Below are 72,089 nucleotides of genomic sequence, written 5' to 3' on the forward strand. Positions count from 1 at the left end.
AATTTCCAAGTGCTCTTTCCTGGGTTCAAAGGGAGTTTTGTTGCATTTGGGTGGTGCCAGTGTTTACCAAGCCAAGATCAGAGAAATGCTGTAACCTTGGGAGTTTAATACAAGCCTGGAGTGCCAAGTATTAATTTTTAAAATCCTTGTGGGCCCCACTTCTGCACCTGTAGTGACAGAGATGGGATTCAGCCTTGACAGCATTATAAGCTGATCTTAACACTTAGAGTGGCCTTACAAACCTAGATGATTCTCACCACTCTCTGCTGGTTGCCCTTCAGCCAATCTCTCCCTTTGATCAGCACTTCAGTTGCTTGGTGGTGATGTCTGTAGATAGAGGTGGAAAAGAGAGGAAGAGCATGGCAAACGTCTCTCCCTTTTATCATGTCCTTTCTTCCCTCTTGGCTTTGCCCCATCCCTTCAGGGTCAGGTGAGCATTACCTCATAGTAGTCACCAACTGACCAAGGGAAGCGGGGTGACTCACTGGAGATTCCAACAGATCCTTTGTTTCTGCCTAGGCCAGCGTCATTTGTTCCTGTGAGGCTGGGCTGGGTTTGTCCTATACATGCTCTGATGAGGTGTGAACTGCCCCTCCGCTTCTGGAGAGTTTTTGCCTGGGCTTACTTTAAGCCACGAGGATACATTTTCAGCCTCATAACTAAATACATGAAATTATAACCTATAACATTACTATAACATTATTATAACAACAGTTACTATAACATTACCATAACAACAATGCTCAGTACATCGTGAGCCTTTCAAAGACACCCAGCATGACAAACTTTGCATTAGATACCACAAAATCATATTATAAGGATGAACATGGTGGTGCTGTGTGTTCCCCTGAGGTACAGAACATCACAGTCGGTTGGTTTGCTTTTTTGCTCATTGTGGCAAGGATGGGGTACACATTAATATCACCAAGGGTAACTTCCATGGAAACTGGTCACATGGGATTTCCTGCCCTATGACTGGTTAGATTAAACCAGACAGGTCACAGGGGCTGTCCTGGAAGGTTTGGGTGTGCAAGGAGATGGAGGCAGAAATGGACACTCACCATACCTTCCTATGCTTAGAAGCCACTTACACCCAACTTCCAATATTGCTATGGTTCCAAGGTAGCAAGGACTCCATCTTTTTCAAAGGCAGTAGGGACAGAGGCAAGAGCTACAATCTGTGATGGTTCCCCTTTCAAAGATGCTAACAGTAGCTCTTGAAAGGAAAAGGATCAATCACCAATATAACTGGAGAGTCTCTAGACCTTGATGTAGGAACATGAAATAGCTAAAATAGTGTCTTATTTGTGGCAGGAATTTTCTCTTCATTTCTAAATTTTCTGTCATTACTCTAGAGTCAACAAGAGGACTGAAAATAAATTTCCACACATGGCTCAGAAGAAATTGGTTGAACTTGGAGAGGCAACAGGTCCACTTGGGGAAATACTGTTGTCTCAGCTATGGGTTTTCCATGTGAGCTTGATGTTCAGGGAAGCACTGGGAGAATTCCAAGTGATCCACTATTTGTATATACCAAAAAGGAGATATGTAAATGATGGCATCAACCATGTTCTCTGCAGAGTGAAATATGCCTTCCTTGACTATGCTGTTTGCATGATTTGGGCAGCTAGGTCCAGTGCTCTGATGGAAAAATGCAAAAATGCATCTGTTTTTGTCTCTTGGGAGGCAAGAGTCCGTGGAAGGTTGCAGGGGTCTTGTGCTAGCAGAGTATTTAATATGAGTAAAGGTTTTATATGGTCAAATACAATAAAACTGCAGCCAAAGGCCTTTAAATGAAACCAAGATGGTGTGAGTTTTATTTGCACTGCTTGCCGGTGGCATCACCAGGGTGCTATGAATAATTTACTGTGGAAATGTCCATTGTAAGGTACATAAGAAGAGACTATTGTTATTTTCTTCCTACTATAATTAGAATACAATGTATTATCACTGGATATTGTTGTAAATAAAAAGATGCTGGGGTGGATTCTCACATGCAATAAGATTGGACTTATGATAGGTGAGGAAAGACTGCAGTAAATATGTATAATTTGAATTGCCATAATCTAATGACAAGATTTGTGTTGTGATATTAACATGTTGTAATATGGTAATATTATAGGTGAGTGAGGCAGTTCAACCTATTATTAAGGTTGCCCAACAATCTGTTTTCAGTTGCCTATAACTTTGCCAAACTTTAACCATTCATGATGAAATTTCCCATGTCTGGTATCTTCTTCAGGCTGAATTGTTCTGAGAAATTTTATCTAAAACAGTTCAGCTGTTATGAGAATAAGGCTAATGGAAATTTTCTAATAATGTTATTTTGATGTATGCTTTTTTTTGTGTGTGTGATAGTATGTCAGATCGTTTGAAAGTATACAGGAGTTACTATGCAGCAAGAATAAATAACAATTTTGCTGTTATATCTTATGGGATCAGTACATTGTTCCATGAGCAGCTTAGGTATACATTTAGGTATTCATTCCATTATGTATTACTTTGTATTATGTAGAGTTCCCTTGATATGAATGGGAGACTTGCCTCATTGATTTCAATGGGACTTTGCTTAGTAACAATGATACATCGAAATGTTGCATATTAAAGTGGGTCAGAGAAATGAAGCAATCTGGTTTGCTCCCAGCTGTGCGGTTATCACATTATGACTACACGGCACAAAATTAATTTGCTAATAACAATTCTGTATAAAAGAGGATTGCATATTTTGTTTGTTAAAAATTAAAATAAATGTTGACACTGAAGAATAGTGACATTCTAGAAGTGAACTTTCTCTCTATAATTATATAGAAGATAATAAATGACCTGTTTTAGCAAGAAGAAAATTATATTTCTAAACTGGAAACCCTCCCACAACTATATAGGCACAATAAATTAAAATCAATTGACACTGATGCAACAGAAGAGAGCAGAAATAAAAAATACCATCAGCACTTCATACTAGGCCATTTCAATTTTAAATGACTAGTTAAAACAAGGCAAAAATATACTGCTGATTTTAGTAATATGTCATTCATTTACTTTAATAAGGTTTTATTTTTTAAGAGTCATACTGACTGCACTTACTGAACGGCAAATAAAGCATACAGAGCAACGGAGCAAGAATAAACAGATATTTATTTTCAATAGCTGTTTTTCAATAGGCAGATTAACCTATTGTCTAACAGGTTGAAACAATTAGGACCTAATTCTTCCCTGGTGTAATTCCATTGACTTCAACCCTGACCTTTTAGTCTTGACTTAAATGTAGTTGCTCCAAGATGAATTTGGCTATAATGCTCAGGAAGAGAAGGGAAAGACAGCCACACATCATGAATCTCAGAGACTAAACAAATGCCAAGATGAATCCCTCTCCTGTTTGTATCATGATACAAGCAGGACTTACTTTAAGAAAAGACAAGTGCCTGGATAGCCAGCTGCATTTTACCACAAAGTCAAGTCTGAGGAGGGAAACTGATCCTGAGAAATTACACACAGACACCCAAAACTAATACGATTAAATTATACGTTAGCTGTGCAACAACTGTCTGTGAGGAGCATGTGAAAAACAAATCACAAACATGCCCTTGAAATAACCTGAAATATCCATAAGCATATAGCTGAATGCTCAGGAGTTTCTGTATATTCCATTACAATCTGTAGGAAACATGTAGCAAGTTTACTGCAGAACCCATTTGCACTATGGAAAGTAGCAGAAAGCAAAATTATTTCCCAAATCATTTAAGTGGTGTGATGCACCAATATCTCATAACGTAGATCTCACAGTACGCTAATCATAGCTTAAAGAAGTCCAGCAGACCCTCTATTGGCAGTGCTGCCCAGGAACCAAGATGACACATAATGTATATGACAGGCTATCAAAAGGAATCCTCTCTTCTAAATAACTGGTGAGGCAGGCTTGCTAGGAAAGTGATTTAGCTTCATTCTTGAAAGTAAAATCCTCTGAAACAAACAAAAAAAAACTTACATGCATTTAGCTTTGTGTGCCAAGAACTCATATTAAGTACATAAGAACATAAAAACGGCCCTACTGGGTCAGACCAAAGTTCCATCTAGCCCAGTATCCTGTCTTCCAACAGTGGCCAGTGCCAGGTGCCCCAGAGGGAATGAACAGAACAGGTAATCATCAAGTTATCCATCCCCTGTCGTTCATTCCCAGCTTATGGCAAACAAAGGCTAGGACACCATTCCTGCCCATGCTGGCTAATAGCCACTGATGGACCTATTCTCCATGAATTTATCTAGTTTGGTTTTTTTTAACCCTGTTATGGTCTTGGCTTTCACAACATCCTCTGGCAAGGAGTTCCACAGGTTGACAGTGCTGTGAAGAAATACTTCCTTCTGTTTTTTTTAAACCTAATTTCATTTGATGACCCATAGTTTTTGTGTTGTGGGAAGTAGTAAACAACACTTCCTTATCTACTTTCTCTACACAAGTCATGATTTTATAGACCTCAGTCATATCTCCCCTTAGCCGTCTCTTTTCCAAGCTGAAAAGTCCCAGTTTTATTAATCTCTCCTCATACAGAAGTCGTTCCACACCCCTAAGCATTTTTGTTGCCCTTTTCTGAACCTTTTCTAGTGCCAGTATATCTTTTTTGAGATGGGGCAACCACATCTGCACACAGCATTCAAGATGTGGGCATACCATGGATTTATATACAGAAAACATGATATTTTCTGTCCTATTATCTATCCCTTTCTTAATTATTCCCAGCATCTGTTTGCTTTTTTGACTGCCATTGCACATTGAGTGGATTTTTCAGAGAACTATCCATAATGACTCCAAGATCTTTCTTGAGTAGTAATAGCTAATTTAGACCCCCATCATTTTATATGTATAGTTAGGATTATGCTTTCCAATGTGCATTACTTCGCATTTATCAACTTTAAATTTCATCTGTCATTTTGTTGCCCGGTCGCCCAGTTTTGAGAGACCCTTTTGTAGCTCTTCGCATCTTAACTATCTTTAGTAATTTTGGATCATCCACAAATTTTGCCACCTCACTGTTTACCCCTTTTTCCAGATCATTAATGAATATTGTGAATAGGACTGGTCCCAGAACAGACCCCTGGGGCACACCACATCTCTCCAGTCTGAAAACTAACCATTTATACCTAGCCTTTGTTTCCTATCTTTTAACCAGTTACCAATCCATGAGAGCACCTCTTATCCTGTGGCAGCTTTGTGTAAGAGCCTTTGGTGAGGGACCTTTTCAAAGGCTTTCACAAAATTTAAGTACACTATATCCACTGGATATCCCTTGGTTCACACGCTTGTTGGCCCCTTCAAGGAATTCTAGTAGATTGGTGACCCCTTCAAAGAATTCTAGTAGATTGGTGAGGCATGAGTTCCCTTTACTAAAACCATGTTGACTCTACCTCAACAAATTATGTTCATCTATAAGTCTGACAATATTGTTCTTTATTATAGTTTCAACCAGTTTGCCCAGTACTGAAGTCAGGCTTACAGTCCTGTAATTGACGGGATCACCTCTTGAGCCCTTTTTAAAAATTGCCGTCACATTAGCTATCCTCCAGTCATCTAGTACGGAAGCTGATTTAAATGATGGGTTACTGACTACAGTTAGTATTTCTGCAATTTCACATTTGAGTTCCTTCAGAACTCTTGGGTGAATACCATCTGGTGTTGGTGACTTTTAGTTGTTTAATTTACCAATTTGTTCCAAAACCTCCTCTAATGATACCTCAATCTGGGATAGTTCCTCCAATCTGTCACCTAAAAAGAATGGCTCAGGTTTGGGAATCTCCCTCACATCCTCAGCCATGAAGACCGATGCAAAGAATTCATTTAGTTTCTCCACAGTGGCCTTATTGTGCTTGAGTGTTCCTTTAGCACCTCAATCATCCAGTGGCTCTCCTGGTTTTTTAGCTGGCTTCCTGCTTCTGATGTACTTAAAAAAATTGCTATTACTTTTTGAGTCCTTGGCTAACTGTTTCTCAATTATTATTAATTGTTATTATTAGCCTTCTGAATTGTATTTTTACACTTCATTTGCCAGTGTTTGGGGTATACATTTAAATTGAGCCTCTATTAGGGTGTCTTTAAAAAGTTTCCATGAAGCTTGCAGAGATTTCACTGTTGGCATTGTATCCTTTAAGCTCTGTTTAACTAACCTCCTCATGTTTGTGTAGTTCCCTTTCTGAAATTAAATACTACAGCTCAGAGAGGTTTTAACATGGTGTCAACCCCTGCACAGTATTATCACCTTGTGAAGATCTATACATTTTCCAACTTGGCATATATCAGTGATTATATCCAATTCTGTATATAAGAATTTAAATATATTCCTTTTCTAGATTGTTTATAATACTATCAAGAAAAATTAATAGCAGACTTTCATACTTCAGGTCTATTTTTACTCCGTATTATGAGAGTCCCTTCTGCAGTGTATGCACTGTTTTTGAATGCATAGCCAGAGTACCACTAAATATAGAAGTACCTACATATTTCATAGTTGTGATATCATCAGAAGGTTGTATTTCATGTCCATCTGGTGATCCCATGAAATATGATTTCACATCAGTCTCAAGTTTTAATTAATAGATTTCTGGCTGGATTCAACAATGCGTCCTATGCTGCCACTTTTGATATTTTGTTTGTTTACAAAGCTTAGTGGTTTAATCTTGTAAAATTTATGATGACCTTCATTAAATGATACTGCAACAAGAAGCAATGCACACAAAGAAAGACCTTTTCTATGGGGCAAATCCTGCCCTCACCTGTGATTGGAGATTTGTCCTTAATATAGAGTTGGTTCATTTGTAGTACATGAAGAATGTATGGCAAGATTTTGGCTGGCTTTCTGGAAGTGAATAATGATAACTAGACGATCTGCTAATCCCCCTACTCTGTTCCCACCAATAGAAGTACCCTGTAAGCAGGTTGACAGAGAACACCTGCAAAAATATGCTCTACAATATGCAGGTTTCCCTGAGAGACATCATACAAATTAAATCTCATGTGGTAACCGTATAAGCTCCACTGTTGCTAGAGTCCTCTCATTTTAGTGGAGATAGGAATGGCCTCAATTATATTTAGGATGCTGGTTTGGTTTTTAACAGTAGTCTCTAGTTTTTGGATCATAAATTTATTCTTCTATATCATTTAGGAACCTATTGGATGATACATATTTCATGGTATTTATTACTTGCAGTAAGGCAATCATATTTTCAAACTAAAACCCAGAACAGATAGCTTTGATGCTTAATTCCTATTCTCCACCTCTTTTTTTTTGTATTTTGTTTTGTTTCTAGCTCTCCTATTTAGATTACACACATCTATATTGACAGAAAGATTCCTACTTTATCATCTCCATCATTCAGCATCACTTCCACTTCTTGCTCATTTCCAATATTCCTAGCAAACTTATATACAGTGTATTTAATACTCTATATATTGCTCATTTGCTATTTCAAAACAATTCTATCTTGTATCTTATTTTTAAATTGGACACATACAAAGCTATTTAGTTTAAATAAAAAGTACCCTTTGCCCTCTTTTCGCTAAATTTGAGTACCATCTAACATATCTTTTAATCTAGGATGTTGGAACCCCCTCTGCGTATATGGTTACTATTTCAGGAGCCTGTGAATGCAAAAGCTTCCTATTTTCCATTTGTTTATCTATCCATCAGTCTCCTATATCAGTCTTCACTTCTCTTTACTTCTGCTACAAGGATCTTTGACAAGTTTACCAGTATGGATGCAATGTTCAGCTTTCTTCCACAATCTCTTTAGTCATTCTTTAATATGTTTTTTCCTTCACTGTTATCATTTGTTTCTATATGGATGACAACCCATGGAAATATCTCAGAATTATTCTCGATTGCCATGTCATACTTTTCTCGTTTTTGGGGGGGGATATCTATCATCTTTTCTTTTAATTTCTTATAGGAGTGACTGCCAAGGTCATCAGATCTCCAATGGAAGTCAATGAAGAACAAAACCTGTCTTTATTCTTTGTCTCCTTATCCCTCCCCTCAAAATCTGAAGTAAGGAGGTACCTCAGTTATTATAAAAAACTTAAAGCCATTTGTTTAACTTCCTCACTGTTCCCTAATATGTCTAGTACTATGAGCATGATTAACCATCTGTTCCGCCAACAAAGTATCAAATATGACACAAGTTCACTGGAATGTCAGTAACATTTTACAGGTCCTAGTAATCCCTTTACAGTACAGTTACTGAATGGAAGACAAGCTTTGAAGTGAATGTATGATGAGCTATCCTATACATTTCCATAGCAGATGTCCATAGTTTTTCATCCTACCAAAGGAGGAGATCTTTTTTCCTCTTCTTTCTCTCCATCCACTTCTCTGTTTTTCAGTTTCTCCCTTCTCTGTTCTTATATTCTATTATGATCTTCCTCACCTCCTATAACCTTCCTTTTTTTTGCTGCTTATTCCTTCCTCCTCACCTCTCTTTCAATTTATTTATCCAGCTTTTTTATTGGACAATGCATTGGGGGGGGAAGGGTTGGAGGAGTATTGATCACATAAAGGACTGACTTCACTGATTCATGTTGTTACCATAACTTTATCACATTTACTTAAGTGTACAGACTTAATTCCAGGAGTTACAAACAGCCTAACCCAGCCTGGTGTGTTTTGGTTGCAAAGGCTTATAATACAGGAATAAGTCAATATATTTGTTCAAAACTCTCTAGTAAAAATGTGATTAAAGGAACTATCAGTAAAAATGCTTAAATATACTTGATTAATTTAAACTTTAAAAGTGTTCAGAAACTGAAAAATAATGGTAACATAAGAACGGCCATACTGGGTCAGACCACTGGTCCACCTGCCCCAGTATCCTGTCTTCTGATACTGGCCATTGTCAGATGCTTCAGAGGGAATGAACAAACAGCACAGGGCAATTCATTGAGTTATCCATTCCCTGTCATCCATTCCCAGCTTCTAGCAATCAGGGGATATCCAGAGCATGGGGTAGCATCCCTGGCCATCTTGGCAAATAGCTTTTGAACTTAACTTATCTAATTCTTTTTTTTTAACCGAGTTATGCTTTTGGACTTCACAATATCCCCTAACAACAAGTTGCACAGGGTGATTGCACTTGTGAAGTACTTCCTTATGTTTGTTTTAAACCTGCTGTCTATTAATTTCATTGGGTGACCTCTGGTGCATGGGTTATGCAAACTGGTAAATAACATTTCCCTATTCAATTTATTCAAACCATTCATGATTTTATAGACCTCTTTCATATCCTCCCAACCCCATCTCTCTTCCAAGCTGAACAGTCCCAGTCTTTTTAATCTCTCCTGTTTCATTCCCCTAATTATTATTGGTGCCTTTTTCTGTATCTTCAGGGAACTGATGGGCAAGGTCCCCTGGGAGAATAACATGACGGGGAAAAGAGTCGAGGAAAGCTGGCTGTATTTTAAAGAATCCTTATTGAGGTTGCAGGAACAAACTATCCCGATGTGTAGAAAGAAAAGTAAATATGGCAGATGACCAGCTTGGCTTAACAGTGAAATCCTTACTCGTCTTAAACACAAAAAAACAGCTTACAAGAAGTGGAAGATTGGACAAATAACCAGGGAAGAGTATAAAAGTATTGCTCAGGCATGCAGGAGTGAAATTAGGAAGGCCAAATCACACTTGGAGTTGCAGCTAGCCGGAGATGTTAGGAGTAACAAGAAGGGTTTATTCAGGTATGCTAGCAACAAGAAGAAAGTCAAGGAAAGTGTGGGCCCCTTGCTGAATGAGGGAGGGAACCTAGTGACAGAGGATGTGGAGAAAGCTAGTGTACTCAATGCTTTTTTTGCCTCTGTCTTCACAGACAAGGTCAGCTCCCAGACAGCTGCACTCTGCAGCACGGTATGGGGAGGAGGTGACCAGCTCTCTGTGGAGAAAGAAGTGGTTCGGGACTATTTAGAAAACCTGGATGAGCACAAGTCCATGGGGCCGGATGCACTGCATCTGAAGGTGCTAAAGGAGTTGGCCGATGAGATTGCAGAGCCATTGGCCATTATCTTTGAAAATTCATGGTGATCGGGGGAGGTCCCGGATGACTGGAAAAAAGCTAATGTAGTGCCCATCTTTAAAAAAGGGAAGAAGGAAGATCCAGGGAACTACAGGCCAGTCAGTCTCACCTCAGTCCCTGGAAAAATCATGAACAGGTCCTCAAGGAATCAATTCTGAACCACTTAAAGGAGGGGAAAGTGATCAGGAACAGTCAGCATGGATTCACCAAGGGCAAGTCATGCCTGACTAACCTAATTGCCTTCTATGATGAGATAACCGGCTCTGTGGGTGAGGGGAAAGCAGTGGATGTGCTATTTCTGGACTTTAGCAAAGCTTTTGATACAGTCTCCCACAGTATTCTTGCCAGCAAGTTAGAGAAGTCTGGGCTGGATGAATGGTCGGTAAGGTGGATAGAAAACTGGCTAGATAGTCAGGCTCAACGGGTAGTGATCAATGGTTCCATATCTAGTTGGCAGACGGTATCAAGTGGAGTGCCCCAGGGGTCGGTGCTGGGGCCGGTTTTGTTCAATATCTTCATTAACGATCTGGAGGATGGTGTGGACTGCACCCTTAGCAAGTTTGCAGATGACACTAAGCTGGGAGGAGTGGTTGATACGCTGGAGGGTAAGGATAAGATACAGAGGGGCCTAGACACATTAGAGGATTGGGCCAAAAGAAATATGATGAGGTTCAACAAGGACAAGTGCAGAGTCCTGCACTTAGGACGGAAGAATCCCATGCACTGCTACAGACTAGGGACCGAATGGCTGGGCAGGAGTTCTGCAGAAAAGGACCTAGGGGTTACGATGGACGAAAAGCTGAATATGAGTCAACAGTGTGCCCTTGTTGCCAAGAAGGCTAATGGCATTTTGGGTTCTATAAGTAGGGGCATTTCCAGCAGATCGAGGGATGTGATCATTCCCCTCTATTCAGCACTGGTGAGGCCTCATTTGGAGTACTGTGTCCAGTTTTGGGCCCCACACTACAAGAAGGATGTGGATAAATTGGAGAGAGTCCAGCGGAGGGCAACAAAAATGATTAGGGGGCTGGAGCACATGACTTATGAGGAGAGGCTGAGGGAACTGGGATTGTTTAGCCTGCAGAAGAGAAGAATGAGGGGGGATTTGATAGCTGCTTTCAACTACCTGAAAGGGGGTTCCAAAGAGGATGGATCTAGACTGTTCTCAGTAGTAGAAGATGACAGAACTAGGAGTAATGGTCTCAAGTTGCAGAGGGGGAGGTTTAGGTTGGACATTAGGAAAAACTTTTTCACTAGTAGGGTGGTGAAGAACTGGAATGGGTTACCTAGGGAGATGGTGGAATCTCTTTCCTTAGAGGTTTTTAAGATCAGGTTTGACAAAGCCCTGGCTGGGATGATTTAGTTGGGTTTGGTCCTGCTTTGAGCAGGAGGTTGGACTAGATGACCTCCTGAGGTCCCTTCCAACCCTGAGAGTCTATGATTCTAAGTTGAATACATTTTTTGAGATGAAGTAATGAGAACTGTACTCAGTATTCAAGGTATGGGCGTAGCATGGATTTATATACTGGCATTATGATATTTTCTGCCTTAGAATCTATCCCTTTCCTAATGGTTCCTAACATTGTTAGCTTTTTTGACTGCTGCTGCACATTGAACAGATGTTTTCAGAGAACTATCCACAATGACTTCAACATGATAACAGCTTATTTATACCTCATCATTTTGTAAGTATAGTTAGGATTATGTTTTCCAATGAGCATTCCTTTTAATTTATCAGCACTGAATTTCATCTGCCATTTTCTTGCCCAGTCACCCAGTTTTCCAACTCTTTGCAGTCGGCTTTGGATTTAACTATCATCTGCAAACTTTGACACCTCACTGTTTACCCCTTTTCCCCCAGACTGTTTATGAATACTGTATGTTGAACAGCACTGGTCCTGGTGCAGACTCTTTGGGACCCCACTATACAATCATAGAATCTCAGGGTTGGAAGGGACTTCAGGAGGTCATCTAGTCCAACCCCCTGCTCAAAGCAGGACCATTCCCCCCCAACAGATTTTTGCCCTGATCCCTAAATGGCCTTCTCAAGGATTGAACTCACAACCCTGGGTTTAGCAGGCCAATGTTCAAACCACTGAGCTATCCCTCCCCGCACTATTTACCTCTCTCCACTGTGAAAATGGACTGGTTATTCCTATCCTTTGTTTCCCATTTTTTAACCAGTTACTGATGCATGAGAGGACCTTCCCTCTCATCCCAAGACTCCTTACTTTGCTTAGGAGCCTTTGGTGAGGGATCTTGTCAAAGGCTTTCTGAAAGTCCAAATACATTATATCCACTAGATCAACCTTGTCTACATATTTATGGACACCTTTAAAGAATTCTAATAGATTGAAGTGACATGACTTCACTTTACAAAATGATTAAATGATTAAACTGCATCAAGAAAGCAGTTCAAGTTTAATAATGCCAGCAGTTGGACTCATGGCTCATGACTGATCAGTGCACTTGTTAAAATTGATAATGCACATACCAATCCAAGACCATGGTATATTGCCGTGTCTGGTATGGCACAGAATTGTGAAAAGTACCAAACATTATCAACAGTTATATTGATAGTTAGTAGAAAAGTAAGAAGACTGGTAAATTATACTGGCTTGGCTTTACAGTTTTACTGTTTCTTGCCGGTGCTGATATGGTGTCAGAGGAGATAGCTCAGTGCATCTCAGGTGAACTGCATAATAATCCTCTCTACATGTCCATTAAGCTGTCCTGACTTCTGATAATATTATATTGAGCAAGGTGACTAGGAGAATGTCCTTATTAAAAAAGACAAAGGGCAGATCAGTGAGACACTGTAAAGTTATTCATCAGTATGGTCTACCCAGAAGTGCTACAGGAGTGGAAGGGAATTGCAAGCTGTACAACATTCAGCAGCCATGCAGCTATTATTCAATGTCCAGACCAAATTTTTTCAGTCTTAGATTCTACTTTATCTCCCCTGCAGACATAGTCAGTCTGGCCTAACAGTCACAGCTGGACTGGAGTCTGCACATCAGAGACTGTAGTTGCTGAGCAGGAGTCAGAGGAATTGCAATAACTAGATTCAGTAAGTAAGAGTTGAGATTAGAGTCGGGCCACAGGTCATAGGAAGTACCAGGCTGGAGTCAGAGTCAGACTGGGATCAGACACCGGAAGACAAGGCAAAGTCTGGCATCACGGCAGGCCAAAGTCTATGTGGTTCTCCAGACAACTGGGGCAAGCCCAGATTAAATGGGCACTTGGCCTATCAAAGGTCCACAGTGTACTGTCACTCTGGCTCCCTTGGGTGGTACTTCCTGTGGCACCAACTCTCCACAGTGCTCCCTGGCTGCAGGTCTGCAATACCTCCCAGTGGTATTGTGGGAATATCAGCAATCTCAGGCTCTATATATCCAGGTTCTAGTTCCTTACACAGACCTTCTGAAAGTGCAGAAGAAAAAAACAGATTTAGTTCTGCAGTGGTTTCTCCCAGTCTCTCTAAATAAACCTGTAAAATGCCACTATGAATATGTCTACATTGCAATATAAGCTCAGGCTCAAACTCATGCTTAAGCCCTTACTGCCATTTGTGTCTACACACAAATATCTCAGGCTCAGTTCTAGGACCCTGGGAAAGCAGAGGGTCTGAGCCTGAATCCAGAATGGATATGGAGTTCAAGCCCTATTGTTTTGGAATGTGCACACAGCTGCCCTGTCCCTCTGTGGAAAGGGATAGCTAAGTGGTTTGAGCATTGGCCTTCTAAACCCAGGGTTGAGAGTCCAATCCCTGAGGGGGCCACTTAGGGATCTGGGGCAAAAAATCAGTACTTGGTCCTGCTAGTGAAGGCAGGGGGCTGGACTTGACCTTTCAGTGTCTCTTCCAGTTCTATGAGATAGGTATCTCCCTATATTTACTCTGCCCCCACACTCAGGTCCTTGGAACCTGTCAGAACTATTCCCCAATGCTATGGGCAAACTTCTTTTGTTCTCTCCCCCTAGAATTGCAAATTAGCTCCAAGGAAATGGAAGCATCTGTCCTGCACCCTCTCCACACATACTTGTTCTAATATAGAAACTTTGTATTTAACCCTTCCATTTTATTCTGAGTGACACTCTGCAAATGCACCCTAGGAGAACCTTTGGTGTTTGCAATGGCTATTGACCAGAAGAAGTCCTTTAGGATCATAGAATATCAGGGTTAGAAGGGATCTCAGGAAGTCATCTAGTCCAACCTGCTGCTCAAAGCAGGACCAATTCCCAGACAGTTTTTTACCCCAGTTCCCTAAAAGCCCCCTCAAGGATTGAACTCACAACCCTGGGTTTAGCAGGCCAATGCTCAAACCACTGAGCTATCCCTACCTCCAAAACTATGCTGCATTGTGGTCACTGGAGTACATCAGATTTTAGTTATTTTTTTTGGTGGAAGGCCAGCAAAACAATTGATTTTAGTCAGAGTACCAGGAATGACAATGCATACAGCAAATAATGCAGAAGTTGTCAGTATTGGAAATTTACCGGATCAGTGACTAGTGCAGGGAATGGATTAAGCAACTCAAGACCAAATACCAGAAAACTCGGGTCCACAACCACACCTCTGGCAAGTTGCTGAAATCATGCCCATTTTATGATGAGTTTGACTTCTTATTGAATGTGGAGCTTGCCAAGCCAAATTGTGGAAGCCTCATCAGCAAAATGTAGAACCCTAAGATCACCATCAAATCTGGTGAGAGGGCAGTCATCCGTGATGTGTGATATTGTCAGTCTTTGGCCACAGCTGCAGTAACCTAAGTACTTCCAGATTTTGTGTGCCAGGGGACTAAACATATTCAAAATGATGCCTGCGTCACTGAAGGTACTCACTGAGAGCTTTGTACCTTGGAGGGCTACAGTACAAGCCTCCTACAGGAATCTGGCTTGGCTGGATTCAATGCAGGGAGCCATGGAGAGAGACAGGGGATGCCTGTGCCAGAAACCCAGTCTTGGAGGCAATGGGCCTGCCCCTGTAGAGCTGTGTGGGTCCTTCCCACACTAAATGGCTCACTCCCAGGAGACTGGTGCATAGACCAGAGCCTGTGAACTGAGGATGGTTTTGATCCATCAGCCTGTGAGTGATATACCTACCACACGTCCACTGCAACACTGAGTTTGACTGGGTGCTGGAGATTGCACTGAGCCCAGAGCCACCAGCAGTGCATTGATCAGCCAGGCTAGTAACCTGCTTGTCCCAGAAGCCAGCATGGAAATCAGTGGGTGCCAGCAGCAGACAGCAAATGAAGCAAATGAAGTGACTCTGCTGATGGAAATAGTCCCAGAGGAGGCTTTGCCATAAGATCAGCTGCAGCACATGCTGGGGCCATACTCAGAAGCTTTTTAATGCTCCCTCCCATCTCCACAGGAATTCCCCACTGAAGAAATGGAAGATGGAGAAGCTGCCCTGGAGTCAGGTAAATTTCTGGTTCTATTTGTGTTTATAACAGAGATGGGAGGGATTTCTGCTTCATGAACCAATGCAAAAAGATATAAACTCCAGATAGCAGCATGTATCCACTAATGGCAGCTTGCATGTCAACATTTTGGCATTCCCATCAGCGTGTGGAATTCAAAATGGAGACGGAAAAACTCAGACAGTAAAACTAACATGTAAAAGTTAATTTTCATTGAGAAGGCACACATTTTGCTATTTCATTCCAGTGTGTTAAAATAAGAACCTTATATTACCTTCCCTGTATGTAAGCCACTTGGTAACAACCCAATGGTGTAACAAGCTGCCTGAAAGGACTGAACTGTCCAGGAAGACAGGGGGGAAGGGGAAGAGGTTCAAATATAGTCCATTTTCAAATGCAGTCCATTTCTCATAAATGTAGTCCATTCATCCCATGGGTGGCAAAGTCATTAGTCCCAAACACTACTGGAGTTTGAACTGAGTCCATACATTTGCCAGGCGGAGAAAGGAAATGGCAGTAGAATTCTGTGCACTTGCATGCAGCCAGAACAGGAAACCATGGTGAGGTACTAGCCACGTGGAGGCAAATGCAGCATCTTGTTGACTCCCTCATTAATTCTGATCCAATCCTGGCTGCTGATACCTGCAAACTTTTCCTGTAGTAGGAACTCCAGCTAGCTGTTCACATTTCAAGGAAGGGTGCATTTTTCAAGGCCACCTCACCTGACAATTCCATTCACAGATTCACTGTTCAGTCTCCATTTGTTTGAATACTGGGGTAGCATATATGCCTGGTTTCCAACTGACAGCTTGGAATAAACTAGCAGCCACCTCCATTTGCCAATCAGGCACCACAAGAGCTGTTATTTCCCCCAAAATGTGCAATATTCAATAGTATAGAGAAGGTTTAAGTAGTAAAACATGACCACCGACGTTCCCCCCAAACTCCAATTTTTTAGAATAAAAAGTTGTGATATTTAATTTACCATTCTCTCAGCACTTCGTTCACTGAGATTAAGCCAGCTGTGTTCAGGGAGCTTCTGTGGTGTGAAGCAGCCCTCTGGCAATTTATTGAAATTCCGTTTCAGACAGTAACATTTTCTGTCTCTGAAATTCCAAAATTGTCTTTTTCTGTGATCTTACACTGAGCTACTAAAGACAATGTCCTGTCCTGTTCCAGGCAACTTCGACCTCCATAGGCTGCAGTGCCTCCACAATTCACCCAAGCTGCAGAAGCCTGGTTCACCAAACCTTCACAGACCCTTCCAAGAGAAAGTGTTTATGTGATGAACTTATGGTTGAAGTTCTGGACAGGACCAACACTCAGGTCAAGTATCAAAGGCAAAGGGACTTGCAGCAAGAGGAAAGACATGCCAAGAGGCAAGAGGAAAGGTTCAAGCTGGCTTTTCATCTTGAGTACAGGGTTGAGGCATGGGAACGGGCATTTGCTTTGGAGTTCCTGGAATAGAGACAACAGTTAAGGGAGAAAGACAGAGTGCAATAGAGAGAACTGTTTGTGCGGCAGCTGTGTCTACTGGTCACAAGAGTGCAGGCTCCCACTGTGCCCACACCATGGGCTGTGACTCCTCCGTGAAACTCTGCTCTGCATGCCAGGAACAGCTTAAACAACTCCATGGCTGGGTGGCCCATGCACTTGGGCCCTATGAGCAACTGGACAGGAAAAATGTGCCCCATGCAGTCCTCAGTGCTGAACTCTTCCTCCATGGATACCTCCACCCCCTGCCCCAACAGCAATTGCATGGCAAACATGGAAGGTAGGGAAAGGAAAACAGGAGGCCAGGGGATAAACAATAGTAAGCAAATGTACATAGTTTAACTGTTTGCACTTGTTTATGCACTTTATTTGTGGTTACTTTTAAAAGTTTTAAAGGGTTTTGGGGTGCTAATGGCAGCTGGTCCACAAGGCAATGCTTTAATATTGTACTTTTCCAATACATGTGTAAAAAATAAAGGTTTTTATTTTATAAAAAAATGATATTGCCATCACTGCATATAATATATACATCAAAAATAAAGGTAAACACATGATCAGGGACAACTGGGAAGTTGCATGCAAAACCCATGTCTTGGTACAGATACAATCCATACTGTTCCTACCTCCCCCATTTCATTAGCAGTCATGTCATTCAAAAGTACAATGCATGTCAATCAACAACTGCACTCACCCGAGCACATTCATAAAGGTACTATTCACCCTCTTCCAGTGGCCCATGCAAGTCCATAATGTTGGAATACAAAGCATCCATGAATACAAAGCCTTGTGCATAAAGCTCCAGCTGTGTTAGGTGCCATTTTGGACTGAGTGTACCAGTTCAGGGGCCTCTCACAGTTATATGTCCATTCAGGGGGGATGGCTTACCTTTGTCTTCACAAAAATTGTGAAGAGCACAGTGAGCAACAGTAAAACGGACACCATTGTTGATACTGGAATCCAGATGAGTCTGTATTACGGTTGTCGATTAATTGCAGTTAACTCTTGGGATTAACTCAAAAAATTAATCTCACGATTAATTGCAGTTTTAATCACACCATTAAACATTAGAATACCAATTGAAATTTATTAAATATTTTGAATGAGTGTTTTAGATTTTCATATATATTGTATTCTGTGTTGTAAAAATGATAAATAAAAGAAATAGTATTTTTCAATTCACCTTGGACAAGTACGTAGTGCAATCTGACATGTAAGTGCAATTTACAAGTGTAGATTTTTTTGGTTACATAACTGCACTCAAAAACAAAACAGCGTGAAACTTTAGAGCCTACAAGTCCACTCAGTCCTACTTCTTGTTCAGCCAATCGCTCAGACAAACAAGTTTCTTCACATTAACAGAAGATAACGCTGCCCTCTTCTTATTTACAATGTCACCAGCAAGTGAGAACAGGCATTTGCATGGCACTTTTGTAGCTGGCATTGCAAAGTATTTACGTGCCACATATGCTAAACATTTATATGCCCCTTCATGCTTCAGCCACAATTCCAGAGGACATGCTTCCATGCTGATGATGCTCATTAAAAAAATAATGTGTTAATTAAATTTGTGACTGAACTCCTTGGGGGAAAATTGTATGTCCTCTGCTCTGTATTACCCATATTCTGAATATATTTCATGTTATAGTAGTCTCAGATGATGAGTCAGCACATGTTGTTCACATTAAGAACACTTTCACTGCAGAGTTCACAAAATGCAAAGAAGGTACCAATGTGAGATTTCAAAAGATAGCTACAGTACTCGACCAAAGGTTTAAGAATCTGAAGTGCCTTCCAAAATCTGAGAGGGATGAGGTGTGGAGCATGCTTTCAGAAGTCTTAAAAGAGCAACACTCTGATATGGAAACTATAGAACCCGAAGCACCAAAAAAGAAAATCAACCTTCTGCTGGTGGCATCTGACTCAGTTAATGAAAATGAACATACATCAGTCCGCACTGGTTTGGATTTTTTGTCAAACAGAACCTGTCATCAGCATGGATGCATATCCCCTGGAACGGTGGTTGAAGCATGAAGGGACATATGAATCTTTAGTGCATCTAGCAGGTAAATACCTTGCAATGTCGACTACAATAGTGCCATGCGAATGCCTGTTCTCACTTTCAGGTGACATTGTAAACAAGAAGTGGGTGGCATAATCTCCTGCAAATGTAAGCAAACTTGTTTGTCTGAGTGATTGGCTGAACAAAAAGTAGGACTGAGTGGACTTGCAAAAAGTAGGACTGAGTGGACTTGCAGGCTCTAAAATTTTACATTGTTTTAATTTTGAATGTTGTATATATATATATATATATATATATAATTCTACATTTGTAAGTTCAGCTTTCATGATAAAGAGATTTCACTACAGTACTTGTATTAGGTGAATTAAAAAAATACTATTTCTTATGTTTTTTTTACTGTGCAAACACTTGTTATCAAACTAAATATAAAGTGAGCAATGTACACTTTGTATTCTGTGTTGCAATTGAAATCAATATATTTGAAAATGTAGAAAACATCCAAAATATTTAAATAAATGGTATTATATTATTGTTTAACAGATTCAATTAATCACAATTAATTTTTTTAATCGCTCAAGAGCCCTAGTCTTTATGCATCTCCAGTGGGATTTCAATTAGCCCAATGCACATTCAACCACAGTTCTACACCAGCTGAGAGTATAATTAAACCTTCATTTCTCAGGACCTCTGAGATCAGAATATGGTTTCATAAGTCAAGGCAAAAGGGGATACACTGGGTCCCCCAGTCAGGACAGTAACTCTGTTTATGCTTATGTCATGTGGTGGGAATAGTGTCCCAGCCTGTCAGATAACCCTAGCATCGTGAACCTTTCCAGTGCAGCTGACAATAATGTTTATAAATTGGCCTCTGTTGCCCACAAGCCCTAGATTCTGAAACCTAGGATCAGCTGAATCAAGTCCTACTAACCCTGGGCTTACACTGCAGTGTAGACTTGCCTAAGAGCTATACAGCTGTGTAATAGAGTACTAGAATTTAAGGCCAGAAGGGATCACCAAATTGTTTAGTCTGAGCTGTTGTATGTCACAGTCCACCAAAACTACCCTGCACCCCACAATAAACCTTCTGGTGGCTGGCCCCAAGAGCTTACTGAACCTACACTTCACCACAAATGGTGATGAGATCCAGGATCTCAGCACAGCTCCAAAAGGCTACTCAAGGCATGTTGTAACTGCTTGACCTGAGGGAAGTGAAGAGCACACAGGCAACCAGACAGCTCAGTAACAGATGCCTGCAAAGCAGTGTGGGACAGTGCAATCGTATTTTTTTCACACTAACAATACATCTCACTAACTCAATTTGCATTGAACACAATACACTTTGAAAGAGGACTCCAGAGTTCACAGTAAGTGTGGAGTTGCTGCATTTTCATGAATCACATCATGTGTATGCAGGCATTTCCACACTGAACTAACTCAAGTTACTGTGGATTAAACACATAAGGTGTAGATAAGGCCCCAGTAACCCGGAGTGTACTTAAAGTGGGAAGAAAATTACAGACTGCATATACACACTGTCACATTATCAAGCATTTTAAACTTCTTTAATCTCAATCAATGAATTTCCAATTTACCAAAGCACACATTCCTCCCTAAGTATTAGGTATGTGCCAAATCTGAACTTTAGCAAGAAAATTATTCAAGAACAAAGAAACTGTACACTCAGCATCTCAAAAATATCAATAAATGGATCAACTTTTGAGAAAGTTAACAACTTCTCCACTTTCTTTACATACAAGCTTGAGAAAAGTCAGCCCAAAGGGTAATTTTCAGGGAAGTTGTAAGTGGCAGAAAATAGAGGCTCAGAGTGAAAGTGTATCCTCAGCCATCACTACATTGTTGCTACTGCAAAGCAATAATTATGCATTGATTGAATCTGAAATTACAGTAATATTAAGCCATTTTACTTCAACATGAACAATATGAAATTGTGTTTTCATGTAAATTAATTTCAGTTGTGCATTTGTAAACCACAAGCACACTAATTCCTAAAGTGCTATGTCTCCTAATAGAAAGCATGAGTAACAGTGGTTAAGTGCTATGTCATTCATAGCAAACATGACCGACAGTTGGCAGAGCAAATTTAATGTAAACAACTATTGTTCTATGCACATTTATGAGACGTTGAGATTGACTAAACAAGGTAATTTCTCAATAATGTTAAAGCACCCTAATAGTAGTAAAAGTATGTACTAAGTACAATATAACATGCAATAATGAATTTCTCAGAAATGTGTAGTACAGTAGGGAGGAAATAAAAAAATATATATCACATGGGTGCTGCTGTTTAATTCAATGGCATAAAATTCTCATTCACTCAGTAGAATGTTTACCATATATAATTCTATTTATTGTATCTATCTAAATGCTCTGAAAGCCTGGTGCTGGTGCTTGCAACTGTAATATGTTTTCATAGAATCATAGCAATGTAGGGCTGGGAGGGATTTTGAGAAGCCATCCAGCTTAGCCCCCTGCACTCAGTCAAGACCAAGCAAACCTCGACCATCCGTGACAGGTATTTGTTCAACCTGTTCCTAAAAACCTCCGGTGATGAGGAATGGACAACCTCATTTGGAAGTTAATTCCAGTGCTTAACTATCCTTATAGTTAGAAAGTATTTGCCTAATATCTAACCTACATCTTGCTTGCTGGAGATTAAGCTTATTACTTCTTGTCCAACCTTCAGTAGACATGGAGAACACAAAGAGGCTTATATGTCCCCTCCCCTTTTTAGTATACTCACTTAGGGTCATCCATAATGTGAGGCCAGATTTACAAAGTGTACCGGGGAAACAGAAACACCACTATGGCTGTAGTCTGGAGCCTAAGAATGTGGGAATTTTCAGGCAGGAGAAAAAAAATGGAGGACCTTTAGACCATTCTGTTGCATCATGTGAAAACTGATTGATTATCCCAAACCCTTGTCAGCAGTCAATCTACCATTAAGTAAATCCAATAATCACTCCAAATCATTTAAGAATGTTATAGGTATTAATCAATTATTTTCACTAGTCCATGAAGACAGAAGAGAGAATCTGCTATGGGAATGAATTAAATATTATTTTTTTAAATATTTAACAATTCATTTAATGATAAGTATTGTGTAAAATTTTATAACTATAATAAAAGTGTGAAAAAGGAGCAAGCTCAAAAAGTGAGCTTGTGGAATGGGCATTACTGGATGCATTCCAGACTTAACTACACATGGTGCTGGGGAGTAAAGTAGAACCCTTCTAACCAAAATAATTCTACAGTTATTATATATAAATGGTCATTGGCTTTGTTAATGGCTACTCTAGGGGTGCTGTAGGCAGAGGGTTCATATTTAAAACATTTATTATAGTATAAAACATTTTGCCAGGTACTGAAATTCCCTGGTTTTGGACCTGGTAATCTCTTTCAAACTGGTAGAAAGGTTTTAAGTGCCCTCAATATAACTACAATGTGTAATTGTTAAGATTTTCTTGTCTGTGCATTGTATTATTATTTTCTAGGAGTGCAATGTCGACTGGAGGCAGCTATTATTTTATGTTCCGTTCAGATGCGGCATGTTAGAGACTAGACACATGGTGTTCTGTTCTGGAGGCTTTACTTTTGTTCTCTTGTTTTTTTGTTTTCTCTTAATTAAAATATGAGTCATGCAACATGAAAACATACTGTTGCTCATATTAGGTGAAAAATATAACAGATGTATGTTCTGATAAAACACATACAACTTTAAAGAAATGCATGTCAGCAAATCTATACTCTCACCCAAGCAGGAAGTTTGCAATTCTCAGAAATGGGAGTACAGAAGGTTTTTGTACACCAGCCAAAACTGACAAAATTGAGTGTCCAAAATTAGAAATCTAAATCCTTATTAGGTACAGTACCTATAAAAGTAATCTGATTTTTCAGAGGTGCAGAGCTTCTGAAGTTATTAACTTCAATAGCAATGGTGGGTGCTACAAGGATGATCAGGGGAATGAAGAGTAGACTGAAAAAGAATTTGGTTTGTTTAGCAAAGTGAAGGCTGAAAGAGGATAGGATTGGTCTATGTTCCTGTATATAAAACATTTGTAACTCCATACTATATTACTGACCGTACCATCATCAGTCAAAACCAGGAGTCATTATGCAATCCTCTATATTACTCCTGATGATTTAGTTGCTTTTCAAACTGTCAAACAATTGAGCATTTTATTCTTTGACCATATGTTTGGATCAGCTCCTCCTTAAACTCCTCTGTAGCATCTTCTTTACATCTTTATAATGTGTCTAAATAACACCTGTGAAATTACATGTATTTTCTTTGTAGGGTACCGTAGTTACTTCACAGTCCCTACATATAATTTAGTGAATGTTATACCTTGCATTTTGAAGACCAAGCAACAAAAAAGATTTACTAAAAGTAAAAATCACTTTTTAAGAAAACAAAATAGAAACCTTGATATAAATGAATGGTTTAATTACTATGGGAACAAGTGGAACATAAGTTTTGAAAAAAAGATTTTTTTCCCAATAGTAGTCAGACCATGCCCCTTAATGAATCTATTTGATATATCTACAGAGCCCTTTTGGAATCTGTATAATACACCACCATCCAATGCACTCTAAACTGAAGAACACCAGTTTCCTTAGGGATTTGCATTTCCCAGGGTAAACAATCTCACCATTTGACATATTTGCTTATAGAGCAAAGAATGCCAAAGAACACAGGGCATGTTCATTAGATTGCAACATTTGAAATATATAGTTTGCATATAAAGATACAGATGTAAGGATCAAGATGCTAGCATAGTTGTGACTATGTGTAATAACCTTCTCTCCCTCTTTCCCCAGGTCTTTGAGAAGGTTTGAATCTACGATGTTAACATTAATGCACATTCCTCTACCACTAAAGGTGAAAAAGGAGTAACTCCATTAGCTGGCAGCAGTAGTAGTTTATGTCTGTATATATACAATGTGGTCTAGCTACCATACGAAGATACACACCATACAAACAAGCTGAATATACACATGGAGCTGAAGCAATGTTAGTATATCAGGGACTAGTGAAGCTGTTCTCAAACTATGGGGCAGGCTTCCCAAGGGACTCACTGGAATGTGTCAAGGGAGGTGTGAGCGATATGCTCTTTTTTTAAAGAGCTCTGGCTGTCAGTCCCAGGTGACTGGGGCATGTGTAGAGGGCAGGAGGTGGGGATAAAGGGGACAGCTGGAGCTCCACCAGCTAGGCTCGGGCTCTCCTTTCTCTCCCCACCAATCCCTCACCTGGAGGTGGCGGGGCACTGGCTGTCAGCCCTGGGGTGTCAGCAGCAGTGCTGAAGTAGGTGTGGCAATGGGTACTAAGTCTGCTGTGAAAAGTGATATTGACAAATATCACTTTTCATATTAAAAACAATGAGGACTCCTTGTGGCACCTTAGAGACTAACAAATTTATTTGGGTGTAGACGTGTGGACTCACCTCTGCAGTGCCTCCTGCTGGTGACTTCTGGGAATTAGCTTGATTCCAGCTCCAGAGCACCCTCTGCAGGCTGGTGATCCACCTGTCCTCTGGCCCTGTGTCCCTCTCTGGACCCAGTGCCCTTTTACATGGGGTGCTGCCCCCTGAGAGTAACCCCTTTCTCTCAGTCTTAAGGTCTCTCCTCCACAGGGAACCCTCACCCACTATTCCCACCTCAGTATACGGCTACTGCCAGTCACTGTCTATCCCCCATGCCCTGGGGCAGACTGCAGTATCAGCCTACTCATCACTGGCAAGGTTGGGTTTGGACCTGCTGCCTTGGCCTACCCCTGGGCTGCCCCCTGCAACTCCCAGTACGTGTTGGCCCAATGCTAATCCGCAGCCTGGAGCTTTCCAGGCTGGAGCTCCTCAGCCTTTCCCCAGCCCTACTCCACTCAGGTACTTTGTGTCTAGCTCCCTGCAGCCAAGCCCTTCTCCCTCTATAGGCGGAGGAAGACTTCTGTCTGCCCCTGGCTCCTCTGCCTTTATAGGGCCAGCTGAGTCTGTTTGGGGCATGGCCCCAGCTGCAGCCACTTCCCCCAATCAGCCCAGCCTAAAAGCTGCTTTCTCCAGCCACAGCCCCCTCAAAAGGCTGTTTTTAACACTTTAGGGCAGGAGCAGGGGACCATCCTGCTATATTGGGCATAAGCTTTCATGGGCTATAACCCACTTCATCAGATGCATGGAGTGAAAAATACAGTAGGCAGGAATAAATATACAGCACATGAAAAGATGAGAGTTGCCTTACCTAATGGGGGGTCAGTGCTAACAAGGCCAATTCAATCAGGGTGGATGTGGCCCATTCCCAACAGTTGACAAGAAGGGGTGAATATCAACAGAGGGGAAATTACTTTTTGTAGTGCTAATGTGGCCAATTCACACTTTTCATACTTTTCATATTGCACCCCTTACTTCTGTGCTGTTGCACCCTTACTTCTAAATCTGCTGAGAAACCTGATACTGATTAATATCTCTTTTCACATTGCCACCCTTACTTCTGTGCTGCTGCTGGCACATGCTGCCTTCAAAGCTAGGTGCTTGGCCAGCAGCCACTGCTCTCCGTTCTGCCTTCAGAACTGGGTGGTGGTACATGTACTTGTGATGAGGGGGAGCGTAAATGACTACAGACACAAAGAAATCAGTCAAATAACTTTGAGAACTACTGGACTAAGTAAATGCCTGTTTCAAACCTCAGAGCATACCTGTTGTGAAGTTGATATTTTCCAGAAGTATGAGCAAGCTCAGAGTTCTCCTGCAATTAGGAAAGTTCTGAACCATCTCTCCACCAAACCTGAATCTTGCGTGATTATTAAAGATTAAAAAAGACATCTTCAAATTCCCCTGAAATACATTTATGTAGCAATATTTTTTCAGAGATACAATGGAAAATTATACATATTCCATATTTTCTAAAAAATAACGACAGTCCTTCTTAATAGGGTTAGTTGATTTGTAGGCACTTAGTTTTAACTGGAGAGGCAATACAGTTTTTTCATCCTGGCCCAGATATACAAATTTAGATTTTCAATGCTCAGCGTCACAGTGCCTAATCTGTAGTCACCTAGAAAATCACAGACACAACACTATGATGCACAAAGCCTGAGTCAGGGCCTAGGCTTCCTACATGATGAAAGAAAATGGAAATGGTCCTTAGAGTTAGGTACCTGTCTCTGCTACTGATTCATGAACCCTTGTCCTGGAATCAGGAGGCTTACATGCCTACGATGTTTCTTGTGAGAATGAGTGAGGCAAGCCCCTGGTTCCACACAAAATGGCTGAAGAGGAGGAGGTAGTACCACCTTGTAACTTTTAGTCCAATGGCTAAAGCACTCATCTGGGATGGTGGAAATCCAGGTTCAATCTCCACCTGCCTGACAAAGGGGAAAAAAGGATTTGAACAGGCATCCCTCACAACTATGGAAAAGGTTCTAATCTCTGACCTATAGGATATTCTGATGTGGAATTCCTTTAGTCTCCTGTTGAAGCTGTTCCAATTTGGATCAATAATGAAAGAGTGACTGGAGTAGGGGAATTGAACCCTGGGTCTCCCGCCTCAGTGTCCTAGCCACTGAATTACAGAGTTATTCTCACTCTCTCTGTCTGGCCCTATTACTGTTCCACTGTAGATTAATACTGAAATAGTCACTGGGCTAGAGAGAGAGAGAATTATAAGGTAGGCACCAGCAAAACCACTTTTTCCTCCTCCTCCAGCCAGTTTTTGAATGGAACCCGATATGGTAGGCAGCCACTGAGCACACCTACCGGACTGCGCCCTGCACATGACTTAGGTGGATGGTTTGCCCAGTTCATGAATCACCCTGGAGCTTAGTTGGGAGATAGGTGTCCAGATGCCTAGAACAAGGTGGCAATGCAAATGCCCAGAGGCAGAAACTTAGGCACTGAGGGAACTTTTACCCTGAAAATGTAGGCACCAAGTGAGATTAGGAACCTACAGAATTTGGTGGGAGTTTTGTAGAGTGCAGTGGAGAATAAAACTCAAGTTTAGGAGCCTTTGTGGACTCCACCTCTTGCACCTACTGCAGTTTTGATTCTGGCATCTTATCCCCACCTTTGAAGGCTACTTTTAGTTCATGAGACTGATTTCCTCACCTGGCAGATCAGAGCAGAGAGTTTAGCAATGGGCTTTCCCTAAACGTGCTGTATATGTAAATGATTCTATCTCCCTCTGTTTTCCATTTCATTGCGGGCCAGCTCTGCGAGAACTATACTTGTTCTATGCATGTCACAAGGCAAGTGGGTCAGACACTCTGCACTCCTTGCTGCAAAATAGGTAGCTCTCACCCTTATTAATTTGCTACTAAATGCTTATCTTCATAACTATTCTTGGGTTTTATTTGCAACAAATTACTATATTGATCTAGCTATTATCTTTAAGGTAGAAACTAAAGCTTATTTATTTGTTTATCTTATGAATTTTTCCTTTCGTCCACTAAAAACTTACTGATCAGCCTACTCCCCTCATTGCTAAATGTCCATGCAATCCAAACTCTGGTCGTGGTAGATAGTCTAACCCTGCTGAGCCAACGGAGTTACACCAAAGATGAATTTGGCCCAAGTTCCCTTAAAAGTAAGATTATATACCATACTTAAGTGCATGACCTACATTTTACTATCGTCACCAGTTATTAGGTTTGTATTAAAATATTCACAATAGTTACACTATTGCAAACTGTTTTTTTCTTATGATGCGAGAAGGAGTGTGTGTGGTGTCTAATTTGGGAATAGGTAGTGCAGTATGAAAAGTAAATCTAATAGAGGTGACCCTCCTCCCAATATGTGGGAGTGGATGTTATCTGCTTTACTCTTCATGTTGCTGATATTTTTATACTAACATATTCATGTCTGGTAATTTGCTGTTAATTTGTTTTGATTTGGATTTTTCTTCTGTATGAGTTACAGCCTGATGGAACTGGTTGTGACTTCATTTTAACGGGGAAAAATGAAATGCCCAGAACGAATGATGGAAACTGTTGAATATGGCAAAAGCAGTATCTTATTTAGTTATAAATGGAGAAAGCAGTAAGAGAGCAGATATTGCATGTAGACAGAAGCTCTGACTTAAGAAAATGGAACAATGTGAATTAAACAGCATGTGTTTCAGATATTTATTAACTGAATAAACAGTTAACAGAATTTATTAACTGAATCTGAGAGTAATATTTATCAGCAAAAATGTCATTTGTACCCAAAAAGTTTAATTAAGGATAGCAGTAAAAGCACAAAGTGTTAATTAGTAATACAGTAAAATCTGTACTAGAGAGGACTTGTATTAGGGATTTATATGTAATCGATATGCTGCAAACAGACAGAATTACTATATAAGTGACAGACCAGCAGAGGTGGAAGTGGAACCCTGGTCTTTCATCTTCAAAATCATATACCTCTACCACTTGAACTAAAATTATCTCTCCTAGCTACTGCTAATAGGTTTCCTATCCCCTCTGGGAAAAGAACTAGAGAGTAATGCTGCACATATATAGAGAGTACATTACACTACCTCCTGCAGTAGGATGTCACCACAACAGATCAAATAGTTCCTCTCCACCTTCACTAAATGAATACATTCTTTATTTATAGGCTTCTTCAGGTGATTCATCACTGGAGTATTTCAACATCTCACAATCTTTGATGGATTGAGCCTTGCCACCCCTCTTAGATAGGGAAGAATTATCCTCATGTTGAGGATGGGGAATTGAAGCAACAAAGGTTAAGTCTCAGATCCTCAAAGGTATTTAGGTGCCTATCTCCCATTGAAATAAATGACTGGTCCTTAAGTACCTCTGAGGATATGGGCCTGAGTATAATGTCAACCATCAAGGCTGTGTCAGAACTGGGAAATAAACCCATATCTCCTAATTCCCACTTCAGTGTCTTTAACCCCAAGAATATCCATCTGTTAAGCATCCAATTTTTACTCTTGGGCTGTTTGTACTATTCAATAATACACATGCGCTTGAAAATATGTACTTGCTCTTCCTTCCCAAGTGCTCTTGCACACAGAGTACCACCAACATTTGTCCTTTCTTGCCTGTGTTTAATGACTATCTAGTGTTGCTAGGGGAGACAGTGAGACATTTTGGCCTACAGCACCATCTATATGTGGATGGCAATCAGATCTATCTGTGCCTTTTCTTGAATATTTATATTGCAATATCTATTATTTCCCAAGGATCAGAGGGGTAGTCATGTTGTTTGGTATCCACAAAAACAATAAGGAGTCTGGTTGCACCTTAAAGACTAACAGATTTATTTGGGCATAAGCTTTCATGAGTAAAAAACCTACTTCTTCAGATGCATGGAGAAGAAGTGGCGTTTTTACCCATGAAAGCTTATGCCCAAATAAATCCATTAGTCTTTAAGGTGCGACCAGATTCCTTGTTGTTTTTGTTATTTCCCAGTTTCTGATAAGGGAAAGGAAGCAGTCTAGCTTCTGATCAACACATAAGATGTAGGAAAAAATTAAGATGACTGGATCATGGCTGTGAGTCTGCCTTTTACCACTTTAAGTCTCTATTCATTTCTCACTGAGATCAGTGAGACCTAGAGTTGGCCTCCATAGTTTGTATTTTTCAGATCAGTGTAAATTACAGCCTCCATGAAACAAGTACTGTGTCTTTTCCCTTTGCTCAATAGTACTGAGCACATTCATGACTCTCAGGCAGGGATCGGCAACCTCTGGCACGCGGCTCACCACGGAAAGCATCCTGGTGGGCCGGGCCAGTTTGTTTACCTGCTGCGTCCACAGGTTCAGCCAATCACGGCTCCCACTGGCCGTGGTTCACTGTTTCAGGCGAATGGGGGCTGTGGGAAGCAGCAGCCAGCACATCCCTCAGGCAGCGCCGCTTCCAGCAGCCCCCATTGGCCTGTAGCAGTGAACCGTGGCCAGTGGCAGCCGCGATCGGCTGAACCTGCAGATACGGCAGGTAAACAAAGCGGCCCGGCCCACCAGGGTCCTTACCCTGGTGGGCCGCATGCCAAAGGTTGCCGTTCCGTGCTCTCAGGTTTGCCCAAGTCAGTATAGCAAGTCTATTTAAACCCTATTGTTTACAGACATGTAGCCAATCACTGAGTCATTTGATCAATAGATCATAATTTTTGTCTTTAAAATTATTATACATCTTCTATAATTTATATTTTCATTGTTTTTAATGTGCATAAGGCACATCCCCGGCAATGGACACCATTACAGATTGTTTGCAGTGTTGTAGACGTGTTGGTCCCAAGATAATGGAGAGACAAGATGGGTGAGATAATATCTTTTATTGGACTAACTTCTGTTGGTGAAAGAGACAAGCTTTCAAGCTACATACAGCTCTCCAGAGCAGGCCTGAAGAGCAGCTCTGTGTAGATAAAAGGTATTACCTCACCCACCTTGTCTCACCATTACAAATTGAACAGTCAACAAAAAGTGTATTCCAATTATTCCCTACTTTGCACCGTGTTTTCAGCATCAGATAAACAGACTCAGGTAACACTGGATTTATTCAGGAGAACTGGATTCCCTATTTCAAGAGCACAAAAAAGCAGCATAATCTTCTGTAGCTATAAGGCTAAAATATAAACAGATTTCCCCTTCATATCCCAGAAAGGATGCCACATGGAAGCTAAAGGAACTTATTTACTGTGTCAATTATCTCATGTAGAAATAGGAAAACAAGTCAACCTTTTCCCAGCATTTATTCTTGAGCTCTGACCTCTATTAATCAATCCTTTTAAAAAAGACACAAACAGCAAAATATACTTTATAGAGCCTTCTGTTCCCAAGTAGTATTTAGGGTTGCTTTTTCTACCTGGATAGTAGCTTTGCCGAGGTGCTCGTGCTCAGTAATTCAGCACAGTTAGGGCCAATTTCCTTGCCTTCAAGATCTGAGTAGCTGCAGCCTGCCGTCACCCTTTGGTGACCATAAACTCATTATAGTATTATGCCACATTGTAATCTGAATTACAGTCCAGTATCTATATGATTGAGCGTGGAGAGCAAAGCTGTAGGAAACTTATTATATGTTCTTATGCAAAAGAGTTGAGTAAAAAATAAAACAGCATTCATAACATTTATACACACAAAAATCTTTCCATATAAAATTATGTATTTTTCTTAGCTTTTCCTAAATTCTCTGTGATGATAGGAGCTGTTCTCTAACAATGTCTTAAAACCCTATGTTGATCCAGTTATTGGGACATTTACTGTAGGAATATGTTGGGATAGTTAATAGGATGGGGGAGTATCCAGGAAAAAAAGCAGGAAGAGATACAGTTGCTCAGGATAAGCCACCTCTCTGCAAACAATTGGGGATTGTTAATAAATGAACTGTTAGCATCAAAGGTTTCACTTCCTCCACAGCCAACCTACAAAACCAAGTGTTCTCCAGAAGGGACAAAGCTTGAAACTCACAAGAACAAAAGTACTCTGGCAGGGTTAGAAGGTACTCCCTCACAAGAGGGAGAGGTAGTTGTTTGGAGGAACTAGAATGTGACATGCATTCATTGGTATATCTGAAGAAGTTAGACATGTCTAGGTTAACATCAGGGTATGGTAAGCCTTTAGGTAATATAGATGCGTGGACACTCTTTATTGTTTTAAAATCCTCTCTAAATATTTTGTTCCTACTGTTAAAATGAATACTTTGGTTTTAAGAAGGTGTTTTGTCATGGAATACCACTGGTCACAGACTCCCAAAGGGAAGAACTTCATGTTGTCCAAACTCAATTAGACCAGCAGGGTAAGTCTGGTTGATACACTGGCTCTGGTAGCCCCTCTAAAAGTGGGACAATTGTAGAACTCTACCATAGGATAGGCAGAGGCATGAGGCCTTACATGCCAGGGGGTGCACTCAGAGATCAGGAAAGGGTCAGAAGTGCAGCTAGCCCTGTAACCATGACACTATTACTTCAACACTTTTAGTAATTTTTAAGAACACGATTACTTGCTATAAACTCCAAAGAATGGAGCTAGGCCATCATTCTGGTGGAAAAGCAGTTGGTTGGTTCTATGTTAAGTAACAGTGTGTCAGTAAGGAGTTCTGATCCCAGTGATACTAGAAACACCTTGTTTGTCTTTGGCAAATCCCTCTTTGCCTGTTTCCAATTTCACCTTGCAAGAATTTTACACTGGTATAGTCCATTGACATTGCTTCTGATTTACACTGATCTAACAGAGTCCCGTGTCTCATTTCCCACTCTTTCTAAAATGATACTCCTACCTACTTATATACCTACTCTTAGGGGTGTTGTGATAAAATACAGTCCAGTCCTCATCTCATTTAGATCACTGTGAGTTTCTCCATTGTCATTGATGGCATTAAGACAGAATCCATATAGTGTTTTAAACATGAACAGCACTATAGAAGTGCAAAGCATTATTGTAGTGAATGTGAAATACTGCTGTAGGAAAGAGGAATAGAAGCAGCAGCATCCTCCAGAACAAAAAAAGCAACATTTTTTGAGGGATGGAAATGGAGTTTGATTAAAATAACTAATATAGCAACTACAATGTCTTTGCAATAGTAATGAGGATTCCTAGAATCAAATTTAATTTGTTTAATGATACTACAACACCCAGCCTAGGCTCTCAGTTCCTCAGCCATCACCTCTCTTGGTCAGAGACCCATGTCTCTGTCCCTCCTGATCAGGATATTTCCATACTGCACAGCTTCTTGCCTATACCATGTCCTCTACAAAGAAGTCAGGCTGCTAAGCCAGTCTCCTTTACTTTTCTCCTCAGAGACTGTACACCGGGTAATTGCCACAGTTAGGCTATTACACAGCTCTTTGTAAGCAAGCACATTTATTCTTAAAAGTAAAAGCATTACAGAGAAAACATAAAGTAATAAAAAAAGCTACATGCATGTTAATAAGCTTACCCCTGACTCCAACAAGGGCTCTAGATAGCACACAGTCCTTCAAATCCCACCCAGGGATTTTCCTGTGATTACCAACAGTAAGTCAGTTACTTTTTTATATAATTTGTCTTTGAAGCTCTGTCCTCTTGTAACAGGTGGTAGCAGACAAAGGATGAAGCTTCAAAGGCTGAGTCTTTAGGTGGCAGTTTGCAATTCCCTCCTCCCAGGTACATCCTAGGAATTCCACTTCCCAAAAGATTATTTGTGCCTGCTACATTGTTCAACGGTCTTTTGAAGGTCACCGTACTTCTCAGGGATTGCATTAATTCTGTCTTCTGCATTAAGATGTTCCATGCTATCACCCAGTAATACACAAACATTTGCATTTTTAAAACAATAACTTAAAATACTTAAATGTCATTTAAGGAAGTACAACTTCATTTAATATTTTTTTCCAGGCTATGGAAGGAAATAGCTATAACTGTCATGGGGTAATCTATGAAAATGATAACTGTTAACTTTTAAAATTATTTACAATTTTGCTTCTTGATTGTGTATTTACCCTTTGTTTATATCATCACAAGTGTGTCTGCCATTGTCCAGGAGAAGAGCCGTGCCATACAAGTGAAAAGTTCTCTGCTCTTTGGGGTTTACAATCTAGAGAAACAAACTGGAATAATGTGGAATGATACAACACAAGAAAAGAATATAAATACAAAGTGTCATGAAACCGGTGATTCTCTTCCCAGATCATAGCTGACTGTTGTTTAAAGTAGGGTAAAATGTAATTATAATGTGTAATATCCCCCTACCCTAGTGTTTAAAGTAGATATCCTAGACTTGATATATTAATTTTGATTAAATATATGAGCCCATAGAGCCAAAAGTATTAACATAACCCAGGCACTCTCCAGCGTTAACCAGTTTTAAAGAAGGTTTTGTATACAGAGACCTCAGACTGCTTAGTACCATGGCAAACATACCATTACAAATCCTTTTAACTTTTTATTGAAGATACAGAAGCGAAGGGCGAAAAAACAGTGAAAGCATTTCAAATGTGCAGTATTAAATAAGGCTTTCATTTTAACATCTCTTGCTCCCTTTCCCTTTAGCTGGAGAGAGTTTTTAGAAGGAAAAAAAAAACCACCTTTCACAGTCCCTTAGATGGTTATAACTATCCTTTTTAGAGAAATATGAGGTTACTTACAATGGACTGAAGTTTTTGTTGTTGCTGCTGTTGTTAAAGTCCAGCCTTGTTTCCTAGAAGACAAAACAAGACAAACACAAACAGGGAATAAAAAAGAACAACGATGGAACATGCAGCTTTTGTCTCTGAGGTTGACATTAACTGGCAACCTCACTGCTGGAGAAACAGTCATAGAACATGGTTTTGCAAGCTACTCAGGGTACGTCAACACAGTGTTTTGGAGCAATCCTCCCAGCCAACATTGACAGATTTGGCCTAGAAAAACTTATGCTAGTGCTCTAAAAATAGCTGTAGTGACAGCTCTCTGCCAACCCAGGACACAACTTTAAAGTTCTGTCTCTACAGCTATTTTTAGAGCACTAGCATGAAACTCACCAGCCCAAATCTGTTGACTTAGGCTGGGAGGCTCAGTCTAAAATGTTGTGTAGATATATTCTCAGACACCTGACAACCCAGTAGAAGCATAGAGCTGTTTAAGGCATTGCATTTAGGTGCCTCTTTATGGTCACAGGTTCACAGCAATGATGCAAAATATACAATCTTGATAAGCTAAGCCAGATTCTTATAAGGCATAAGGAAAAAGGAGAGAGCTAGGAAAGAGAAGAATTAAGATAGGGAAGAAAAAGGACACTATTTAGGGGGCATTGGGTGGAGTGGGATGACAAAGTCTTACATCCAGGTGGGATTTTGGATTCAGCTTGAACCCGTAGAGGTAGCAATGTCATCTGGCTCCCTCTCTCTCTGGCCCAGTCTGGTCAGGACCTCTTTTGGGAGTATGATAAGAAAGGCCAATTGTTGTCATACTGGATTCCAGAGTCCCAGGAGATGGTGGAGGTGGGAAACATGGTGGAGCTTGCCTCTTTAGTCAGCCACAATCACTACTGCCAATAACCAGCTTTTTGAGAACCATGATAGGGTCGAACCATTATTTTGTCCATCAGTTAGGACTAATTTTTGACACTCCCACTTTGATTCATTGATTGTTGATGTCACGCTGTTTTTGTTTACCAGTCATGATCTTAATACATTCCTAGAATTATACCAGCAGGCCTTTTTTGTTTGGACTAAGTCAATCTGTATTGCTTTTGCACCTTTCCCATCAAAATTTGTTGTTTTAGGTTATTCTGACTTTTCACTCACTTCTTTGTGAGTGAGTTGCATTCACAATTAGGGCAAAATTGCAAGTCCAGTTATCACAATAGTTATCTTAATTCACTCCCAAATACTCTAAAATTTGCTAAGAATAAACACGAAAGGAGGTCAAATTTATGAATTTGCCAGAGTGTCAGATTTTAAAGCTGAAATCTAAAAAGGTTTGCAATATATAATAGGATCCAATATGATAACCCATTTTTATTGAGTCCAGGGAACATTAGCTTACTAGTTTAACACTTGGTTCTTTTCATGTCAAGTTTTAATTTGAACAGTATCTCTTGAAGCATAACACTTGCTTATTCTTAACCAACCAACTATGTATTAATTCAACCAGAACTACATTAATATATAATCAATAGTTCACCACTCAAATGTGGACACAACCAATTTGTGTACTATGCACTTACAATAGAGTCTTGAAAACAATTATCACAGACTATAATTGAGGCTCAAAAGTTATATCAAGGAACAATGCAAATTACTAATATATCTTATTACTTTTACTTATGATCAGCAATTTTTGATTCTTTAGTACCTAGCACATTTTTCATGTTTCTGAGGCTGCACTTGTCTTTAAAGCATTTTAAAGACAATTTTGGGGTGACTTTGACTAGATTGACCCGAAAGGGATAAGTTGAGAATATTAAGAGCAATTGCCTAAAACAATTCTTTTCAATCTCTCTTAGGTCAATTTTCTTTATAAAGGCATTATAATCTTAAATATGGTTCCTGAAGGTCTCACTGAGTGTAGACTCAGAGAGATAACATACAGGTATTTATATTAAAGAATATGAGGAAATACAATCTTTTAAATAAAATTCTACCCCTTACTTTTTCCTCTTAAACCTGGAGTTGGGGAGAGTCCTTTCTGCATAGTTGGTCCTGGCATTGGTCGCACTTTTTCAGGTACTTATTGGGTTCAGTCAACTCTCTTGAGCACATGGTGACTTCGCTTTATATATGCTAGTTTCAGGGCTTGTAGGATGGTGCCACCTTCTTATTCTCATTGGGCATGTGCCAACTGGATGCTCAGATTTCATCTGAATTTCTCTGATGCTTCTATTGGTATCCAGTATATGGCAATGATATAAAACACATTTCTTTAGCCCTTTTTGGATACTTTTATAGGATACTTTTTAAGTTTGATTCATTTCTGTATTTCATTATTAGCACATACTATCCATTGGGATTCCCCATTTCAAGCAATTTCTTTAAGTATCCCAAAATTATATCCTGGTTTATATCTTAACATTTCTTCTTCATTGTGCCAGACAATTCCTACTACTTCTAGAATGCAACAATTATTTACACTGAAAACCAACAAAATCTTTATCTTCTAAATATAGGGGACATATTCTATACATTCTTTCATTGTTCATAAGCATATAGAAGGAAGACGATCTGACTCACAAAGTAAACAAATTTGCAGATCCAAATTTGGGGTGAAAGATTACATGGAATATGTAATTTACAAGGAAAACAAAATATGGTTTATACTTTGGGGTAAAAACACTTTGCATAAGAAAACAGGGTGTCGTAATAGCTTGGTAACTTAGGCCTGGTCTACACTACGCGTTTATACCGAATTTAGCAGCGTTAAACCGATTTTACGCTGCACCCGTCCACACAACGAAGCCCTTTATATCGATATAAAGGGCTCTTAATACTGATATCTGTACTCCTCCCCAACGAGGGGAGTAGCGCTCAAATCGGTATTGCCATGTTGGATTAGGGTTAGTGTGGCTGCAAATCGACGGTATTGGCCTCCGGGAGCTATCCCACATTGCACCATTGTGACCGCTCTGGAAAGCCATCTGAATTCAGATGCACTGGCCGGGTAGACAGGAAAAGCCCCGTGAACTTTTGAATTTCATTTCCTGTTTGGCCAGCGTGGAGAGCTCATCAGCACAAGTGACCATGCAGAGCTCATCAGCACGGGTAACAATGCAGTCTCCTGAGAATCGAAAAAGAGCTCCAGCATGGACCGCACGGGAGGTACTGGATCTGATCACTGTATGGGGAGAGGATTCTGTGCTAACAGAACTTCGTTCCAAAAGACGAAATGAAAAAACATTTGAAAAAATTTCCAAGGCCATGATGCAGAGAGGCCACACCAGGGACTCAGTACAGTGCCGTGTGAAAATTAAAGAGCTCAGACAAGCCTACCAAAAAACCAAAGAAGCAAACGGAAGGTCCGGGGCAGGGCCGAAAACATGCCGCTTCTATGATGAGCTGCATGCAATTCTAGGGGGGTCCGCCACCACTACCCCACCCTTTCCGTGGATTCCGAGGTGGGGGTGGTAATCGCAGCCATGGCTGAGGATTCTGCGGATAGGGAAGATGAGGAGGAAGAGGAGGACGAGCTTGTAGAGAGCACACAGCACTCTGTTCTCCCCAACAGCCAGGAGCTTTTTCTCACCCTGACGGAATTACCCTCCCAGACCTCCAAGCAACTATCCCAGACAATGAAGCCATGGAAGGGACCTCTGGTGAGTGTACCTAGTAAATATAAGACATGGTTTAAAAGCAAGCATTTTTTAATGATTAATTTGGCCTGAGGACTTGGGATGCATTCGCGGCCAGTACAGTTACTGGAAAAGTCTGTTAACATGTCTGGGGATGGAGCAGAAATCCACCAGGGACATCTCCATGAAGCTCTCCTGGAGGTACTCCAAAAGCCTTTGCAGAAGGTTTCTGGGCAGTGCTGCTTTATTCCGTCCTCCATGGTAGGACACTTGACCACGCCATGCATGTCGCAAGTAATCTGGTATCATTGCATGACAAAGCCTAGCTGCGTATGGTCCCGGTGATTGCTGGCATTCAAGCAACATCCGTTCTTTATCTCGCTGTGTTATCCTCAGGAGAGCGATATCGTTCATGGAAACCTGGTTGAAATTCAGGAATTTAAGTAAGGGAACAGAGATGGCCATTCCTACTGGGCTGTTTGCCTGTTGCTTAAAAGAAATCCTTCCCTGCAGGTAGCCAAGCGGGGGGAAGGGGAGGGCATGATTGGCGCTGCGCTGTTCCGTGTTTGGCTAGCAGGGATCTTTCCTGCTACCAGCCACATGGTTCGGGGGTGGTGGTGGAAAGGGGGATGTTTAGCAGTGATCTTCCATGATACCAGCCACGGGGTGGTTTCTGCTGCTGCACGTTAACAGGAAAGAAGCAGCTCTCAATGGGCTTTGCTTGCTATTTGGGAAAGGAGGGCGCTGGATAGATGAAGGCTGCAGAAGACGAAAGACAATGGCTTACCATGGTTGCATGCAAGCAGAATTCTGATGCCCGGACCTGCGTCTGTGATCTGTAACACCAAAGCCGCAGGCACTCAATATTAAGAAGCAAAATGTGACCTTGTAGTGAAAACACATGTGCTATGTAAGGTGAATAGTGTTGTTCACCGTGAAAGAGTATGACCATTGTTCTCTAAAATGTATCTTTTTAAATACTTCTCTCCCTTTTTTCCCTCCCTCATGCAGCTGCAAATTTTTCAAGCATCCCTACTCCATCCCGAAGGCTATCTCAGATAAGGCGGCGGAAAAAAAAGACGCGAGAAGAAATGTTTTCGGAAATCATGGAAGTGACCCGCAATGAAAGAGCGCATCTGAATGAGTGGAAGGACGTGGTAGCAAAGTACAGGAAAGATGCCAGTGACCGTGAGGACAGGAAGGACGCTCGAGATGAGAGGAGAGATGCTCGAGATGAGAGGTGGTGGCAGGAAGATCAGCAGTGGCGGGATGCAACTCTGGGGCTGCTGCGTGATCAAACTGACATGCGTATGGTGGAGCTTCAGGAATAGCAGCAGGATCACAGAGTGCTGCTGCAGCCCCTGTATAACCACCCTCCCCCCTCACCATGTTCCTTAGCCTCCTCACCCGCCAGACAAGTAAGAAATCGTGGGGGGTAGGCTCCGTGCACCCGCCCACTCCACCCCAGTGGACAGCCCAACCAAAAGGCTCTCATTATTATGAAATTATGAAATTTTTATAGTGGCCTTTTACTTCCCTACTATTCTCCTCCGAAACCTCACCCAGGCTACCTTGTCAGTTCTCTCCCTCTTTTTATAATTAAGTAATAAAGAATACATGATTTTTAAACGAGAGTGACTTTATTTCCTTAGAAAGCAAGATGTGATCGAAGGGGGTGGTGGTGGCTTACAGTGAATGAGTCAATCAAGGTGGGGAGGGTTTCATCAAGGAGAAAGAAACACAGTCACACTGTACCCTGGCAAGTGATGAAACTGGTTTTCAAAGCTTCTCTAATGCGCACTGCTTCCTGATGTGCTCTTCTAACCTCCCTGGTGTCTGGCTGTGCGTAATCAGCGGCCAGGTGATTTGCCTCAGCCTCCCACCCTGCCATAAAGGTCTTTCCCTTACTCTCACAGAGATTGTGGAGCACACAGCAAGCAGCAATAACAATGGGGACATTGGTTTGGCTGAGGTCTGAGTGAGTCAGTAATGTGTGCCAGCGCGCCTTTAAATGGCCAAATGCACATTCTACCACCATTCTGCACTTGCTCAGCCTGTAGTTGAACAGCTCCTGACTACTGTCCAGGCTGCCTGTGTATGGCTTCATGAGCCATGGCATCAAGGGGTTGGCTGGGTCCCCCAGGATAACGACAGGCATTTCAACATCCCCAACTGTTATTTTCTGGTCTGGGACGTAATTCCCTTGCTGCAGCCATTTAAACAGAGTAGTGTTCCTGAAGATGCGAGCGTCATGAACCCTTCCTGGCCATCCCACATGGATGTTGGTGAAACGTCCCTTGTGATCCACCAGTGCTTGCAGCACCACTGAAAAGTACCCCTTGCGGTTTATGTAGTGGGTGCCCTGGTGCTCTGGAGCCAAGATAGGGATATGGGTTCCATCTATCGCCCCCCCACAGTTAGGGAATCCCATTGCAGCAAAGCCATCCGCTATGACCTGCACATTTCCCAGAGTCACTACCTTTCGTAGCAGCAGCTTAGTGATTGCTTTGGCTACTTGCATCACAGCAGCCCCCACAGTAGATTTGCCCACTCCAAATTGATTCCTGACTGACCGGTAGCTGTCTGGCATTGCAAGCTTCCAGAGGGCTATTGCCACTCGCTTCTCAACTGTGAGGGCTGCTCTCATCTTTGTATTCTGGCGCTTCAGGGCAGGGGAAAGCAAGTCACAAAGTTCCATGAAAGTGCCCTTCTGCATGCGAAAGTTTCGCGGCCACTGCGAATCGTCCTGCAAAACTATGCGGTCCCACCAGTCTGTGCTTGTTTCCCGGGCCCAAAATTGGCGTTCAATGGCTAGAACCTGCCCCATTACCAGCAGGATCTCCAAAGCGCAGGGGCCCGCAGTTTGACAGAATTCTGCATCCATATCCTCATCACTCTCGTCGCCGCGCTGCCGTAGCCGCCTCCTCGCCTGGCTTTGCAGGCCCCGGTTCAGCATTGAGTGCACGAGACTGTACGAGGTTTTTAAAACGTCCATGATTGCTGTCTTGAGCTGAGCAGGGTCCATGCTTGCTGTGCTATGGCGTCTGCACAGTTCACCCAGGAAAAAAGGCGCGAAACTGTTGGCTGCTGCTGCTGCTGCTTTCATGGAGGGAGGGGTGAGGCTGTACCCAGAAGCACCCGCGACAATGTTTTTTGCCCCATCAGGCACTGGGATCTCAACCCAGAATTCCAATGGGCTGGGGAGACTGCGGGAACTATGGGATAGCTATGAGATAGCTACTCACAGTGCAACGCTCTGGAAATCGACGCTAGCCTCGGTACATGGACGCACACCGCCGAATTAATGTGCTTAGTGTGGCCGCATGCACTCGACTTTATACAATCTGTTTTAAAAAAACGGTTTATGTAAAATCGGAATAATCCTGTAGTGTAGACGTACCCTTAGAGTACTTTTTAAGATAGATTTGGAGGAAGAAAGAGGTTTTATACATATGCAAATTATGAGAGATTCTTGCCTAGATGATTAACAATACTCTAGTCAATATTTTAGTATTTTAGTTTCTCTTCTTAGGGAAAGGAACCCGTGAACTTGGGTGATCAGTGGGTCCTTAGACAAAGTGTTTCATATGAAGTCAACCATTTTCTTATTGTCTTCATAGGTAGCTCCTATTTGGAATAAACAGAGATAGCTTTTCTCATTTTTGAGGGCCAGAGGCATCATTAATCATTCAAAGCATATCTGACTCATATATCCCTTATAAAGCCCTGGGATCTTACTTACATGAGCCCTGATCCTGCAAGTTGTTCTGTGCATGTGTATCCCTGCACCTGAATACAACAGTATTGACTTCTCTGGGGCTCTGTGCAGGAGAACGTCGTATATTATCAGGTCTTAAGTTTCTACCTTTAGCCTTCCTGTTCTCAGAGGTGAAAGAACAAAAATAATACAGTAGCTTTTAGGCTTTCAGATATTTAAAAAAAAAATCAGTAAAGGCATCAAAAACTACTTGAAAGCACAGCATAGAGGACTGGAGTAGAACCTAGATAGATTAGTGACATTTACTTTAGCTCTTAACTTTTTTCTAGTCTTTGTCTCAAAATCTCTGATTCCACATAAAAGTGGTTATTGTATCTTTATACAGTAATAACATGAACAAATACATGGGTTCAGTTAGGTGTCATAACCATGAACTATACACAGACATTCAAGGCCTAACTACATGCTACAACTCTGGATTGTTCCTGAAACAGAACACAGTAGGTGCCACTAGACAGTGCACAACTATTTAAAGGGATACTACCCAATTCCTATATATCAGTGGTTCTCATCAGGGGTCTGCAAACTGGTTTCAGAGGATTCACCAAAATAAACCAGGCTTCAGCCCCAGGTAGTGGGACTTGGGCTTCAGCTCCATGACTCACCTGAGCAGGCCATCAAGCCTGTGGGTCAGCATCAGGAAAAAGTTTCACACTGAGGAAGTAAAACAAAAATAATCTTCATTTTTTTGTACCTGTATTATCCTTCTCTTTTCATATTAAATATGTGTGGGTGTTTAACTGTATAACTATTAACTTAATAGGAGATATATGTTCCATTCCATGCATCCGAAGAAGTGGGCTGTAGCCCACGAAAGCTTATGCTCAAATAAATTTGTTAGTCTCTAAGGTGCCACAAGTACTCCTGTTCTTTTTGCGGATACAGACAAACACGGCTGCTACTCTGAAATCTGGAAAACCAAAGATCATAGCTCACTAAAGGCCAGTTTTGTTCTGTGAGGTTGCACTGAGTGAAGCTTCAAGGAAGTGCAGGAGTTGATCTTATAAACTCTGCAAGATGGAAGTTGTGACGAATGGATTAATTGAGTTTAGGAATTGCACACGACTAAAGCTCCTGGCAGCCTGCTCTTTGCCTGAATTGGCTCACCTTGGGGAAGGACAATACCCTTCTACATCTGACAGCCCTATGTTCTCCTCTATTGTGTTAGGCCTACTTACCTACATACTACATGTTACAGCTTTAACTGGTTTCTAAAACTTGGAACATAGTGAGCACCACTAGCTGACTCTCTATTTAATGTGTTGTAGCTGTGTTGGTCCCAGGATACTAGAGAGACAAGGTGGGTAATATCTTGTAATCAGGGACGGCTGTACCTTTTTTGCTGCCCCAAGCAGCAAAGCAAAGCACAAAAAAAAAAAATAAATAAGCGGCCACAGCAGTGCCACCGAAGAAGAAGAAATGAAAAAGCTGCCGCCGAACTGCGGCCGAAGAAGAAACAAAGAAAGAGTTGCCACCGAAGTGCCGCTGAAGAAGGAAAAATGAAAAAGCTGCCGCCAAAGAAGGGCAGAGGGGGAGGAACGGAATGCCGCCCCAAGAATTGACAGAGTGCCGCCCCTTCAGATTTGCCGCCCCAGGCACTTGCTTCCTTAGCTGGTGCCTAGAGCCAGCCCTGCTTGTAATGAACCAACTTCTCTGGTGAAAGAGACAAGCTTTCTTGCTTGCACAGAGTTTGTCTTCAGTTCTGAAGCTTGTCTCACAACAGAAGTTGGTCCAATAAAAGATACATTATCTCACTCACTTTGTCTCACTCTTTAAAGGCACGTACAATACCTATATGTTACAGTGGAGTGCTAGATAGTATAACCAACCTTCCTCTGTAATAAAGAAGTGTAAAGTGGAACAGAATAGTTGTGTATGGTCTCAATTTCCACTTCCTCATAAGAATCACTGACTTAATTATAAAGAAATAAAGGCACACTGTTTACAGACAGAAGTGCATGATGAAAATTCCAAAGAGCCCCCAAATGACTTTCAGCTGGAGAATGGGCTGGGAAAAGGCCCTGTATACTGAGCAGGACGTTGGACTAATTTTTTGTTAAATTTTACAGGGCAGCTGACTAGGTGGTTCCATGTTAGTTCCTCCTACCATTCTTTGCTGTTGCTGCCACTGTTTTGGGCTCTATACCACTTTCTAGTATAGGTCTATGAAAGAGAAAGCTGGGTGAGATAATATTTTTATTGGACCAACTTCTGTTGGTGTCTATCTCTCACCATTACTCTTTTGATTGCTGCGACCTAAGATGTCCTGGAATAAACCAGAAGTAGTGAGTGTGGGCTCCCCTTTCACTCAGTTGTAGCACTCGTAAGAGAATGTCTGGATGTGGCAGGTCGGGCACCATAGCACTCCTTTGTGGCAGGGGTAGGGTGTGGTGTCAACATCTCACCACTCTCGAGTCACTACGTCCACCTGTCTGCGGGCAGTCAGTGACGGCCTCTTGGCCTTCCTCTCCACTGTCAGCCCTGTCAGGTGTGGTAGCATGGCCTAGTGGTCAGAGTCCATATAAACCCCCTTACAAGCAGGGCAGCACAGCTTAGTGGCCAGAGTCCATATACACCCCCGCTATGGGCAGGGTAGCTCAACCTAGCGGGCAGAGTCTATCCAAGATCCCTCCTGGTTCGGGGGTGAGGGGGTAGGGGGACTCGGGCCTGCCCTCTCCACCAAGCCCTGACCCAGGGCCCTGTTAGTGGCAAGCTCTCCTTGCCCCTCACTTGGCAGGGATCCACCCACAACACGCCAAGCGTCACCACAGCTCTAACACTGTTTGTCTCTATAGATCCCCTGGCTCACTTCCTAACATGAATACCAGTTCATCTGGATCAGGGGGGTCTTCTGGTCTGTTTCTCCCTGTGACTTCCTCTGTCGGGGTCCCAGGTAGTGCCTCGGCTTGGCTGACTCCTGGATCCTGGCACGCAAGCTCTCTCTCTTCAGGAGCCAGCAGCATGTGTCCTTCTTCTCCAAAGGTCAGCACAGAGTGAGCTGATCTGCAGGCTTTTATATCTGTTCTCCAGTTGGAGCATGCCCAGCAGAGCTTCCGGGGTGGGGCTTCCTCTGCTAGGAAGGAAGGGTTAACCCCTGCTGTACCAGTGCGGGGCTACTCTGCCTCATCACACTGGGTTAGATTTACCTATGCTCTGATGAGAGGGTAAAAAAGGGACAGCTCTCATTACACAGGTGCAGAGTTGTTTGCTCTGAAAGGACTAAGCAGCAATGCAGATTGAACAAGCTGTACTTGTTTTTTTGTCACTAAGTTTAATAAAGGCCTAAATGGTCTGAGAATGTAACATTTGGCGATCACAGGCAGGAGAGGCTGAATTGCAATGATCTGATCTTGCTGAGAGGGGAACTTACCTAGAAGATGCTGCAAATGGTTCCAAGAAAAACCGCCAGGAACAACTTAATTATTTGCAAGCACTATGGCTAGGAGAGAGTTAGAGGATCTGCACATGGGGTAGGAGGACTTTTATGCCAGCCAAAGGATGAGAATTTAAGAGAAGTTTGTGACTCTCTGAGTATTCATGAGTCAAAGTGAAACTGCAGCAAAAAGCCATTTTGCTTTAATTAGATATCTAATGAGTCACTTAAATGAGCAGGTAGAGTTGGAAGATCAGGGACTGTCTGCATTGCTGGCATTAAAAAAAAAGACTTTATACCTCATTGATACAGCAAAAGAGGAGGAAACGGAAACAACTGAAGTAGAAACAATTCAGAAATAGTATGCAGAAATAGTAAAGTTGCTTGAAATACTGTTCAGGAAAGCAAATAGAAATTAGAAGTCAAGCTCCTGTAGAAAACCTGCAGCACTGAAAACAAAACCAATTATATATAAAGACTTTAAAATAACAGGATAGGGAATTCTCTACAAAAAAAATCAGATTACTAGGGCTTCCAGGTGCCCAGTTTTCAACCAGAACATCGGTCAAAAATGGGATCTGACAGTGTCTGGTCAGATGTACTGACCAGATACCAAATGTCCAGTTACCGTGGGTGGGGTGTGGGGAGTGGAGGGAATTGCACTCTTTAAATATATCAGAGGGATAAATACCAGGGAAGGAGAGGAATTATTTCAGCTCAGTGCTAATGTGGACACGAGGACAAACGGATATAAATTGTCAGTCAGGAAATTTAGGCTTGAAATTAGACGAAGGTTTCTAACCATCAGAGGAGTGCAATTCTGGAACAGCCTACCGAGGGAAACAGTGGGGGCGAAGGACCTCCATGACTTTAAGATTAAGCTGGATAAGTTTATGGAGGGGATGGTATGATAGGATAACGGGTTTAGTCAATAGGTCAATAACGTGCCACACTGGTAATTAGTACAAAGGATCAATGTTGGGATATTGTTAGCCTTTTCCAGAGGGTCTGGCTGGAGAGTCTTGCCCACATGCTCGGGGTTCAGCTGATCGCCATATTTGGGGTCGGGAAGGAATTTTCCTCCAGGGTAGATTGGCAGTGGCCCTGGAGGTTTTTCGCCTTCCTCCGAAGCATGGGGCAGGGGTCGCTTGCTGGTGGATTATCTGCTACTTGAAGTCTTTAAATCATGATTTGGAGCATTCAACAGCAGAGTCAAGGGAGAGAATTAGTTCAGGAGTGGGTGGATCGGCTTATGTGGCCTGCATCTTGCAGGAGGTCAGACTAGATGATCATAATGGTCCCTTCTGATCTTGAATTCTATGATTCTATGATTCTATGATTTAAGGTGCCAGGTCATCAACCCGCACCATCCCCTGCTCAGCCAGGATCAGTGCTGCTAGGTCATCAGCCCCCGCCAGCCCTTGTATCGCCTATGCAGCAGGCTCTGTGTCAGGCTGCAGCTCCCAGTTCAGCCCTGGAGAAGAAGGAGCCCAGCAGGGGGAGAGGAAGAAAGGTGGAAAGGATCCAGCAGGGAGACATGAGGGAGAGGGAAGGGGAAGAGCAGTGAGCAATGGGGATTGGAGGAGGGTGGGAGCAGAGGAGTGAGTGAGAAAAGGGCCTTGGGGGCAGAGGAGGGGCAGGGGTGTCTGGTTTTAAGCAAGTAGTGAATTGGGAATCCTAGGTTAAGCCTATCCAGTTTGGCTTATCAATTTAAAAGTGGTATTCAAAGGGGCTACACTGAGACTGAGGTAATGGAATAGGTAATAAGGGGCTACTTGGGGGCTAGGGAAGGTGAAAAACAAGCTGAGCTTACCAAAATCGAGGAGCATCTTAAGGTCCTATTATTGGAAAAAGATGCAACTGAACTTCACATGTTGCTATCAAATGCAGTGCAAAATCCAAAAGAGAAACCTCAGGGTTTCCTAGTCAAAACACTTGATTTGAGACATAGTATTGTTTGCTTCACAAGAAGTTGACTCTGACCTAGGATATAACCCTGTCCTTGTACAAAACATGTTCCTCCATTCGCTGCTGACAGGACTGCAGAATAACAATATTTGGACTGTGATGCAACTTTATTTTAAAGATCATCAGGTTGTAGATGTGACCCTGGCTGTGTCTACACTAGCACTTTTATCAGTAAAACTTTTGTCAGTCAGGGTGTGAAAAAACATCCCCCTGAGTGACATAAGTTTCACTGACAAAAGCACTGATATGGACAACGCTATGTCGGCAGGAGATGCTCTCCCGCCGACATAGCTGCCGCTGTTTGTTGGAGGTGGTTTAATTATGCCAACGGAAGAGCTCTCTCCCATCAGCATTGAGTGGCTACACAAGAGACCTTACAGCGGCGGAGCTGAATCGGTACAGCTGTGCCACTGTAGGATCTGAAGTGTAGACATAGCTAGAATTTGAGAAGCTACACACTGCTGTAAGTGATGATGTAGAGAAAAAGCAGAAGCTGGGGAATGGAGTCCCTGGTAAGACTGTAATTCAGTGCAATCACCCTACAGAGATCAGAAAGCACCTCCCTGCAAGGGAAAAGAAGTCTCAAAAAGTGACTCATTAATTAATGAAATAAGGGAAGCAGTACAGATAAATCAAAGGTGTGAAAGACAAAATTAACATATTAAAGAAAGTTGTCTGAATGCATAACAAAAGCACAGCTAATGGTACAAGCAGTCATTCAGGAAGGCATCAAAAGAGAAAAGGATGTGCTAGCTGCAGGCCATTTGGCAAAGGTAGTACTTGTGACCACTGTTTTAAAAGTGGTAGTAAAGAATACTACCTGTCAGCACATCATGACAGAAAATAAGAGGGCAAAGACAAAGCTGCCACTGATTTACCAATAGCAGCCTACATTTGCCATTTAACATCCCAGCAGCAAACCAGAATAGCTAATTTCGTCGGGAAAAGATGTATGATGTGATGTTGCCTCAATTAAGTAAAAACTCAAGAAATATGGAAAATAGGTACGTATGGTCTCTATACATGCATCTGTCCCATGGTGTCTGAGTGCCTGGCTATAGCTAACACATTTTTTGGTATGTTTGGGGTGATTACTAGATCTCTGAAGGTAGGTGTAGTGATCTGGGGATTTCTTGTAAATAGCTGTTTGTAGGGTTCCATTGTTGAAGATGATTGTTATGTTCAGGAAGTTGATGCTGGTGTGGAAGTGTTCTAGAGAGAGTTTAATAGACAGGAGGTGGGTGTTGAAGTTCTGGTGGAAATCTATGAGAGGGTTTAAGTCGTTCGTCCAGAGGATGAAACTATCATTGACATATCTCAGGTATATCATTGGATCGTCAGAAATTCTTCAAGGCGGACGATGTTGAGGTTGGCATATTGTGTATACATCCTCGTATCCATGGCTGTTCCCTGGGTTTGTACAAAGTGTTTGTTGTTGAATTGTTAAAATTGTTATGGGTGAGAATGAAATGGATGAGTTTTGCGATATGTTTGGGATGGATATCTGAGGGTTCTTCATTGTCTTGTGAGGGATGTTGATGTATAAGGAGGTGACATCCATGTTGGTAAGGATGGTGTTCTGAGGGAGGTAGCTAATGTTGCAGAGTTCTTGGAGGAAGTTGGTTGTGTCCTGGAGAAGGCTGGCCCTTTGCATGGGGAGTGGTTTAAGGATGGTTTCTACAGGTCCCGATATTCCTTCAGTAAGAGTGCCCTAGCCAGATCTAACAGAGCTGCCTGGGTTGTTTGTGTATCTTGGGAAGCATGTCTAAGGTCCCTGGGTGGGTTCATGGGGTAAGAGTTTTTCCACTTGTAATGTCCAGTCTTGTCATTACTGTCTAGATGTCATTGGTGAACTAGTAATTTGTAGTACCAAAGCAATTTTAAGTCTCACAAAAGAGAAAATAAAGTGTTTTACAAGTCATTCTCAAGGTTCCTAGGATTAAATGAGACTGAGGATTTTCAGCCTGTGGAGAGGCCTCAACTCTTTTTAGCCTAACTTGAGTTACTAAGAAACTAAACACAACTGCTTGTTTCTCATAGTGTTCTAGTAATCATTATAAAAAAGAGTCTAAAGTGTTATGACTATCCAAGAAGATATTTCTAACCAACATGCACAAGTTTCAGAAGAAAGACATTAACTAAAAACAAATGATTACATAAAAAAAATCCCACTGGGAAAAAGAGTATTATGTTAGGAATATTTAAATATTCTATAATGTGTAAATAAGCAATCAGTAGGCAATACTTATACAACCTCTAGATCTATGTAAAGTTGGATTAATAACTGAATGTTAAAGGCTAATAGATTACATATTATGACCAGAGCTGTACAAAATACAAGTTACATTGTTGCTCTTTACTGATTTTGCAGAGGTTTTCCAAAAGTGATATATTACCAAGAAGTTTGTCAGTGAATATTTCAGCTGAAGTCAGTGAGGAGAGGGAGGGTTGGTTTTTTTGTCTTTTATTAATAAAGAAAAATACATAATTTTATTCAGAACTACCTTGATTGCAGTTTCAGAGAGGAATGACTATATATATATATATAGTCATTCCTCTCTGAAACTGCAATCAAGGTAGTTCTGAATAAAATTATGTGTATATATATATATATATATATATTGTATATATATATATATATATATATATATATATATATATATATATATATATATATATATATATATATATATATAAAAGAGGGAATACAACATTGCTGAATTTTTATACACTTTGATATTGAGGACTCCGTGTATCTGAGTCAGACTACATATTGCATGTTGACTGTAAGGCTGGTCTTTGCCTTTTTCCGTTGTCATTTGCCTCTTTACTTACGTAGCAAAAAAAATACACAAATCTATACAACATAATGAACACACATATGCATTTGCCTGCCTTCATTTTCTCATCACTGTGGAGAGTTCTTTGGGGTTAGGCCAGAGTCCTCTAAGGATCCTTCTTCTACTCTTCTCCACATGGCTACTTATTTGGATAATAAAATGTCAGATCCACCTCTCAAAATGGCTGCTCAGAAACCCTCTCATTTATGACCTCCAATCCCCTCTGTCATGTGACTCCCTGATCAGCCTCATTAGGTGATCAAACTCCCTTACCAGATGTTGCTTTGTTACTACCTTTTTAGAATTCAGACTTGAAAAGTTGGAATGCCCTGGGTAGCAGTCATCTCTTTGTCCAAGGTGCTCCATTTAAATGGTTGATCTTCTAATGTAATAGCCCTCAATTGTTAACCCTGTGCCAGATGTAAGAATTTCTTCTGTTCCTTCCTGTGGGATTTAGCTCAATATGAAGGGAAATTACAGCAGAGAAGGCAAATGACAACAGAAAAAGGCAAAGACCAGCCTTACAGTCAACATGCAATATGTAGTCTGACTCAGATACACGGAGTCCTCAATATCAAAAATAATTCATAAGCTCTACAAAGATTCCCCAAACCATCACACACTTCTATCCCTGTCCTGGACTCTGTGTGTCTTAGATACACAGTCAACCCTTTTTTGAATTACTGGGTTAGTTTTTATGGACTATACCCAGATAGGGCCCACATCTCAGTGTATGGTCCTAGAGCTGGAAAACACGGTATTTCAGAAAAAATAATTCTGCATCTATATGCAGGATCCTTGAATCCACTACCTTGTCATGCAGTCATATCCTGATTTCAAAACGAAAGAAATATTGTAAGCTAGGATTGGCTATCAAATTTCGACCAGCATTTACCCTTTCACTAATCTGTTTGTGGCTCTTCAGATATAAGTGGCTAGATTTAGAACTTTTTTGTGAATTCAAGGTTCTTTATTATTAGCTTGATCCACACCATGGGTTCTGCAATAAATGTATTCCCTAAAAGCTCATTGATCATCTCTTCTACAGAGAATATCATTATCTGAAGTACTTTGGTGTGCATGTGATAAGGCCAGGGTCTCACTGTATAATCTGAAAGATTGTTTCATGATGGATTAGCCTTGACAGTATTAATCAGAAATGTCACATAGCAAGTATGGGCCAACAGAATATAATGGAAAGTTGCCCTTGGAAGCCTAACATTAGCAGCATCATTGTTCTGTAGCTAGAGTCGTAACAATAAATAAATAAATAAATAAATAAGATGTGTCCAATGACTATGCCATGAGAGCAGACTGGTGTCCTTTACATATTTTAAATATTGTATCACTAGAACGCTTTCAAACAAAGCATTTAATCATCCAGCAAGAACTTCGGTGACACACGCATGTAACCAGAACCTCTCATAATCTGATTATGATTATTTTTAATAAGAAAAATGGATTCCGTTTCCCCCTTAATTTCCACTCGTTTGCAGAACCCAGGATGTCTGCTCTAACAGCTAAAAAGTCTCTGTGAGTGGGCCAAATAGCAGAAGTCACTTACAATACTCACTCTACCAGCAGGCTAGGACCTGGATGGTGCACCTTCAAAAGCAGGCAGGGACCGCCTTGTATATGGTGACTTCAGGTTGGGCAACATGCCTGTCCCAGGTTGGGCAACACACCCTCTGTTTGTGTGGCTAATATGAAGATCTACCAGGATTGTAAAGCTGTCTTCTTTTAAAGGCACTCTCATCACCCATCTTTGGAGGTGAATTCAGAAGGCAATGACACTAGGGCACTAGGTCAGAACACTGTCCTCCCTGTGCTTCGGAGAGTGAATCTGACCCTTCACATGCTAGTAGTATCTGTAACCATATGCGCTCTTGTAATCCAATAATGACTCAGGTGGTGCAATTCTTTCTGGGCAGCACATGATCCCTAAATAAATACTTCCTGTTTTTAGACAGTTCCAATTGATGATGGAACCCTTCCCACATATGGTAAGTATTCCTCATTGGCTGTTATGGCTGGAGGGGAATTTGCATGTTGCAGTTGCACAGCATGATACAGTTAGCAGAGATCTGGAAGCCTACTTTCACCATCTCCTACTCAAAGAAAACTTTCAAGATAACAATGAACAGCGCACTGATACACAGATACCCCTCCACACACCAACAGCACAAGAAGAAGAACTCCACATGGACTCCTCCTGAGGGTTGAAACGACAATCTGGACCTATACATAGAATGCTTCTGCCGACATGCACAGGCAGAAATTCTGGAAACAAAACATTGCTTGCCTCATAACCTAAGTCATGCAGAACACAATGCCATCCACAGCCTCAGAAACAACCCTGACATTATAATCAAAGTGGCTGATAAAGGAGGTGCTGTTGTCATCATGAACAGGTCTGACTACCAAAAGGAGGCTGCCAGACAACTCTCCGATACCAAATTCTACAGGCCACTTTCCTCATATCCCACTGAAGAATATACTAAGAAACTGCACCGTTACTCAGGACACTCCCTACACTAACACAGGAACATATCAACATACCTTTAGAGCCCTGACCGGGGTTATTCTATCTACTACCCAAGATCCACAAACCTGGAAACCCTGGACGTCCCATCATCTCTGGAATTGGCACTCACTGAAGGACTGTCCGGATATGTGGACTCTCTATTCAGACACTACACCACCAGCACTCTCAGCTATCTCCGTGACACCACTTATTTCCTGAGAAAATTACAATGCATTGGTGATCTTCCAGAAAACACCATCCTAGCCACCATGGATGTGGAGGCTCTCTACACAAACATCCCACACACAGATGGAATACAAGCTGTCAGCAACAGTATCTCTGATGATGACACAGCACAACCGGTTGCTGAGTTCTGTGACTTTATGCTCATGCACAATTATTTCAAATTTGGTGACAATATATACCTCCAGACCAGTGGCACCACTATGGGCACCCGCTTGGCCCCACACTATGCCAACATTTTTATGGCTGACCTGGAACAACGCTTCCTCAGCTCTCGTCCACTCACGCCCCTTCTCTACCTATGCTACATTGATGACATCTTCATCATCTTGTCCCATGGGAAGGAGAGTCTGGAAGAATTCCTCCATGATTTCAACAGCTTCCACCCACCATCAACCTCAACCTGGACCAATCTACACGGGAGGTCCACTTCCTAAACACCACGGTACAAATAAGTGACAGTCACGTTAACACCACTCTATACCAAAAACCCGACCTCTATGCCTACCTTCATGCCTCCAGCGTCCATCCCGGACACACCACACGTTCCATCGTCTACAGCCATGCACTGAGGTATAACTGCATTTGCTCCAACCCCTCAGACAGAGACCAACACCTACAAGATCTTCACCAAGCATTCTCAAAACTACTATACCCGCACAAGGAAATAAGGAAACAAATCAACAGAGCCAGACGTGTACCCAGAAGCCTCCTGCTGCAACACAAGCCCAAGAAAGAAACCAACAGAACTCCACTGGCCATCACCTACAGTCCTCAGCTAAAACCTCTCTGACACATCATCAGTGATCTACAACCCATCCTGGACAACGATCCCTCGCTTTCACAGGCCTTGGGAGGCAGGCCAGTCCTCGCCCACAGACAGCACACCAACCTTAAGCATATTCTCACCAGCAACCACACACCGCACCATAGAAACTCTAACTCAGGAACCAATCCATGCAACAAACCTTGATGCCAACTCTGCCCACATATTTACACCAGCGACACTATCACAGGACCTAACCAGATCACCCACAACATCACCGGTTCATTCATTTTCACGTCCACCAATGTAATATACTCCAGCAGTGCCCCTCTGCTATGTTCATCAGCCAAACTGGACAATCCCTACATAAAAGGATAAATGGACACAAGTCAGATATTAGGAATGGCAATATACAAAAACCTGTAGGAGGCCACTCCTGGCCACACAATAGCAGATTTAAGGGTAGCCATCCTGCAGCAAAAATAACTTCAGGACCAGACTCCAAAGAGAAACTGCTGAACTTCAGTTCATGTGCAAATTTGACACCATCACCTCAGGATTAAACAAAGACTGTGAATGGCTAGCCAACTACAAAAGCAGTTTCTCCTCCCTTGGTGTTCACACCTCAACTGCTAGAAGAGAGCCTCATCCCCCTGATTGAACTAACCTCGTTATCTCTAGACTGATTCTTGCCTGCATATTTATACCTGCCTCTGGAAATTTCCACCACATGCATCCGACGAAGTGGGTATTCACCCACGAAAGCTTATGCTCCAATTGTTCTGTTAGTCTATAAGGTACCACAGGACTCTTTGTTCCATTTTTATTGTAGCTTTCTCCTTATTTTAGCCAGCAACACATTAATCAAACATATCAAACATTTGCAGTTTGGTGTTTTTTTGCCAGTGTTCTCCATTCTTGCTCCCTTATGGTATTTCAGGGATGGAGTCTGAGTTTATGAAAATTTATTTATTTAACTACTAAGACATGCCTTATAAGGTAACACACAATACTGATACTTCTATAGTCTAGCCTGCCTGTATTCTCTATCTCAGTATCTGTAACCTGTGAGAAAATGAGTGAATGGGAAGAATTGCTTTGCACAGTGTCCTGCAACAACTTTAAATTTCCTGCTGAAGCTTAACCCTTTCACAAAATAGCAGGCACAAGATCTGTGATGGAAGATGCTTGTGCGGCTGGAGCCTCTACTACCTATCGGCAGCCAGCAGAGGCCACTACATCAATAATATATCTAGGGAAGACATTGGTGGTGCTCCTGCACAGGAGCACTAAGAAGCTGCACCAGCAGCTCCAACATCACCCAAGGAGCAGCAGAAAGGAGAGGAAACAGAGCCAAGAAGCTGGACAGTGGTAGAAAGCAGCAGCTTGGATCTGGAAGGGAAGCAGGAGCCATTGTTACCTTGCAACAGTTGTGGGATGTATGTATGTGTGTGTATGTGCAGACTCTGCATGGATGTATGTAAAGGGGAGCAGACAATAGAAGGAAGAAATGTGAATCATTTGACATTATCTATAAGTCTTCTAGACCGGGGTGGGCAAACTTTTTGTCCTAAGGGCCACATCTGGGTATGGAAATTGTATGGCGGGCCATGAATGCTCATGAAATTAGGGGCTGGGGTGCGGGAGTGGGTGAGGGCTCTGTCTGGGGGTGCAGGCTCTGGGGTGGGGCCAGAAATGAGGAGTTCAGAGTGCAGGAGGGGGCTCCAGGCTAGGGCAGGGCCTTGGGGTGCAGGGAAGGGGGTAAGGGCTCTGGCTGGGGGTGCGGGCTTTGGGTTGCGGGTGCAGATGTGTGCTCCAGGCTGAGATCAAGGGGTAGAGAGGGCAGGAGGGGGATCAGGGCTGGGTTAGGGGTTTGGGGCATGGGAGGGGGTCAGGGGTTCAGACTCCAGGTGGCGCTTACCTCAAGCAACTTCTGGAAGCAGTGTCATGTCCCCGTTCAGGCTACTACACAGAGGTGTGGCCAGGCAGCTCTGCATGGTGCCCCATCTGCAGGCACCATCCCTGCAGCTCCCATTGGCCTTGGTTCCCAGCCAATGGGAGCTAGGGGGAGGCACTTGGGGCTGGGGCAGAATGCAGAGCCCCCTGGCTGCCCCTATGTGTAGAAGCTGGAGGGTGAACATGCCGCTGTTTCCAGGAGACATGCAGAGCCACGGCATGCTCAGAGTGGGGCAAGCCCCCAACCCTGCTCCCTGGCTGGAGCGCTGGAGCGGGGCAAGCCCTGGACCCTGCTCCCCGGCAGGAGTTGAGGGCCGGATTAAAACATCTGAAGGGCCGGATGCAGCCTCTGAGCTGTACTTTGCACACCCCTGTTCTAGACAGTGTACTGGGTACTCTGAAGATTTAAAACGAGTAATCCTCCAAATGCAGATATTTCCATTTTTATATTAATGGGCAATTTTCAAACTAAAATGATGTTTGAATCCATTATAATTAATTATTCCTGTGTATGTAGTAATCTATACAGGCCTATCTCATATGCATAATTATCCACATGCTTTTGCTATGATCGTTATTTTGGTGACAGCTGCCATATATCGCTTTCAGAGTGTCTCTTTCAATCAAGCAAACCATTGAAGACATTAGTCTTCTTCTGTGAGAAAAATATGTACTGGAGTCATTGCTGGAGCTCAATGGAACAGAAGAATTATCATTTTGCAAGCAAGGCGAGAAACAGAAAGCAGCTTAGAATGTTTCCACTTAATCCCCAAAGTGTGTCTTCCACAATAGAAATATTTATTTATAACATTTTTGTTCTCTTAACTGTTTTCACAAGGCTTTAATTACAGCCTACATTTAAGCTCCTTTTGAAATCCACATTTATGTGTGAGCAAGCTAACAATGACTTCATGATTAAATTGTAAATTCAGCTACAGACAGGTCCACAGACAGCTCTCACCATTTCAGTATTTTTGTATTTCTTCGGATTAATAAAGCACCATTAACAAGTGACCAGTTGGGTATGTTTGAAGTGTATGTTTAAACATAGGTGGTAATTTAAAATATGTTATATATTATGTTAAATACAATATTCCATTTTTATCTACTTCAGTTTATCTACTCACCTTTCTAATTATCAGTTTCAAATTATATTAATTAGTAATAATATAATTCACAGAATTGGAATCTTTTTATACACAAAGCCAATCCTTATGGCTGATTCTTATTCAGACTTTTTGTTTTAAAAAAATATTGGGTATAGACATTTAAAATGGCCACCAATAGGTCACTGCAAATTTTCAGAGGAGAGACCATATGTACAATGCATAAACAGAAGATGATGTACCTATCTTTAAAAAAAAAGTGCTTGACCCTCAGAATTGAGTCATACCTCTGTACTGAGAACACTGGTTAAAACTATAATGAAATATTTACTTATAAAATTCTTAGGTGCACATGTTATGTTATAATAGGAACAAGCCAGCTGAGTTTCTGTAAAGGCAGACTGTGTCACCTTTACTGTGTAAACTCATGGGACATGTCACTAAATTAGTTTATAAGGAAGAATTGCTTGGTTTATATATATTGTTTTACAAAAGACTTTGTCAAAGTCCCTCATAAGAAGTTGTTAAGGAAACTTAGTAGACCTGGCATGAGATGCAGAATATAATGATGGATATAAGAATAACAACAACAAAGGTAAATGGTTAATTTTCAATATGGCACCAGGTTGAGCGTGAGAGGCTACAAGGTTTCAAGCTAGAATTGATATTGTTTAATATATTTATTAGTTGCATGGAAAGAACATTAACAGTAAAATAGCATCACACAGAAATGATGCAAAGAGACTTAAGTTAGTCAAGACTTGGGACAGTAAGAACATTTTTGGGGCTCCAACAGCGCTCGAAGCATGGGCAGCGTGATGGTAAATGAAATTCAGTATTAACAAACAGAAGGTAATGCACATTTTAAGAAGTATTTCAAGCTACTCTTACTTTTGCTGAGTTCTACATTAGTTATAACCATTCAGGGAAGAAACCTTGACATCATTGTGGAAAGTTCAGTGAAAATCTCATTTCAGTGTACAGTAGCAGTCAAAAATGCCAAAATAAAATATATAAATAAGAAGGTGAAATTCTGCTCCTAAGGAAATCAATGGGAGTTTTGCCATTGACTTCAGTGAGGCTGATATTTCACCCAGGATATACAACAAATGAGATAGAAATTAATATGGCAATATTTTAATCCTATTACAATGGTAGTCCCTCCTCTGGAATAATTATATACAATTACAGTAACATGCATCATAAAAAGATGTGGCAGAAATAGACAGTACAGACATAGACATAGACATAAAAGTAAAAGAGACAGGAGATACTTGTGTTTGAGTAGAAGTTGAAATGATTGGGGCTGCATCTTAGAGAGAAGACAACAAGAGAGGAAATGAATGTACAAATATTACTAAATCACAGAGTGTAAGAAATATTGTAGAAGAGGTAAACTGGAAAGACCAGTTTACATTTTCTCATATTACAAGAACCAAGGAGTTGATGAAATTGAAAGGCAACAAATTTAAAATGGATGAAAGGAAATACATTTTACATGGTGCAGAATTAACCTGTCGAACTCCTTGTCACATGATATATCCAACACCAACTGTTTAGAAGAATTCAGAAATAATTGAATTTATATGGATTGTGAGAAAAATCCACAGTTATAATACATAGGATAACAATTTAAAAGGGACATAACCCTTGTTGTTTAAGGCATATATTAACCACAAAACAGACTGGTGTAGAAATAAACTTCCCCTTTGGACAGGTCATTACTTGTCCACTTTAGGATTTGTTGCATCTGTCTCTGAAGCATCTAGTCATAGATAGGATTCTGGTTGAATGAAACACTGGGCTGATGTGGTAGGCAATTCTGTGTTACTGAATGTTTTCTGTCTCTTTTGTTTTTGGTTTGATGTTCTCTTAATCTAAATAAATTATATTTGGATTAAAAGTATCTGTGTGCTCTTTGTTTCTGGAAAAAAACAAAACAAGGGATAGAGAAGATTTAAGGATAGGGAAGATTCATTAATTGTCAAGTTTACCGATCTGCTAATGTAAGATTCAACTCTGCAATGCATACAATAAGCATACAGTAATCTGGTTGTGTATTTCTAACCCTACTACTACTTTTAATTTTACTGTGTAAAAATTCAGTGATGAAGTCAGGAACAAAAATTGTATACTCTGTTGGAGCAAAAGAACAGATTACAGAGGACATGTAGTATTACTGGGTCTGCTATTCCTTCTGCAGGAGTTGACAATAACAAAGGCTGTGCCACACAGAACATAACTTTCTAAGTTGTCAAGGTAGTTCTTGACAAATCTTTATTTTTCACCAACTGTTTACTGCACACAAGGGTCTTGAAGCATTACAGACCAGATAGATACCTTTCTATATTTCTTCATACTGCAGATAGTGATACAAGAACATGGAAACACTGGGAGCATATGCTACATGTTACACTTGGAAATACCAACCACCAGGACTACCCTTAAATATTCTTTTTCAAGCTGCATAACTTTGTAGTTGAGTTAACAACATAATGTTAATGTTTATCTTTTTAATTAGACCAGAGATATAAAACCTGGGTTTGACTGTTAAGTGAAATTTTAGAATATACTTTGTTCAATATACACTTGTAAGGAAAAGACATCCATTGTTAAAAAAAGCAATAGCATGGCTAGTATCAGGGGGTAGCCGTGTTAGTCTGTATCCACAAAAACAACAAGGAGTCCAGTTGCACCTTAAAGACTAACAGATTTATTTGGGCATAAGCTTTCTTGGTTAAAAAACCTCACTTCTTCAGATGCAAGTTACTTTCACTCCATGCATCTGAAGAAGTGAGGTTTTTTACCCACGAAAGCTTATGCCCAAATAAATCTGTTAGTCTTTAAGGTGCCAAGAGCATGGCTATTTATTACTTACATTTTCTGATCAAACTATTAACAAAAGGTTCTTCAGATTTTACTGTAATTGGACTACAGAAGATCACCTCATTTTAATTTTCCAAGAGCAGGCTGTCTTATTAGTTCAAACACTGGCCTTCCACCTTTTGAATCATACATCATATCCAGTATGTAAGGTCCTAATTAAGTTTGACAATATCTGTTCAGTGTTTAGCAGATAATTTACATCACAGATCCAACACATCTAACAGTCTGGCACAGTTTGCCTCCTTTGATAAGGAAAGGCTCAGAGCTGAGATTGCATAAACAGTGAATTATATCTCATCCCTTGTGAGGAGACCTTTTATGTTCAGGACTGGGGCCAGTGACAGGATGCTACAAAGCACTTTCAATTGGACTTTGTAGGAACCACTTAAGGTGACTTACAGTGTCATTATTATTTAATATCTTTTGTAGAAAGATATTGAACTGTTTGGCACAGAATTACTCTAAACCCGAAAGGAAGGTTCCATTTAACGGCATTCAGATTATTTCTAATACCTGCTAGTTTTACAAAATCATTAAATGTAAATTCAGAAAAGGGGAACACTTTGAGCTGTGATAGTTCTCTAGTTCGTTGCCAGGCAGTCTCACACTACTGAACAAGCCTCCTTTGTCTCTCGCCAATACTGACCTATCATAGACGCACACAGACCATGATTAAATGGAAAAATATTACACCCAAAGTTGTGATTCTTTTTGACAACAGTAGGGTTGTCGTCTACTCAAATCTGTATTCTCAAAATCAAATGATCCCTTCCATTCTCCTGAATGACGCCATCTTTTCCCCTGCACTTCAGCCTAACACTGAGCTATTTAGTTGTATTTTTGAAAGACTGTCTTGTGGCACTTCATGTAGCATTAGCAGGGCCTTCCATACCACCTCTATCTTTCTGCCAAATACTACCAAAAGCCTGTTTGAAGTCTCTAAAGCTGTTGTAGTAAGTTTGGTGGTTTTCTACAGACTCAATATCTGTTTTATCACAAATACCTGATCTATTGTACTTTGTCCTGGTCTAAATCTGGCTTATTCCTCACCAAGTACCTCTTTACTCTCCTGTACAACATCTTGTTTAATGCTTCTCCCAGCATACTCAACAAGCTGATTCCTCTGTAGTTCTTGCACTCACTCTTATCTCCTTTTTTATACATTGATACTATTATCACTATTTCCCATTCACTTGGCACTTGCTCTTGTTTGGTGAATAGCTTACGTATCACTTCTACTGTGCGTTCTTCACCTGCTTGCAGCCACTCTGTGGTTATGTTGTCACTTCCTGGTTTTTTATAGCTTTTGACAGAAAGGGCTATTGGCAAGATTTTAGAATGTGTGACATCCCCAAGAAATTGATCAAGTTGATAGAAAACATCTACAGCAAGTCAGTGAATGCTGTGAGAGTAGACAAGAAGTTGATGGAATGGTTCAGGATGACCACAGGAATGAGACAAGGATGAACACTATCAACAGATTTGTTCTGTTTGTTAATGGATGCAGTAATGGCTCTAACACTGAGAGAGGAAATGGAGGAGTTATGTTATGTGGGAGGACAGTGAACAATCTTAGATTCACAGATGATATTGACATCACAGCATTGACTAAGGATGATTTACAGAGAATATCTTACAAGGTAGACCAGGAAAGCAGAAAATTTGGACTGAAGATCAGCATGGAGATATTATGGCAATTGGAATACAGGAGGAAGAAATAAAGATCCAAGTCAGAGACACAGAACAAGTGGAAAATACTGTATAGCTTGGAGGACTATTATTGAATAATGGGAATTGTGAAGATGACATAAAAAGAAGAATAAGACTAACTCCTACTGCATTTGGAAAAACTCTGCAAGATCTGGAAGGCTAAAGACATTCTGATAAAAACAAAAATAAGTGTGCATGAGACAATTGTTGTGCTGATACTGCTGCATGTGTTGGAATGCTGACAGATGAGAAAAGCCAACAAACACAAGCTATTGACATCAGAAATGAACTGTCTTAAGGGAATACTGAGAGTTTCCAGACCAAAAATAGAAAAAATAATGAAGTGATAAGAAATGGGTAGGGCAAGAAATAATCTTTTTACAGAAAATTCAAGAACGATAACTGACATGGTTTGGACACATGTCAAGAATGAACCCTGAAAGAAAAACTTACATGGCAATACATACCAGTGTGCAAGGACCTAGAAACTGAGGAACACATGAACGCATTGGATAGACAAAGTGAAAATGACAGAACAAAAGGTTTAAAGATGAACAAAGCTGTGAAGCTGGTGCATGACAGAAAGTGACTTCATTTGGCCCCATCATTCCTGCTGCGCTGAGAATCAAAGTAGAAAGGAGATGACTCCACTCCCTGCCTGACATTACAGTAAGTTCAATAAATAAGCAGGATGATGTTTGAGGTTTATAGTTCCTGCCTTGCTACTGCAGTGAAGTCTCTCACAATGTGAGCCAGTGTTTTTAGACTGAGAAGATACTTCTGAGAGAATAAAAAATTAACTCCTTGAAGAACTGAGAACCCAGATGCTCAAGATAATTTTAACCCTTTGTAAAGTTACATAAAATAATCAGAGACATAGGCTAGTTGTTGTACTTTTGAAAAAGAAAAAAGTATTTTAGGCCAAAAATATTGGCAAGTTTCTACGCTTTATGTAAGGTAATCCAAGTAGATTATGCCCTATCACAAACATGGTTCTCACTCTGTGGCTCTGGCAATGGGGGCATTTAATAGATTGGGACTTCAGAAATACACCATTAGTGCTTAGTGTTCAGCTTCATAAGACTTTAAGAGTTATCTCACTATGGCCTCTGAGAGATCACAGATACTATCATATTTTCTCAGGAAGGTGAGGTCACTTTGTATGGACATCAGTGCCTTTAAAGCTTTAAGTGATCCCTTTGGTGGGACCATGTGAAAGGCATAGTGGGTCTTGACCAGCAATAAGGTGGCTTTTTTGTAGTGGTTCTAGAAGGATGTAGCCAGTGTGTCTAATGTGTCTAGAGTGGAATTTCACACAGAGCTTTTGAACTCTGAGTTATACTGAAATAAAGGTCAAGTATTTGGCTATTTTGGATCTGAGATCTCTTCTGAGGAGACCATGAAAGTTGTGCTGCTTTTACTATTAAGATCCATTTCTGTTCAAAACCTATCTGCAGAAATTGTACATGAAATTATAAATCAAAATAGATTAAAGTGAATTATTAATCCAGTGTCCAGGATTTTATTTTTCCTCCTAAAATAATTAGCAAATTCTGGTACCCAAAACTCTACATAATTCTTCCACTTCTTTATGGAGTCAAAGTCCTCCAGGGAGTGTCCCATATGAATCTTTTTTTTTTCACTGAAAGATATGAACAAACTTGTAGTCTGGCAACTCAGTTACAACTAAACAGCTGCAGATTCAGAAGCAAGGAATTTTTTCTGGTTTAGAAAATGCTGGTCAAATTCTCTTCTCCTGATGTGACCTTTTCTAAAGGTGTACAGTAGTGTTACTTAGTATTGTATTTTTCTGACTCAATCTACTTTTGAGCAGGTAATTGTCCTTTATAACCCAAATTGGATGATGTTGAAATCCAGAGATCTATTATTTTTTCCTAAAAAGATCACATTTCTAATATAGAGCTAATAAAGAAATGCATTAAGATAGCCCCGTGTTAGTGCACTGTGATCCATAATGGAGATTTTGTAATATCAAACAGCCCATATATTCAGTTGAGTTCTCTTTTCTAATTTGTTCAAAACCCCAAACAAATACAATATTTTTGAATGGAAAATTTGTTTTCACTAACACAAAACCATATTAAAAATATCTAGCTGTCTGGATTAAAGATCCACTGCTATGGAAGAGAAAAGAAAACAATGTAATGTAGGGGACGGAGTGGAGAAGAGCTGGTAATGAATACAATGAAATCCTCAAAACTCCTTAAAGATCTGCCACTACTGCTGCAGCTGTGCAGAAGGGGAAGAATTTGTGGGAAAAGCTACTTTACTACCATATACATCCACAGGGAGTCTCAACTGCCCACTGGCACCAATTTGTATATTGGGAATAAGATGAAAATTCACCAACATAAAAAACTCAGAAACTTTGGACTTTAAAAAAACAGTAAGAGGGGAGGGATAGCTCAGTGGTGTAAGCATTGGCCTGCTAAACCCAGGGTTGTGAGTTCAATCTTTAAGGGGTCCATTTAGGGAACTGGGGTAAAAATCAGTCTGAGGATTGCTCCTACTTTAAGGAGGGGGTTGGACTAGATGACCTCCTAAGGTCCCTTTCAACTCTATGAGATAATTTTGAAAAGTACTGGAACTCTAATAATTGTGTATCTTTGAACAAATCTAATGTAATGTGCCACATTATCCCTCAGGTAACTCAGAAGCCAGGGTTATACCAGGGATGATTTGGCTCAATATGTCTAGAAAGTCATGATTTATGTTTCACGGGTACACTGCAGAGAAACATGCCGTATGAGACAGACGGAAAAACACAAGAAAGCCTCAGATCAAAAAGATAATCTTACTTCCAAGAAGAAAATGGGATCTTTAAGCTCTGGGGAGCTGAGAATACCCAGGGGTTGATATATGGTCGTATTTACTGCCACAGGTCTGTATTCTGTGAGCAAGTGAAAATGGAATTGTAAGAGGTGAGATGACAGTTCCGTATCTCTATCACATTCATCTTAAAGTGCAGTAATATATGATATAGTTATGATTTTTTTCTAGTAGCTCTGGACATACTTAGGCTTGTGAGTACTCTGTCTAAATGACCATAAAAATAGGATGAGTTTAAAAAGGGCTTTGTGGAGGCACAAAAGCCTTGATGAAACATGGCTGCCAAAAGGAAAGAGATGAATACTTGGTAGCAGACTCACACATCATGAACTATGAGGGGATGCAGAAATTTAATGCACATTATGCATTATTTAATGAACATTATTTAATTGACACATATTGTAAAATGGCAAGGCATAGGGCCCAATCTTATCCCTACACCTGCATGCAGACAGGATACTCCTTGCACAGAAGAGATATCCCTTGTGTAGATTTCCCCCTTTTGCAAGAAAACTAGTCCAGTCACCTCCATGACATGATTGCTCCCTTCCCCAGAGACCTTCTGGCAGATGCTCTGCCAGTCATTTCCTCAAATACAGCTCAGGGGAGGAGTGGCTGGACTAAGTGTTGGACCAGTTACACTCATCATACTCCACTCTCCAGGCTAAATTATCATTCTACAGATTCCCCACGGTCAAAATCCATGCTACCAGGTCGGATGACAGAGATCTATAGTGGCACAAAGAGTTCAAGGTCAGACCCATAGCTCATTATGGTGGCAAATCCTGGATCACAATGCAACAGTAAATGAGAAATCTCCACAAGAAAAACCCAGAAGAGATTCCCTCAACAGCAGCCACCTTCTCCAGGGTTTTCATGCATGGGGCGAAAGCAGGTAATCAAGTCCTTAATTGATGAATTTAGATCTGTTTTGTGATACAAATTTACTTCAAATGAAGAACATTAGACCATGAACATCATGGAAGGAGAGGCAAAACCCACTGAGATCAACTTTCACTACTAGAAAAGTGTTTTCATTCTCTATTCCTAGTGCCCAGAAGCAATAAAGTTGAAGAGAGATCATAAGCAGAGAGAGAGATTTTTTGCAGTGTTCCCCGCCCTGCTAGTCTGACAATTTCTCAACATGTTAGATATCTTAGTAAAATAGCTTTGAATTCCCTTTGTTCCTTTTTGGCGAAATTCTATCTATAAAGTTGTGCATTCACAATGTTATAGTCATATTACATCAACACCAATACCCTGAAAGTGCACAAGGAAATGTTTATAAATCCTCCTGTTTTCATTTCATAGTACCGTACTTTGATAGATGTAAGAACATTAGGAATCTTAAGATAACATAAAGGTCAGTAAGCAAAGAAAACCTACTTATTAATGTAAGAAAGACACAAATAAGCACCTTATTAATAAAATAAACATGAAATGCAGATTTGTCATATATTTTTCATCCATATCAGCTTTCACTTCTCTATGATTTTTGTGCATAACTAGACTTCCATTTTTGGATAAGGTAAGCATAAAAAAGACAACCGTAAGTGAGGGCTAGAAGTTGGAGTGGGACATGGAATTTTACAATAGGGTCAAATGAGCAGTAAGAGGGAAATCAGTGGGGGGAATCTACTCATCATCTTAGACAGCCATAGAGAAATGGAAGGAGTATGCAGAATAAATAGGAAGAACTGGAAGTATCAGTCCATAAGTTAAATTATGACGTAGGTGTCATCTCAGAGACTAAGTGCGATACATTTCCTGACTGGAATATTGGTATAAAGGTATATAGCTTGTTCAGAAAGGACAAGCAGGATAAAAAGGGAGGAGGTGTTGCATTATACATCAAAAATATATACAGTTGTGTTGAGGTCCAGCAGAAGGTGAGAGGCAGACCACTTGAACATCTCTGGGTAAAGATAAAAGGGGTAAAAAATTAGGATGACATCATTGTAGGGGTCTACTATAAACCACCAAATCAGGCAAAGGGGTGGATGGGGCATTTCTAGCACAAATAACAGAAATATCCAAAACACAAGACCTGACAGAAATGGCATATTTTAGCTACCCAGACAGCTGTTGGAAAAGTAATTTGACAAAACACAAAATTTCCAGTAAGTTATTTGAATGCATTGGGGATAATTTGTTTCAGAAACTTCAGGAAGTAAGAAGGGGAAAAGCCATTTAAGACTTGATTCTGACCAACAGAGATGAATTGGTAGTGAATGTGAAGATGGAAGGTAATTTGGGTGAAAGTAATCATGAAATGATAGATTTCATGATTCTAAGGAAAAGAAGGAGTGAGAGCAGCAGAATAAGGACATTCGACTTTAGAAATTGTGATGTGTCCAGAGAAGATCAGCAAAAAAATAAAATGTCTAGAAAACATGGCCTATGATGGAAGGTTGAAAAAAAAGGGTTTATTTAGTCTGGAGAAGAGAAGACTGAGAGAGGACAAGATTACTGTTTTCAGGTACATAAAAGGTTGTTATAAGGAGGAAGGGAAAAAAATCCTTCCACAGTTGAAGAATATTTTCCCCACAGTTGTTCCAGGCATGGTTGGAGACATTGATTCCTCCAGGTGCACAGTGTTTTCCTAAGGCTTAGCCTACAATGTAATTTGTCCTTGATACATTTCTCCATGCTCAAGAGATGCACCTTAGCAAAGCAAAAGATATTCTTGGCTAAATACACATACTCTGTCTTCTTACCAAGACAGAGAATAAGCATGCTGCTATGTTTATTCTGGGAAGGCTTCAGACTCCTTAAATAATTGAACTGCCTCCAAAATCTCTTTTCTTTTTTTAAAAAAATCTCACATTGTCACTTTGCAGTTATACTATAGTAGACCTTTCAGTGGGTGGGGTGTTTGGATGGGTTTGGTAACTGCAAGAATTCTTGGCTTATAGTTAGGGGGGTGTCAGGGGTTTGTTAAGAACCTTCTCCTCTCCACCCTATCTTTGGAGTATGGTCGCAGAACAGGGTTATATGTCATGGAGCATAGTGCTAGTTCCCCATTTTTCAAATCAGGCTGCAGGGTCATCCCTGTCCCACTTCCACTTTTCCTCTACGGGGATGAATCTGGTTCTCTCCTCCAGAATAAATACACAGAACCCCACCATGACTGAAGTCCCTACAGCCATGGTGGCACTCTGTGCTCCCACACGGCACATCTGTTCTAGCTGGCAATATTTTCTGGAGGTGGGAATTGGCATACAATGATGGTGATGCTATTATCACTGTGGCTGTGTCCCCAAGCAGTTTCCAGAGTTACAGCAGCAGAAGAAATTGCACATTGAGAAAGAACACTTCCAAATAATTATATCCTGCCATTCTGTTGTTTCTGCCACTTCATTTTTATAATGACTGCTCTGGCTTTCCCATCTCATTGCTGCTCATCCATCTGATTTCAAACACAGAGAGAGAGAGAGAGAGAGAGAGAGTTTGCACATGATTATACATAACAAATCACTAGAAAAAGAAGATAATTAGTTTAGACAAAATAACTTCCAATGACAAAGGATTAAAAAAAAAGTAGAATGAATAGCACTGAAGTCTCACTGGGGTTGACAAATTACATTATAAAATAACACTCTGAGATCAATTTATAAACTACTGTAATGTTAAATAGTTTTTGAAAGACAATGGCCCAAAGACAGTCAACAAGAATATTATTAATTACTCAAACTCTACAGTCTTGTATTATGATGTGGTCTAAAACCTCAGACACAGTTCAGCAGACAGTTGATTAGCCTGGCACAAGAGCCCACACTTGGAGAGGTTGCAATGCTTTCTAGGACCTTTATTAGAAAAAAATGAACTTATAGCTGAATGATTGATGAAGAGGTGGAATTTGATGAATAGTTTTGTAATAGGTGCTGTGAAAGGTCTAGAAACTTGGTTCTGGAAAGTACATATTTTCAAATGATTTTGAACCTTCAGGTTGTGCCAACAGCTAACCTATTGGCTGCATGATCTTCCTGGGCCTTATTCTGCCATCTCTATTTACTCTGAATGGTGCTGTGCTCTCAGACTACTCCCATTGACTTCTGGGCATAGAACCAAGCCCAGAAGCAGGAAACCACAACAAGCTATTTTATAGCTCCTGCTGGGTGCAGCTAAGAATGCAGCTCCCCCGATCAAGCTTGAAGTGATGCATCCCTTGTGTAAGTGTTTGTTTTAATGAACTGCATCCCTGAATACACTACCTGGAATTGCTTTCCCTATTAAATGTAGCAACCAGGAGGTTACACTTTGCGGGATGAATATAGATTAATGCAGAATGTTCACTACAGAAAGCTTCATCCTCAATTGTAAAGAAAGGTTAGCAAATCAAATGAGATTATTAAACAGAGAAATGAGATACCATAATGCAATTGGATGTTGGAGAAGAGAGTATTTGGTATCCCAACATATTCAGTGTCTCCAGGAAAATGATCAAAGTTCCCCTAAGCCAATGGCTCATCAGGCTGATATGGTTAAGCCACATCAGTTTCATAGTCAACAGTATACAAAGGAGTGATGTGACCAACTGCCCTAATCCAGTGGATCAGGTACCCAGTTTTTAGCTGGGTGAACTGGAGATGGCCTTTGAGTATGCACTTGAAACCACAGCCTTCAGGATTATAGTCATAGTCAAGTGCCTTAACCTCTCAGCCACCACACCTCTATTGCCATTAGCCTCAGTTCCCATTATTTTCACTTGAAATTGATGAGTCTTTGCACATCCAAAAAGATGCTGAGGATCAGACAAGATCAGGCATCCTGTGTATTTCATGTAAGTATCAATTTCAACAGCTCAGACAATTTATGGAATTATTTAAATATAATTGGAAAACGATCATCATGCCTGAATTTGAAAGAAGAGGAATAAATGAGATTAATTTATTTCTATGGCTGGCTATTGATTGTGGTATAACTGTACACAGTTTAGGATTAAATGGTATACTGAGATTGCTAATTGATCACAAAATGTATCAGAAATATATACAAGAGTTACAGGATGCTTGGGACTGGAGCAACTGTGCTTGGGAATGAAGAGAGAAATGAATTTGCCATGAATAAGGCTGCTGCTCTCCATTCAAATGTGTAAGTCTAATGCTGATGAAAACCCCACTCAAGCAGTACAGCTACAATATAAAGATTAAAGTCACATGGTACAATAAATCACTCTGTGTCATGGTTCGTGTATTTAGATGACTGTTGTAGGGAAAAAGCTGAAAATATGAAGAAAAAATATGCTAAGAAATGAACTATGTATTATTGTAGAATGTCTGATTAGTTAGGGACAAAAAAGGATTTTTCAGAGACCTTGTTAGAAGAAAGAGAATCATTAAGAAATATTTTTAAAGGGTTTGCACTAATGTGGGGCTTGCCTACACAATACCAGAGTGCAAATGTTATTTGAGGTCACATCTTATTTTTATAAGAACGTATAAATTGGAAATATTGTGTTGTCTGGGTTATTTAATGTGCCTTCTCTTTTCTTTGTCTGTCTTTGAACTTGCAAGCAATTGAGGCCAGGGGTAGTCTTTCTTTTTTCACTTGCAAAGCACAGAACAATTGTTGGTTTGTACAAAGTAACAAATAGTCGTAACAAAGTGGAATGTGCACAGGGAAAGTTATAGTTGACATCAAAGTCCTGCAACCCTGATGCAAACCCAGCAGGACCCAGGTACAAGAGTTGGAGTCAGGTCAGGTGAGAAAAACAACTGGATCCATTTGGAGCTGGGTTGGTGCTCCTCCTCATGCCCACAGGGTTGGCGTGGCTGTGGCTGTGTGCCTCTATTTTGCCAGTTCCTGCCACCTTTCTACACTGCATGTGCTGCGGAGTGAGCGTGCCGAGAAGTTGCAACACTTCTCACTCTGCAGCACGCAGAATGCAGCAAGGGTACCAGACATCAGGACACACAGCCAATGGGGCACCTTATGGGCATGAGGAGGAGACCCAACCCCAGAGACAGGTAGTGGTGCTGACTCAGGTTTGGGGAAAGGGTTGGGGTTGGGTCAGAAACATGGGCATAGTTTGGGGAAAATGGGGGGCATTGGGGGAGCATAAGGCATTATATTCCACTGCCTCCCTTCCCCCACAATTTCTGCAAGCACCGAGCTGCCCAGGGCTTGCCTTGCTCGGCCTGCTGTGGGGTGGGGCTCAGTTGTTCCCACACTGCTCCTCACCCTCAGCATGTTTCCAGCTCACTCAGCCCCTCTCCCTGCAAGTCAGACCCAGGCAGGGAGTGGAGAGGGTGGGACCAAACAGCTTCTCCTGTCAAGTGAGGGAGAGTGGTCACTCCAGCTCACTGACTGTAGAGTTGGACTCCATCGCCTGGGTCCTAGTGCTGGTAATCTTCCCCTTCTATGTGTGCTGGGTTCCCTACGTGGACACCATCCTGTTTTCTGTTACAATGGTGAGTGCCTGTGGTGGAGGAGGGCAAGAGGGGGTGGGGTAGGAAGAGGCAGTGGGAAGAGAAGGAGATGGGGAAAGGGGAAGGGGAAGGGTATGTGGTAGGGAGAGGAGGGAGATGGGCAGGGGACAGTAGTGAGAGGAAGTGGGAGGGGATGGGGCAGAGGGCAGTGAGGAAGGGGGAAGGGATGGGAAAGAAATGGGAATAGGGGAATGCAGGAAGGAAGCAGGAGCCTGACATGTGGTGTCCCCTTAGCAGCAGCAACAGCTGGGGCTCCCCAGTTAAGCGGTCTCACCCCTCCTCCATCACTGGCAGAAGGTACCACTCCAGGTCAGGGGAGACAGCCGGGGACACACATGTGCACACCGACCCCTCTCCTCCCCCAAAATAGCAGTCAAGTTACGCTTGTGGTCAGAAAATAACTTGATCCTCTTTGGCTCTGGTTGGGTCAGCTTGGTCTAGTTGAGGTCTGATCAGGCCTACAAAATAGTCCTAGAAGATTTCTAGTTGGCAGTCTCCACCTTGCAGAATTGCTGCTTGATCAGGGAAGCAGGGCAAGGAAAAGTATCAGAGAAAACCATTGTTATTGTTTTAGGGCCAGTCTAGCAAATAATGCTTAATTTTATCCATGAGAAGCTCCATTGAACTCAATGGATATCCTGACCATTGAACTCAATGGGACTACCCAAGTGTGTAAAGTTATATATATGCATGCTTGCTGATTCACTGCCTTAGACTGTTACTATATAGTTATTTTACATTGTATCAGATTGCCCACAATCAAACCATGTGGTCTTAGACTTGTGAAAATGTCTATTTTATGTGTGCATTATTTTACAGTAATATATTTCTAGTACAGTTTTTTAAGAACTCAAAAAATGTGTTAACTTCACTTGTGGTTTAAATTATTTAGGTACAGTTAAAATTTAAATATCAATAAGGGTCACAGTGGATCTAATTTGAACATGAGTGGCAGGTAAACTGGCAGTTCGGGGAGGCTAGCCTCTGCCCCCTCCCCTTCCGCTCGAGGCCCTGCCACTTCCCCTGCCATTGTGCCCCCTCCCCCACTGGAACCCAAAGTGTCAGAGCCCCACCTCAGCCAGTGCCTCCCCCACCTCAGGCTAGCCCCCTGACCCCAACCCCGGAGCACTGCCAGAGTGCCCCTGACCAGAGTGCCTGGCAGGCACCAGCCCTAGCCTCCCTAAGTTCTTGCAGCAGGCTGTCCAGCCCCAGCCCAGCCCCAGCCTGGGCCATGAAAGAGCAGGAACTCCATAGGCATTCCTGGGGGCAGAGCCATACCAGGCTGTCTGGGGAGGCTCAGCCTCCCCCAGCCTATGATACCCATGAATCACCCATGAATTTAAACCATTAAAAGGACATGTCAGACTTAAAAGGCAATTGCCAAACAGATCAGTTTCATGCTTTGGGCAGGAAGTTGGACTAGATGATCTCCTGAGGTCTCTTCCAACCCTAATTTTCTATGATTCTATGATGATACTTTAATAAACAAAGTTGTGACTTCTATGCATGAAGGTACACATCTTCAAAAAGTTATGAACAAAAGTGTCTGCACACTTTTGTGGATGCCCATTGAAAATTTTAGGTCTGAATTGCCCAGGGAATTTCAAGTAACATTAGGTGTGGTCCCAGTGTTCTTGGCCAGAATTTCTCCTTCCCACATGATTGTTCAGTAGACTGCATACCAGATGGATTTCAGAAGAGGCTGCCTTTCAGCGGTGCTTTATAGCTATTTTTTTCCAAATATTGTTATAAGAGAACAAGGGTCTGCTTGCTATCTGTTCCTCTCTGACCAGTTTCTTCCCATTTGCTTGCAGAGAGAAGTGTCCATAGAGTAGGGACTCCATCAGGTCTGGACCCAAGATCTCAGGAGGCTGAGCAAGGGGCATGGTGGTGTTGGGATACATATATATATCCGTATAAAATCCACATATCCAGGGCTGGCTTTAGGAAGTGCGGGGCCCAATTCAAACATTTTCGGCAGGGCCC

The 72,089-nt window shown here is 41.3% G+C and overlaps 2 long non-coding RNA genes across 3 annotated transcripts; both read right to left on the reverse strand.

The window, feature by feature from the left end:
• Positions 1-32,970: 32,970 nt before the first annotated feature.
• On the reverse strand, positions 32,971-41,485 carry LOC120401543. Of its 2 annotated transcripts, none has more exons than XR_005596522.1 (4): positions 41,415-41,485; positions 34,053-34,105; positions 33,408-33,515; positions 32,971-33,200 (listed from the first exon to the last, which is right to left on the reverse strand). It is a non-coding gene; the product is annotated as an uncharacterized LOC120401543 (long non-coding RNA). The 2 variants fall into 2 exon arrangements; XR_005596523.1 differs by having other exon boundaries at positions 33,408-33,502; positions 41,415-41,457.
• A 6-nt stretch (positions 41,486-41,491) lies between these two features.
• On the reverse strand, positions 41,492-44,416 carry LOC120401544. The gene is made up of 3 exons (XR_005596524.1): positions 44,276-44,416; positions 42,056-42,104; positions 41,492-41,548 (listed from the first exon to the last, which is right to left on the reverse strand). It is a non-coding gene; the product is annotated as an uncharacterized LOC120401544 (long non-coding RNA).
• Between the last annotated feature and the right edge of the window lie 27,673 nt (positions 44,417-72,089).

Source organism: Mauremys reevesii, linkage group 3 (genome assembly GCF_016161935.1).
Source record: "Mauremys reevesii isolate NIE-2019 linkage group 3, ASM1616193v1, whole genome shotgun sequence".
NCBI lineage: Eukaryota > Metazoa > Chordata > Testudines > Geoemydidae > Mauremys > Mauremys reevesii.